Genomic DNA, 72,089 nt, shown 5'->3' on the forward strand with positions numbered 1-72,089 from the left:
CCCGGAAGGTATGAAATCACAAAGTCAAAACGGGAAAAAAACAACGACCAACGAGCTTGTCTAGGATTCAACCGCTTGGCGAACTCGAGATAAGTCAAATTCTTATGATCAGTCAAGACCACCACGCGATGCTTAGCTCCTTCAAGCCAATGACGCCACTCCTCGAATGCCCACTTCATGGCCTGCAACTCTCGGTTGCCCACATCATAATTTTGCTCAGCAGGCGAAAACTTCCTGGAAAAGAAGGCGCATGGTTTCATCACTGAGCAATCAGAACCTCTCTGCGACAAAACAGCCCCTGCTCCAATATCAGAAGCATCAACCTCGACCTGGAACGGAAGCGAAATATATGGTTGACACAACACAGGGGCAGAAGAAAAACGACGCTTCAACTCTTGAAAAGCTTCCACAGCAGCAGAAGACCAATTGACCACATCAGCACCCTTCTTGGTCAAATCGGTCAATGGTTTAGCAATACTAGAAAAATTGCAGATGAAGCGACGATAAAAATTAGCAAAGCCCAGGAACTTTTGCAGACTTTTCAGAGATGTCGGCTGAGTCCAATCATGGATGGCTTGGACCTTAACAGGATCCATCTCGATAGTAGAAGGGGAAAAGATGAACCCCAAAAATGAAACCTTCTGCACACCAAAGAGACACTTTGATCCCTTCACAAACAAAGAATTAGCACGCAGGACCTGAAAAACCGTTCTGACCTGCTTCACATGAGACTCCCAATCATCCGAGAAGATCAAAATGTCATCCAAGTACACAATCAGGAATTTATCCAGGTACTCTCGGAAGATGTCATGCATAAAGGACTGAAACACTGATGGAGCATTGGCAAGTCCGAATGGCATTACTAGATACTCAAAATGACCCTCGGGCGCATTAAATGCAGTTTTCCATTCATCGCCTCGCTTAATTCGCACAAGATTATACGCACCACGAAGATCTATCTTGGTGAACCAACTAGCCCCCTTAATCCGAGCAAACAAATCAGATAACAACGGCAAGGGGTACTGATTACTGAAATTTAACCGTGATCTTATTAAGAAGGCGGTAATCTATACAAGGTCTCAGCGAGCCATCCTTCTTGGCTACAAAAAAGAACCCTGCTCCTAATGGCGACGATGACGGGCGAATATGCCCCTTCTCCAGGGACTCCTTCACATAACTGCGCATAGCGGCGTGCTCAGGCACAGATAAATTAAACAATCGGCCTTTTGGGAACTTACTACCAGGAATCAAATTGATAGCACAATCACAATCCCTATGCGGAGGTAGGGCATCGGACTTGGGCTCATCAAATACATCCCGGTAATCAGACAAGAACTCTGGAACCTCAGAAGGGGTGGATGACGAAATTGACAGAAATGGAACATCACCATGTACCCCCTGACAACCCCAGCTGGACACCGACATGGATTTCCAATCTAATACTGGATTATGGACTTGTAGCCATGGCAACCCCAACACGACCACATCATGCAGATTATGCAACACCAGAAAGCGAATAACCTCCTGATGCGCAGGAGCCATGCACATGGTCAGCTGGGTCCAGTACTGAGGCTTATTCTTGGCCAAAGGCGTAGCATCAATTCCTCTCAATGGAATAGGACACTGCAAGGGCTCCAAGAAAAACCCACAATGCTTAGCATACTCCAAGTCCATCAAATTCAGGGCAGCGCCTGAATCCACAAATGCCATGACAGAATATGATGACAAAGAGCAGATCAAGGTAACGGACAGAAGAAATTTTGACTGTACTGTACCAATGGTGGCAGACCTAGCGAACCGCTTAGTGCGCTTAGGACAATCAGAGATAGCATGAGTGGAATCACCACAGTAGAAACACAGCCCATTCAGACGTCTGTGTTCTTGCCGTTCAACTCTGGTCAAAGTCCTATCGCACTGCATAGGCTCAGGTTTAACCTCAGGTAATACCGCCAAATGGTGCACAGATTTACGCTCACGCAAGCGTCGACCAATCTGAATGGCCAAAGACATAGACTCATTCAAACCAGCAGGCATAGGAAATCCCACCATGACATCCTTAAGGGCTTCAGAGAGACCCTTTCTGAACAAAGCTGCCAGCGCAGATTCATTCCATTGAGTGAGCACGGACCACTTTCTAAATTTCTGACAATATAACTCTATCTCATCCTGACCCTGACAAAGAGCCAGCAAATTTTTTTTCTGCCTGATCCACAGAATTAGGCTCATCGTACAGCAATCCTAGTGCCAGGAAAAACGCATCGATATTACTTAATGCAGGATCTCCTGGCGCAAGAGAAAATGCCCAGTCCTGAGGGTCGCCACGCAAAAAAGAAATAATGATCAAAACCTGTTGAACTGGATCACCAGAGGAGCGAGGTTTCAAGGCCAGAAATAGTTTACAATTATTTTTGAAACTCAGAAACTTAGTTCTATCACCAAAAAACAAATCAGGAATAGGAATTCTTGGTTCTAACATAGATTTCTGATCAATAGTGTCTTGAATCTTTTGTACTCTTGCCGAGAGCTGATCCACACATGAAGACAGACTTCTAATGTCCATTGCTACACCTGTGTCCTGAACCACCCAAATGTCTAGGGGAAAAAAAAGGCAAAACACAGTGCAGAGAAAAAAAAATGGTCTCAGAACTTCTTTTTTCCCTCTATTGAGAATCATTAGTACTTTGGCTTCCTGTACTGTTATGATTAGGCAACTCAGTACCACAGTGAACATAGAGGTCAGAGCACATACAGTGATCTGACAATAACCCAAAAACATAGAACGAGCTCTGAGACGTGGGAACTCTGTTGACCGCAATCCCTAATCCTATCCAACAACACTAGAGGCAGCCTTGGATTGCGCCTAACGCTACCTATGCAACTCGGCACAGCCTGAGAAACTAGCTAGCCTGAAGATAGAAAATAAGCCTACCTTGCCTCAGAGAAATACCCCAAAGGAAAAGGCAGCCCCCCACATATAATGACTGTGAGTAAGATGAAAAGACAAACGTAGAGATGAAATAGATTTAGCAAAGTGAAGCCCGACTTTCTGAACAGAGCGAGGATAGGAAAGGTAACTTTGTGGTCAACACAAAACCCTAAAAACCACGCAAAGGGGGCAAAAAGACCCTCCGTACCGAACTAACGGCACGGAGGTACACCCTCTGCTTCCCAGAGCTTCCAGCAAACAAATAGATAAGCTGGACAGAAGAAAAGCAAACAAAATAGCAAAGGAAAACTTAGCTATGCAGAGCAGCAGGCCACAGGAACGATCCAGGAGGAAAACAAGTCCAATACTGGAACATTGACAGGAAGCCAGGATCAAAGCACTAGGTGGAGTTAAGTAGAGCAGCACCTAACGACCTCACCACATCACCTGAGGGAGGAAACTCAGAAGCCGCAGTACCACTTCCCTCCACCAACGGAAGCTTACAGAGAGAATCAGCCAAGGTACCACTTGTGACCACAGGAGGGAGCTCTGCCACAGAATTCACAACACCCTGTCCTTCAAATCGCACATCCAAGCTCTTTCAACCTTCTGTCACCTCCAGCTCAAAAATATTTCCAGAAACTGTCCATTCCTCATCCCTCAATCTACTAAAATGCTTGTGCATCATCTCCCGCCTTGACTACTGCAACATCCTTTTCTGTGGCCTCCCTGCTAACACTCTCGCACCTCTCCAGTCCATCCTTAACTCTACTGCCCGACTAATTCATCTCTCTTCTCGCTACTCCTCCGCTTCTCCCCTCTGCAAATCTCTTCACTGGCTCCCATTCCCTCGGGGTATCCAGTTCAAATTACTAATAATGACCTACAAAGACATCCATAACCTGTCTCCTCCAAATATCTCTGACCTAATCTCCCGATATCTTTCCTCACGTAATATCCGGGCTTCCCAAAATCTATTCTCTCCTCCACACTTATTTGCTCCTCACCTAAACGCCTCCAAGACTTCTCCCGAATATTACCCTCAACAAATAATCCAGCTAAGATGGATGCCCTTCAATAGGAGATCCAAGGAGTTTAGGTTTTAACCCATTTACCCCCAAGGGTGGTTTGCACGTTTATGACCGGGCCAATTTTTACAATTCTGACCACTGTCCCTTTATGAGGTTATAACTCTGGAACGTTTCAACGGATCTCAGTGATTCTGACAATGTTTTCTCGTGACATATTGTACTTCATGACAATGGTAAAAATTCTTTGATAGTACCTGCGTTTATTTGTGAAAAAAACGGAAATTTGGCGAAAATTATGAAAATTTCGCAATTTTCCAACTTTGAATTTTTATGCAATTAAATCACAGAGATACAGTGGGGCAAAAAAGTATTTAGTCAGTCAGCAATAGTGCAAGTTCCACTACTTAAAAAGATGAGAGGCGTCTGTAATTTACATCATAGGTAGACCTCAACTATGGGAGACAAACTGAGAAAAAAAAATCCAGAAAATCACATTGTCTGTTTTTTTAACATTTTATTTGCATATTATGGTGGAAAATAAGTATTTGGTCAGAAACAAAATTTCATCTCAATACTTTGTAATATATCCTTTGTTGGCAATGACAGAGGTCAAACGTTTTCTGCAAGTCATCACAAGGTTGCCACACACTGTTGTTGGTATGCTGGCCCATTCCTCCATGCAGATCTCCTCTAGAGCAGTGATGTTTTTGGCTTTTCGCTTGGCAACACGGACTTTCAACTCCCTCCAAAGGTTTCCTAAAGGTTTGAGATCTGGAGACTGGCTAGGCCACTCCAGGACCTTGAAATTCTTCTTACGAAGCCACTCCTTCGTTGCCCTGGCGGTGTGCTTTGGATCATTGTCATGTTGAAAGACCCAGCCACGTTTCATGTTCAATGCCCTTGCTGATGGAAGGAGGTTTGCACTCAAAATCTCACGATACATAGCCCCATTCATTCTTTCATGTACCCGGATCAGTCGTCCTGGCCTCTTTGCAGAGAAACAGCCCCAAAGCATGATGTTTCCACCACCATGCTTTACAGTAGGTATGGTGTTTGTTGGATGCATCTCAGTATTCTTTTTCCTCCAAACACGACAAGTTGTGTTTCTACCAAACAGTTCCAGTTTGGTTTCATCAGACCATAGGACATTCTCCCAAAACTCCTCTGGATCATCCAAATGCTCTCTAGCAAACTTCAGACGGGCCCGGACATGTACTTGCTTAAGCAGTGAGACACGTCTGGCACTGCAGGATCTGAGTCCATGGTGGCGTTGTGTGTTACTTATGGTAGGCCTTGTTACATTGGTCCCAGCTCTCTGCAGTTCATTCACTAGGCCCCCCCGCGTGGTTCTGGGATTTTTGCTCACCGTTCTTGTGATCATTCTGACCCCACGGGGTGGGATTTTGCGTGGAGCCCCAGATCGAGGGAGATTATCAGTGGTCTTGTATGTCTTCCATTTTCTAATTATTGCTCCCACTGTTGATTTCTTCACTCCAAGCTTGTTGGCTATTGCAGATTCAGTCTTCCCAGCCTGGTGCAGGGCTACAATTTTGTTTCTGGTGTCCTTTGACAGCTCTTTGGTCTTCATCATAGTGGAGTTTGGAGTCAGACTGTTTGAGGGTGTGCACAGGTGTCTTTTTATACTGATAACAAGTTTAAACAGGTGCCATTACTACAGGTAATGAGTGGAGGAAAGAGGAGACTCTTAAAGAAGAAGTTACAGGTCTGTGAGAGCCAGAAATCTTGATTGTTTGTTTCTGACCAAATACTTATTTTCCACCATAATATGCAAAAAAAAATGTTAAAAAGACAGACAATGTGATTTTCTGGATTTTTTTTCTCAGTTTGTCTCCCATAGTTGAGGTCTACCTATGATGTAAATTACAGACGCCTCTCATCTTTTTAAGTGGTGGAACTTACACTATTGCTGACAGACTAAATACTTTTTTGCCCCACTGTATGTCACATACTTAATAAGTAACATTTCCCACATGTCTACTTTACATCAGCACAATTTTGGAACCAACATTTTTTTTTCTTAGGGAGTTATAAGGGTTAAAATTTGACCAGCAATTTCTCATTTCTACAACACCATTTTTTTAGGGACCACATCTCATTTGAAGTCATTTTGAGGGGTCTATATGATAGAACATACCCAAGAGTGACACCATTCTAAAAACTATACCCCTCAAGGTGCTCAAAACCATATTCAAGAAGTTTATTAACCCTTCTGGTGCTTCACAGGAATTTTTTGAATGTTTAAATAAAAATGAACATTTAACTTTTTTTCACCAAAAATTTAATTCAGCTCCAATTTGTTTTATGTTACCAAGGGTAACACGAGAAAATGGACCCCAAACATTCTTGGGGTAAACCACTGTTTGGGCGCATGGCAGAGCTCGGAAGCGAAGGAGCGCCATTTGACTTTTCAATGCAAAATTGACTGGAATTGAGATGGGACGCCATGTTTCATTTGGAGAGCCCCTGATGTGCCTAAACATTGAAACCCCCCACAAGTGACACCATTTTGGAAAGTAGACCCCCTAAGGAACTTATCTAGAGGTGTGGTGAGCACTTTGACCCACCAAGTGCTTCATAGAAGTTTATAATGTAGAACCGTAAAAAGAAAAAATCATATTTTTTTCACAAAAATTATTTTTTCGCCCCCAATTTTTTATTTTCCCAAGGGTAAGAGAAGAAATTGGACACCAAAAGTTGTTGTACAATTTGTCCTGAGTACGCTGATACCCAATATGTGGGGGTAAACCACTGTTTGGGCGGATGGGAGAGCTCGGAAGGGAAGGAGCGCCGTTTGACTTTTCAATGCAAAATTGACAGGAATTGAGATGGGATGCCATGTTGCGTTTGGAGAGCCACTGATGTGCCTAAACATTGAAACCCCCCACAAGTGACACCATTTTGGAAAGTAGACCCCCTAAGGAACTTATCTAGAGGTGTGGTGAGCACTTTGACCTACCAAGTGCTTCACAGAAGTTTATAATGCAGAGCCGTAAAAATAAAACAAAAATTTCTTCCCACAAAAATTATTTTTTTAGCCCCCAGTTTTGTATTTTCCTGAGGGCAACAGGAGAAATTGGACCCCAAAATTTGTTGCCCAATTTGTCCTGAGTGCGATGATACACCATATGTGGGGGGAACCACTGTTTGGGCGCATGGGAGGGCTCGGAAGGGAAGGAGTGCCATTTGAATGCAGACTTACATGGAATGGTCTGCAGGTGTCACATTGCGTTTGCAGAGCCCCTAATGTACCTAAACAGTAGAAACCCCCCACAAGTGACACCATTTTGGAAAGTAGACCCCCTACGGAACTTATCTAGATGTGTGGTGAGCGCTTTGACCCACCAAGGGTTTCACAGAAGTTTATAATGGAGAGCCGTAAAAATAAAACAAAAATTTTTTCCCCAAAAAATTATTTTTTAGCCCCCAGTTTTGTATTTTCCCGAGGGTAAGAGGAGCATTTCGACCCCAAAAGCTTTGTCCAATTTGTCCTGAGTGCGCTGATACCCCATATGTTGGGGTAAACCACCGTTTGGGCGCATGGGAGGGCTCGGAAGGGAAAGAGTGCCATTTGGAATGCAGACTTAGATGGAATGGTCTGCAGGCGTAACATTGCGTTTGCAGAACCCCTAATGTACCTAAACAGTAGAAACCCCCCACAAGTGACCCCATATTGGAAACTAGACCCCCCAAGGAACTTATCTAGATGTGTTGTGAGAACTTTGAACTCCCAAGTGTTTCACTACAGTTTAAAAAATAACAAATCTTTTTTTTTCCCCACAAAAATAATTTTTTAGCCCCCAGTTTTGTATTTTCCCAAGGGTAACAGGAGAAATTGGACCCCAAAAGTTGTTGTCCTATTTGTCCTGAGTACGCTGATACCCCATATGTTGGGGTAAACCCCTGTTTGGGCACACGGGAGAGCTCGGAAGGGAAGAAGCACTGTTTTACTTTTTGAACGCAGAATTGGCTGGAATTGAGATCGGACGCCATGTCGCAATTGGAGAGCCCCTGATGTGCCTAAACAGTGGAAACCCCCCAATTATAACTGAAACCCTAATCCAAACACACACCTAACCCTAATCCCAACAGTAACCCTAACCACACCTCTAACCCTGACACACCCCTAACCCTAATCCCAACCCTATTCCCAACTGTAAATGTAATCTAAACCCTAACTGTAACTTTAGCCCCAACCCAAACTGTAGCCCTAACCCTTACCCTAGCCCTAGCCCTAACCCTAGCCCTAACCCTAACCCTAACCCTAGCCCTAGCCCTAACCCTAGCCCTAACCCTAACCCTAGCCCTAACCCTAACCCTAGCCCTAACCCTAACCCTAGCACTAACCCTAGCCCTAACCCTAGCCCTAACCCTAGCCTTAACCCTAGCCCTAATGGGAAAATGGAAATAAATACATTTTTTTAATTTTTCCCTAACTAAGGGGGTGATGAAGGGGGGTTTGATTTACTTTTATAGCGGGTTTTTTAGCGGATTTTTATGATTGGCAGCCGTCACACACTGAAAGACGCTTTTTATTGCAAAAAATATTTTTTGCGTTACCACATTTTGAGAGCTATAATTTTTTCATATTTTGGTCCACAGAGTCATGTGAGGTCTTGTTTTTTGCAGGACGAGTTGACGTTTTTATTGGTAACATTGTCGGGCACGTGACATTTTTTGATCGCTTTTTATTTACGATTTTTGTGAGGCAGAATGACCAAAAACCAGCTATTCATGAATTTCTTTTGGGGGAGGCGTTTATACCGTTCTGCCTTTGGTAAAATTGATAAAGCAGTTTTATTCTTCGGGTCAGTACGATAACAGTGACACCTCATTTATATCATTTTTTTATGTTTTGGCGCTTTTATACGATAAAAACTATTTTATAGAAAAAATAATTATTTTTGCATCGCTTTATTCTCAGGACTATAACTTTTTTTTTTTTTTGCTGATGATGCTGTATGGTGGCTCGTTTTTTGCGGGACAAGATGACGCTTTCAACAGTACCATGGTTATTTATATCTTTTTTTTTGATCGCGTGTTATTTCATTTTTTGTTCGGCGGTATGATAATAAAGCGTTGTTTTTTGCCTCGTTTTTTTTTTTACGGTGTTTACTGAAGGGGTTACCTAGTGGGCCAGTTTTATAGGTCGGGCCGTTACGGACGCGGCGATACTAAATATGTGTACTTTTATTGATTTTTTTTTATTTAGATAAAGAAATGTATTTATGGGAGTAATATTTTTTTTTTCTTCATTATTTAGAAATTTTTTTTTTTTTTTTTACACATTTGGAAAAATTTTTTTTTACTTTTTTACTTTGGTCCAGGGGGGGACATCACAGATCGGTGATCTGACAGTTTGCACAGCACTCTGTCAGATCACCGATCTGACTTACAGTGCTGCAGGCTTTACAGTGCCTGCTCTGAGCAGGCTCTGTGAAGCCACCTCCCTCCCTGCAGGACCCGGATGCCGCGGCCATCTTGGATCCAGGCCTGGAGCAGGGAGGACCCTCACAGCAGACCCTCGCAGCAACGCGATCACATCGCGTTGCTGCGGGGGGCTCAGGGAAGCCCGCAGGGAGCCCCCTCCCTGCGCGATGCTTCCCTGCACCGCCGGCACATCGCGATCATGTTTGATTGCGGTGTGCCGGGGGTTAATGTGCCAGGGGCAGTCTGTGACCGCTCCTGGCACATAGTGCCGGATGTCAGCTGCGATAGGCAGCTGACACCCGGCCGCGATCGGCCGCGCTCCCCCCGTGATCGTCGCCGATCTCGCTGGACATACTATCCCGTCGGTGGTCATACGGGCCCACCCCACCTCGACGGGATAGTACATCCGATGTCAGAAAGGGGTTAATAACAAAATACTTTTTTTAGAAGTTCCACAATTTGGGAAAAAGCTTTTGAAAGACAAAATCATACACATAATCACACCCTTTTTAATAACCAGTAAAGGCTAATTAAACAGCTGTAAATAGGCTGGGAACCTTTAAGGCTATTGGCCCCTTCCCAGAATAGTAACACCAGTCCCCAGCTGTCCACTTTGCCTCAGCAGTTTAGTAAACCTAAGTGGGACCTCACGCCATTATTTTTTTAAATTTATTTATTTAATATGTGCTATTCACAGATGGCAGGTGCTGAATCCAACTCTCAGCATCGCTGCCTGGTCTCCCTGCAATCAGCACGACCTGGCGACGCTGATGAGAGTTGTAGTCAGCACCTGCTGTTGGTGAATAGTGCGTAATAAATTATTCAATTTAAAAAATAACTATGTGGGTCATCCGTTTTTTTAGAACCAGCAAAGGCTAAACAGACAGCTGCAGGCTGATATTAATAGGCTGGGAAGGAGCCATGGATATTGACACCCTCCCAGACTAAGAACACCAGCCCTCACCCAGCCAAGAAATGGATCATCCATTAGATGCACCAATTCTGATGTTTAGCCACTCAGATCTACCTTTCTGGCCCAGATGTCACCTTTCTGCTCTCCAGAATCCCGGAGTGTCTATCAGCAATATCCTCCTTCTTCAATTTAATTCAATTCAATTCAAATGAGCTTTATTGGCAGGACTAAGTACATGTTAGCATTGCCAAAGCATATGGTAAAAATACGGGGGTGGGGGAGGAGGGGATATAGAGGTCCAAGGAATATCAAATTCCTTTTAGAGGATAGGGGATGTTTCCAGGGTGGGGTGTAGGAGTCCATGACATATCAGGCTCCTCTTAGTCTGTGGCAGGCACTGACATATTCCGCTGCTACGGCCACTGCACTTTCCTCTTCCCCCAGTATTATCTGTAGTTTCTCTTCCTCCTCCTTGGAGGTGAAGTCTGGGAGGAAATCAGACAGTCTCTTGAAGTGAGTGTCCCTCACTGCGGAGTATTTGGGGCACCTCAGCAGGAAGTGGGCCTCATCCTCCACGGCCTCCTGGGGGCACTGCTGGCAGAGTCTGCTCTCTCGAGGCTTGTAGTTCTGTCGGTGCCGCCCGGATTCGATGAGTAGGCTGTGGGCGATCAGTCTGTACCGGCTCAGGATCTGTCGATCTTTGGGGTTTTCTAGTTTCTCTAGATATGTGGCCAGTTTGTACTCCCTCTGTAGATTCCGGTATATTGTCAGTTTCTGGGATTTGTTTATGTCGTTCCTCCAGATGCTGAGATATTCCTCTTTGACTTTGTGTACCATTTTCTGGATTTCACCTTTTGTCAGGCCATGGAGGTTGATAGCTTGGTCAGACTGGCTTTGGGTACTTTTCCTTGTACGTTCTTCTACTCTTGCTTCCTCAAACTCAATGTGGACAAATCTGAACTCATCAGCTTTCCTCCATCTCATAGATCTTCCTTAACTGACCTACCTATCGCAATTAACGACATCACGCTTTCCCCCATACCGGAAGTCTGCTGCCTCGGAGTAACCCTTGACTCTGCCTTGTCCCTCAAACTGCACATCCAAGCTCTTTCCACCTCCTGTCGCCTCCAGCTCAAAAACATCTCCAGAATCCGTCATTTCATCAACCGTCAATCTACTAAAATGCTTGTGCATGCCCTCATCATCTCCCGCCTTGACCACTGCAACATCCTTTTCTGTGGCCTCCCTGCGAACACCCTTGCACCTCCCCAGTCCATCCTTAACTCTGCTTCCTGACTAATTCATCTCTCTCCTCACTATTCCTCAGCTTCCCCCATCTGCCAATCTCTTCACTGGCTCCCATTCGCTCAACGTATCCAGTTCAAATTACTAATACTGACCTACAAAGCCATCCATAACCTGTCTCCTCCATATATCTCTGAACTAATCTCGCAATATCTACCCTCATTTAATCTCTGGTCCTCCCAAGACCTCCTTCAACTCCTCCACATTAAATCGTTCCTCACCCAACTGTCTCCAAGACTTCTCCCGAACATCCCCCATCCTCTGGAATTCTTTGTTCCAGCACGTTCGAATATAAACCATATTTGGATCCTTCAGACGGAACCTGAAAACCCACCTCTTCAGGAAAGCCTACAGCCTGCACTGACCCCACTGCCTCCTCACCGCTACCGAAGCTACCACCTCACCTACACCGGAGCTCCTGCAACCCTCAACCTATTGTCTCCTTCGCCACCATCCTGTAGAATGTAAGCCAGCAAGGGCATGGTCCTCGCCCCTCTGTATCAGTCTGTAATTGCTAGCTTGCTTACTGTATGTGATATCTGTAATTTGTATGTAAACCCTTCTCATGTACAGCACCATGGAATCAATGGTGCTATATAAATAAATAATAATAATAATCACCTGTTTGCTAGTGTTTTATGCATATTTACAAATGGGCTCCCAAGTAGTAGATAATACAAAACAGACTGCTAGGAAACTCATTGCAACAACCTCATGTATATGGCAGACAAAGCAATGCAATTGTTTTCAGAATTTTTCAGATGATATTTTGCAAAAGTGTTTTTCAATTGAATATATAGAAATAAAAGGCACTGATATCAGAAACATCGTCTCTGGCAACCTGTATGCATCGCATTGTGTAAGTGACTTTTGAAGCTGTGAGGGGAATAATATATGAGGGCCGGTATGCATCCCCTAGGCTGCGCATAAAGACTTATTGAACCTGCTGGAGTCCATTGAGATTAAAGCAACTCCTGCATTTAAAATGAAGAATAAAAGAGAGTAAAGATTTGGTCAAACTATTTGATCAAGTTAACTTGTAGGAAAACCTGACAAGGGCTTATATATTTGGAAAGATTTTGCAGGTTTGATAGTGGGGCAAATCTCTCTCTCCAGTCCGGGCTTTGGGAATGGCTCTATGTCCACAATGAGATACAGCGGTGATGACACTCACAGCAACGGCGTGCCATAGGGACTGCATTTAGATGACCCAGCTGCGATCCGAAGGATAAAGGTGCTTTTAACTGTGTGAGTTTTTCTACAATAAATAATTTGAGTTGGACTTTTTGGGTCACTGCCTGTTAAATTGGTCTGTGTGAACACCGCCACACTACATATAGTGGAGAATGCAGGCAGTGTGAACTGAAATATACCCTGAAAAAGTTTCATGTGATTAAGCTTGCAAAGTTTCAAATCAGGTCCATTGACAATATGGGGGAAATACTCAAGCAGCTTGCCCTCACTCAGCAGCAGGAGCAACAGCAGGAGCAGCACCAGCAGCTTCAGCAGCAACAGCAGAATCAGCAGCACCTGTAGCAGCAGCACATTCAGCAGAAGCTGCTGTACTAGCAGCAGCGGCAGCAGCAGCAAAAGACTAATGACCTGATTCTGCAACAGATTGCAGCCCTACGAGAGATGCCCTCATCGCCGACCTCTATTATTTCTGAGGTCTGAGACAAAGTCTGGTCAGCACTGAGGGAGATGAGTCCTGAAGATGACATGGAAGCTTTCCTTACCATGTTTGAATGCACAGCGGAGGGGAGAGCTTGCCAATTTTCCAGTGGGCTGAAGTGGTGGCTTCTTTCCTGATGGGAGAGACCTAGAAAACCTACTTTGACCTCAGTCGAGAAGATGCTCAGGACAATGGGAAACTCAAAGGTGAGATCCTAGCCTGACTGGGGTTAATACTTACGTATGGGCACAATGTGTGTACCAATTGCCTTTTGTGGAGACCCGACCCGATAGTTCTCATGCGCGTATGAATTGCTGCAGTTAGTAAACAAATAGCCCCAATCTGAAACCTTTAGCCCAGCCCAAATTGTAGAGTGGGTAGTAGTTGACTGGTTGGTGCGAACTCTGCCAGCAGTCATACAGTGTTGGGTGGAGCAAGGGGACCCAGGTAACTTAAACCAGGTAGTTAGCCGGATTGAGGTTTATACAGCCACCTAGGTCTTCACATGTGACTCTGCCTCACTGCAGAGATCATGATGGCCTGGCTAGCCTAGGAGCCTTGGAAAGGGTCACGAACCTTTGCTTGAGACAGTCAGAACTGAGCCAATACTGAGGGGTTACCCAGAGGGAGGGCGGCAGGAGACCAGTTTTACTCTAAGTCAGTCTTGAGGACTAGCAATGTTGCTGCTATCTTGTGCTGGCAATGCCAAGGGCCAGGACCTGTGGCTGCCAACTGTCCACTGACTGCTGAACCCATGGACTGTGGGTTTACTCTCTGGGTGTCAATGCATGCCCAAACTGTCTGCTCCGCCAATGCAAACGCTCCACATGGTGAACTCCAACTGTGCCAGGTACATGTCAATGGTAAAAGACAGAGGCTGTCTTGGACTCAGGGAGCCTACAGACACTTATCCATGGGTAATTGGTTGCCAGGGAAACCACAATGGTCAAAAAGTCAGAGTTGTCTTTATACATGGGGACCTTTGAGAGTATCTTACAGCAGAGGTTATCTATTCCACCCGTGTGGGGAGGTTAAACATGTGGTGAAAGTGTTGAGGACTAGAGATGAGTGAATTTGATTGGGTCAGGGCTATATTCCTTATTGGAATATAGGCTGAACTGGATGGACAAATGTCTTTTTTCGGCCTTACTAACTATGTTACTATGTTATTCAGCAAGCTATAGTGCTTACCAAATAAGCTGCAGCGGGAACTCAGCTTCCTGGATCGCTCCATCTGATCAGCTGTTCGGCTCCATAGTAGCTGCATGTGTCGCGGCTGTGTGACAGTCACGACACGTGCATGGAGAGCTCAACAAACCAGCAGCTTGTTCGGTAAGCGCTATAGCTTGCCGAATAATCCCTGACCTGGTCAAATTCGCTCATCTCTAGTGAAGACCCTTCCTTATGGGACTGTTTTGAAAAGAGACTTGCCCCTGTTCTGGTCTCTGTGGTAGAATAAAATTCATCCCCTCATCGTAAGTGCTTTTGCAGGCACTGAACCAGAAAATCCTGATTCAGGGATATCTACCATAGGGGTCTCTCACAGAGGTAAAGAATGTGAACCTGACAGGTTTCCCCTAGAATTATTGGCAGGAGAGGTCGAGGAGACCATGGCAATTCCAGAGCTTGATGTGCCTGGGGAACATTTGGGACTGCACAGCTCCAGGATCCCACTCTGACCCGGGCATGAGAAATGGTGAAAGAGAGAAAACAGGTGGAACAGCAACGGGGTGCAGAGGTGTTTTTTCCGAGCATTGCGTTCAGCAAGGATTTACTATAAAGAGTTGACAAGATCCAGGAAGAAGTAGTAGAACAGCTGATGTGCCCTAGTCCTATTGTGGGGTGTTGCCCAAGATTGCTCAAACACACATGCTGAATGGGCACTTAGGGTTTAAAAAGACTCAAGAACATATTTTACAATGGTTATTTTGGCCCAGGATTTATGCCTAGCAACAGAGGTTTTGTGAGTCCTGTTCAGAGTGTCAACTTACCCCACCCACTGCAGTTTGAACAGAGTGGGCATATGAGTCATAGAATCATAGAATGGTAGAATTGGAAGGGACCTCCTGTGTCATCTGGTCAAACCCCCTGCTCAAAGCAGGATTCACTATATCAACCCAGACAGATGTCTGTCCAGCCTCTGTTGCAAAACTTCCATGGAAGGAGAACTTACAGCTCTCGTGGCAGCCTGTTCCACTCATTGATCACCCTAACTGTCAAAAAGTTTTTTTCTGATATCTAATCTGTGTCTCCTCCCATTCAGTTTCATCCCATTGCTTCTAGTCTTTCCTTGGGCAAATGAGAATTAAGATGATCCTTCCACAATGTGACAGCCCTTGAGATATTTGTAGACATCTATTAAGTCTCCTCTCAGTCTTCTTTTTTGCAATCTAAACATTCCCAAATCCTGTAAACGTTCCTCATAGGACATGATTTGCCGATCGGTTATCATTCTGGTCGCTCTTCTCTGAAATTGCTCCAGTTTGTTGATGTCTTTTTTAAAATGTGGTGGCCAAAACTAGACACAGTATTCCAGATGAGGTTTGACGAAAGAGGAGTAGAAGGCAATAATGACTTCATGTGATCTAGACTGTATGCTTGTAGACTGTTAATACAACCCAGAATTGTATTTGCCTTTTTTGTTGCTGCATCCCCCTGTAGACTCATGTTCAGTCTGTGATCTATTAGTATACCCAAATCTTTTTCACATGTGCTGTTACTTAGCCCTATTACTCCCATTTTGTATATACATTTTGTCATTTTTATTGCCCAGATGTAGTACTTTGCATTTCTCCCTGTTAAAAACCATTCTGTTAGTTGCTGCCCACTGCTCCAGTTTATTTATATCTTTTTTAATCCTCTCTCTTCTCTAGTAATAGCTATTCCTCCTAGCTTTGTGTTATCAGCAAATTTAATCAGTTTACCCTCAATTCCTTCATCTAAATCATTGATAAAGATGTTGAACAATACAGGGCCCAGGACAGAGCCCTGTGGTACCCACTTGAGACATTCTTCCAACCTGATGTGCAGCCATTTACGACCACTCTTTGGGTCCGATCACTAAACCAGTTATGAATCCACCTAACAGTTGCCTTGTCCATTCCATACTTAGGTATTTTTTCAATAAGGATTGTGTGAGATACTTTGTCAAATGCTTTGCTGAAGTCAAGATATACTATATCTACAGCATTTCCCTGATCCACCCAGTCAGTGATTCTGTCATAGAGGGAAATTAAGCTAGTTTGACATGACTTATTAGTTACAAACCCATACTGACTCTGTTTAATCACTTCATTCATATCCAGGTACTTACATACATGTTGTTTAATAATTTGTTCAAAAATCTTTCCTTTAATACACGTCAGGCTCACCGGCCAATAGTTCCCTGGGTCCACCTTCTTCCCCTTTTAGAAGATAGGAACAACATTTGTTCTTCTCCAGTCTTCTGGGACTTCTCCTGTTCTCCAATAATTTTCAAACATTAGTCAAGAGTCAGTGAGGTGAATAATATATGCGGGCCCTTATGTATCCTCTAGGATGCACATAGAGACATTAAATCCCCTGGAGCGCATTGTGATTACAGCAACACAGGTGTTTACAATGTAGAACAAAAGAGAGTTTGGATTTGGCAAAACTATTTGACCAAGTCAGTGTATAGGAAAACCTGACATGAACTTTTATTTTTGGAGAGATTTTGCAGGTTTGGTAGTGGGGCGAATCTCTACCTCCACTCTGAGTTTTGGGATTGGCACTATGTCCACAATACCCATTTAAATTCTCAGTGTTGGTTTGGGCATGTCAGTGGTTTGTTTGCAAACTGTAGAGCAGGAGCTCTCTGCAGGACAAGGGTGTGAGGTTAAACACAGAGACAAGGACAATGTGGCTTCTGACGCACCCAAGGGTTATACGGCGGTACTGTCACCCATGGCAATAGGGTGCCATATGGACTGTATTTAGATGACCTGGCTGCATTCCAGAGGCACTCAGTGTTCCTGCGACATCATACTAGTCAGAAGACAACATTAAACTGCTGCATACATTATGGTATTTTAGAGTCATACCCTCTAAGAAGCAAAGTCTATTCCTGATGGATTGTTTTGTTAATTGTGGTCACATGTAAACAGAGTATTAAGATGGAATAACATGACTTTGCACCTTGTTTAGTGCTACTGTAGTTCGATTCCTAATCACTTGACATAATTTTTGCCGGCTGACCCCATAGACCCATATTAGGGTTTGATACACAGAATCCACAGTCAATAGTATTCAAGGGCTGAACTCATTAACATATCAAACTACCCACAGAAAGTAGGAAAACCTACTAGTAGTAAAATACTACTAGTATATACAGCATGCCCAGCATGAAAAAAGATTTTATTATTGAAAACTAAGACATACATGAAACAGAAAATCTAAAAAATGGATACTACTAGATGCATATGCAGGGGACCATAGGCAAAAGCAGGAGGAGAAAAAACAACAACAGCAGCATGCATAATGTAGCATAAATATATGGTAATCCCCAGAAAGAAGCTGGAATCACATGGTTAAACTTTCCAAAACATGTACAGTATACAGCAAAGAAAGACTTAAATAGCCATATTAAGATTTACATGCAGATATCACCTGCTGCGTATTAATCAGGGATTCAAATATATGTATATTTCTTTCGACTACAACAACAGCCCTTTTTAGGGTTAATGATATTCAATATTCATACTGCTGTTAGCAGCACGTAGGGAGAGATTGTGCTGAAGGGATCGTATAGGGCAGGATAGGGTGAATTACACTGTTGTGAATTCTGTGGCAGAGCTCCTTCCTGTGGTCACAAGTGGTACTGCGGCTTCTGAGTTTCCTTCCTCAGGTGATGTGGTGAAGTCGTTAGGTGCTGCTCTATTTAACTCCACCTAGTGCTTTGCTCCTGGCCTCCAGTCAATGTTCTAGTATTGGTCTTGCTTCCTCCTGGATCGTTCCTGTGGCCTGTCTGCTCTGCATAAGCTAAGTTTTGCTTGTGTTATTTTTGTTTGCTATTTTTTCTGTCCAGCTTGCTTAATTGGTTTTTCTGGCTTGCTGGAAGCTCTGGGAAGCAGAGGGAGCACCTCTTTACCGTTAGTCGGTGCGGAGGGTCTTTTTGCCCCTCTGCGTGGTTGTTTGTAGGGTTTTGTGTTGACCGCAAAGTTATCTTTCCTATCTTCGGTCTGTTCAGTAAGTTGGGCCTCACTTTGCTAAATCTATTTCATCTCTGCGTTTGTATTTTCATCTCTACTCACAGTCATTATATGTGGGGGGCTGCCTTTTCCTTTGGGGTATTTCTCTGAGGCAAGGTAGGCTTATTTTTCTATCTTAGGCCTAGCTAGTTTCTCAGGCTGTGCCGAGTTGCATAGGGAGCGTTGTTTGTTTGTGAAGGGATCAAAGTGTCTCTTTGGTGTTCAGAAGGTTTCATTTTTGGGGTTCATTTTTTCCCCTTCTACTATCGAGATGGACCCTGTTAAGGTCCAGCCCATCTATGATTGGACTCAGCTGACATCTCTGAGTCTGCAAAAGTTCCTGGGCTTTGCTAATTTTTATCGTCGCTTCATCTGTAATTTTTCTAGTATTGCTAAACCATTGACCGATTTGACCAAGAAGGGTGCTGATGTGGTCAATTGGTCTTCTGCTGCTGTGGAAGCTTTTCAAGAGTTAAAGCGTCGTTTTTCTTCTGCCCCTGTGTAGTGTCAACCAGATGTTTCGCTTCCGTTCCAGGTCGAGGTTGATGCTTCTGAAATTGGAGCGGGGGCTGTTTTGTTGCAGAGAAGTTCTAATTGCTCGGTGATGAAACCATGCGCCTTCTTTTCCAGGAAGTTTTCGCCTGCTGAGCGAAATTATGATGTTGGCAATCGAGAGTTGCTGGCCATGAAGTGGGCATTCGAGGAGTGGCGTCATTGGCTTGAAGGAGCTAAGCATCGCGTGGTGGTCTTGACTGATCACAAGAACTTGACTTATCTCGAGTCTGCCAAACGGTTGAATCCTAGACAGGCTCGTTGGTTGCTGTTTTTCTCCCGTTTTGACTTTGTGGTTTCGTACCTTCCGGGCTCTAAAAATGTGAAGGCGGATGCCCTGTCTAGGAGTTTTGTGCCCGACTCTCCGGGTTTGTCTGAGCCGGCGGGTATTCTCAAAGAGGGAGTTATTTTGTCTGCCATCTCCCCTGATTTGCGGCGGGTGCTGCAAAAATTTCAGGCTAATAAACCTGATCGTTGCCCAGCGGAGAAACTGTTTGTCCCTGATAGGTGGACGAATAAAGTTATCTCTGAGGTTCATTGTTCGGTGTTGGCTGGTCATCCTGGAATCTTTGGTACCAGAGATTTAGTGGCTAGATCCTTTTGGTGGCCATCTCTGTCGCGGGATGTGCGTTCTTTTGTGCAGTCCTGTGGGATTTGTGCTCGGGCTAAGCCCTGCTGTTCTCGTGCCAGTGGGTTGCTTTTGCCCTTGCCGGTCCCGAAGAGGCCTTGGACACATATCTCTATGGATTTTATTTCGGATCTCCCCGTCTCTCAAAAAATGTCGGTCATTTGGGTGGTTTGTGATCGCTTCTCTAAGATGATCCATTTGGTACCCTTGTCTAAATTACCTTCCTCCTCTGATTTGGTGCCATTGTTCTTCCAGCATGTGGTTCTTTTACATGGCATTCCAGAGAACATCGTTTCTGACAGAGGTTCCCAGATTGTTTCGAGGTTTTGGCGAGCTTTTTGTGCTAGGATGGGCATTGATTTGTCTTTTTCCTCGGCTTTCCATCCTCAGACTAATGACCAGACCGAACGAACCAATCAGACCTTGGAAACATATCTGAGATGCTTTGTTTCTGCTGATAGGATGATTGGGTGTCCTTCTTGCCTTTGGCTGAGTTCGCCCTTAATAATCGGGCCAGCTCGGCTACCTTGGTTTCGCCGTTTTTCTGCAACTCTGGGTTCCATCCTCGTTTCTCTTCAGGGCAGGTTAAGTCTGCGGACTGTCCTGGTGTGGATACGGTGGTGGACAGGTTACAGCAGATTTGGACTCATGTAGTGGACAATTTGACCTTGTCCCAGGAGAAGGCTCAACGTTTCGCTAATCGCAGACACTGTGTGGGTCCCCGACTTCGTGTTGGGGATTTAGTTTGGTTGTCATCTCGTCATATTCCTATGAAGGTTTCCTCTCCTAAGTTTAAGCCTCGTTTCATTGGTCCGTATAGGATTTCTGAGGTTCTTAATCCTGTGTCTTTTCGTTTGACCCTTCCAGATTCTTTTTCCATCCATAACGTATTCCATAGGTCATTGTTGCGGAGATACGTGGCACCTATGGTTCCATCTGTTGATCCTCCTGCCCCGGTTTTGGTGGAGGGGGAGTTGGAGTATATTGTGGAGAAGATTTTGCATTCTCGTGTTACGAGACGGAAACTCCAGTATCTGGTTAAGTGGAAGGGTTATGGTCAGGAAGATAATTCCTGGGTCTTTGCCTCTGATGTCCATGCTGCCGATCTTGTTCGTGCCTTTCATATGGCTCATCCTGGTCGGCCTGGGGGCTCTGGTGAGGGTTCGGTGACCCCTCCTCAAGGGGGGGTACTGTTGTGAATTCTGTGGCAGAGCTCCCTCCTGTGGTCACAAGTGGTACTGCGGCTTCTGAGTTTCCTTCCTCAGGTGATGTGGTGAAGTCGTTAGGTGCTGCTCTATTTAACTCCACCTAGTGCTTTGCTCCTGGCCTCCAGTCAATGTTCTAGTATTGGTCTTGCTTCCTCCTGGATCGTTCCTGTGGCTGTCTGCTCTGCATAAGCTAAGTTTTGCTTGTGATATTTTTGTTTGCTATTTTTTCTGTCCAGCTTGCTTAATTGGTTTTTCTGGCTTGCTGGAAGCTCTGGGACGCAGAGGGAGCACCTCCGTACCGTTAGTCGGTGCGGAGGGTCTTTTTGCCCCCTCTGCGTGGTTGTTTGTAGGGTTTTGTGTTGACCGCAAAGTTATCTTTCCTATCTTCGGTCTGTTCAGTAATTTGGGCCTCACTTTGCTAAATCTATTTCATCTCTGCGTTTGTATTTTCATCTCTACTCACAGTCATTATATGTGGGGGGCTGCCTTTTCCTTTGGGGTATTTCTCTGAGGCAAGGTAGGCTTATTTTTCTATCTTAGGCCTAGCTAGTTTCTCAGGCTGTGCCGAGTTGCATAGGGAGCGTTAAGGCCCCTTCAAATTAAGCGATGCTGCAGCGATACCGACAACGATCCGGATCGCTGCAGCGTCGCTGTTTGGTCGCTGGAGAGCTGTCACACAGACCGCTCTCCAGCGACCAACGATGCCGGTAACCAGGGTAAACATCGGGTAACTAAGCGCAGGGCCGCGCTTAGTAACCCGATGTTTACCCTGGTTACCTTCCTAAAAGTAAAAAAAACAAACAGTACATACTTACCTTCCGCTGTCTGTCCTCCAGCGCTGTGCTCTGCACTCCTCCTGTACTGGCTGTGAGCACAGCGGCCGGAAAGCAGAGCGGTGACGTCACCGCTCTGCTTTCCGGCTGACCGACGCTCACAGCCAGTACAGGAGGAGTGCAGAGCACAGCGCTGGAGGACAGACAGCGTTAGGTAAGTATGTACTGTTTGTTTTTTTACTTTTAGGAAGGTAACCAGAGTAAACATCGGGTTACTAAGCGTGGCCCTGCGCTTAGTTACCTGATGTTTACCCTGGTTACCAGTGAAGACCTCGCTGGATCGGTGTCACACACGCCGATCCAGCGATGTCCACGGGAGATCCAGCGACGAAATAAAGTTCTGGACTTTCTTCAGCGACCAACGATCTCCCAGCAGGGGCCTGATCGTTGGTCGCTGTCACACATAACGATTTTATTAACGATATCGTTGCTACGTCACAAAAAGCAACGATATCGTTAACAATATCGTTATGTGTGAAGGTACCTTTAGGCGCAATCCACGGCTGCCTCTAGTGTGGTTGGATAGGATTAGGGATTGCGGTCAGCAGAGTTCCCACGTCTCAGAGCTCGTCCTATGTCTTTTGGTTATTGTCAGGTCACTTTGTGTGCTCTGAACTTCAAGGTCCATTGTGGTTCTGAATTACCTAATCATAACATTACACGTCCTTTAAGATGCAGCCTGCAACTCATACCAAAACCCCTTCTCAGGGCTAACAATATTCTTTTTGCTCTTAATCCTGCAAATTGTTCTCAGCAGGGAAATATTATTCACCATTTTTACTGCGACGGTTGTGCATCAAAAGCAGACAGTCAGACTTGGTAGGATCTCAATAGCATCACTATATTCTTCCTGCAGTGTATTCAGTCCACCTGAGGTGTGCAAAATTTCCTGCAATAGTAATACTGCAACTTTTTTTCAACAGTGAAATTTTATACTGCATTTAAGTTGGCTGGTGAGAAATAGAATCACTATATTGATACTGCAGTGTAAGAAGTCCATCTGAGGTGGACAGATTTTCCTGCAATAGTAATACTGCAACATTTTCTCTAAAGGGACATATATGTAATTAAAAATGAGCAAGGCACTTGATAAGGGACTGGGAAGTGGATATGATGCTAAGGCCGGCGTCACACTGGCATATTGCATCCGATGCGAGATCATCGGATGCGATATGCTAATGACACTCGGCTCCTGCTCGCAGCAGAGCAGGAGCCGAGTGTCATGCGTCTGTGCTCCGATTCTCTCGCACAGGAAGGATCGGAGCACAGCTGCGGAGGAGGCGGAGAAATGAATTTCTCCATCTCCTCCATTGCTGGGGTCCGCTTATAACGCACATCACTCGGATGTTATCCGAGTGGTGTGCGCTGTCTCACTCGCACCCATAGGCTTATATGGGGGCGAGTGAGCTGAGAGTTTTCCTCGGTCCGAGACAATCGCAGCTTGCTGCGATTGTCTCGGACCGAGGAAAACGGCTGACAAAAAGTCGGCTGCTGGGAGCTGCCCCATAACTTATCATTGGTCTGAGTGCAATGCGATTTTTTATCGCATTGCACTCGGCCGTTTAAAGCGTCAGTGTGACGCCGGCCTAAGGGTGAGTGCAGACACCGAGGCCATGGCAAAGTTGAAACTGTGCCTGCCGCAGGAGCACAACAAACACACACGTAATGTTGATGTAGCTTCTAGCTTACTGCACCACTTTGAGGGGGGTCCAGAACACCACTCCTGAAGCCATACCAGGGTGAAAAGGTTGTTGGATGGATAGCAAATAATGCTTCCAGTCACTTTGCCAGCACCACCCTGTTTTTCTCATGGTCCAGTCTCAGTAGCCGTGATTCTGGACCACATAATCCTCACCCTGATCCTTCTTCCTCTCACCATGCTGAATGCCCAGAGACAAGTGATCCCACACCTGGACACTGTGAAGAGCTGTTTTCATTTCCATTGAGGCTGTCATTTTGTTGAATAGCACTTCTCACCATGCTATTCTAAGGGGCCATGCACATGTCTGAGTTTTTCATTCTACAGACTATGTCCTTCGAGGAAAATATTGCAGTGTGTCCAAGTTTGATACACTATATGGATAACACTCAGTCATGCAAGTACAGTCCGATTTTCATGGACTGATTGAATGGAGAAGATAGAGAAATTCCACTTGCCATGTTTGGAGGAAGAAGGATGAGTATAACTCAAATGACTGCGTCCCTACTCTGAAGCATGGTGGGGGAAGCATCACACTTTGGGGTGCTTTTCTGCAGATGGGACAGGACGACTGCACCACATTTAAGGAAGGATGGATGGGGTCATGTATCATGAGATTTTGGCCAGCCACCTCCTTTTCTCAGTAAGAGCATTGAAGATGGGTCCAGGCTGGTTATTCCAGCATGACACTGATCCGAAACACACAGCCAGGTTAACTAAGGAGTGGCTCTGAATGAAGCATTTCAAGGACATGGAGCGGCCTAGCCAGTCTCCAGATATGAACCCATTGTAAAATATTTAGAGGGAGCTGAAACTAAATGTTGCCCAATGACAGCCCCGAAAACTGAAAGATCAGGAGAAGATCTGTATTGCGGAGTGGGCCAAAATCCCTTCTGTAGTGTGTGCAAACTTGTTCAAGAACTACAGGAAAAGTCTGACCTTTGTAATTGCAAACAAAGTTTTCTGCACCAAATATTAATCTCTGTTTTCTATTGTATCAAATACTTACAATTGTGTTCAAAAGTTTACATACCCCAGCAGAATCTTTGCTTTCTTGGCCGTTTTTCAGAGAATATGAATGATAACATCAAAATTTTTTCTTCACTCATGGTTAGTGGTTGGGTGAAGTAATTAATTGTCAAACTATTGTGTTTTCTGTGAGTTTCACTTTTTGTACTAAAGAACTGAAATAAATTAACTTTTTGATGATATTCTAATTTTGTGAGAAGCACCTGTATGTAGTAAGCTTGGTCCTGTTAGTGTATATGAGCAGTAACCTCAAATTTGTTCCAGTCTCTATGTAGTAAGTTATGCTCTGTTCCTTTACCTATGTAGTAAGCTTGGTTCTGTTGCTGTATCTATGTAGAAAGCTCATTTCTATTCTTGTATCCATGTAGTAAGCTTAGCTTTGCTCAAATAGCTTTGTAGTAAGCTCAATTTTGCTCTGGAATCTACTGTATGTAGTAAGCTTGCTTCTGTTTTTCTACCCATGTAGTAAACTCATTTTTGGTCTTCTGTCGGTGTAGTAAGCTCAGTGTTATACACTGACATGGTTTGGGGTAGTGGTATTGCAACCACTAGGGGTAGCACCGGTAGGTAGCATAGTCAGGGATAGCCATGATGTCGGTACATAGGAGCTGCAATGTAGTTTAATGGAGCAGCATGTAGTGTAGTCAGGGATAGCCAAGAAGTCGGTACACAGAAGCAGCAATGCAGTTTAAAGGAGCAGCACATAGCATAGTCAGGGATAGCCAAGGAGTCCGTACACAGGGACAGCAATGTAATTTTAGAGTGAAGGAGCAGGTGAAAGGAAGCCTGACTAGAGGCTGGTAGCTCAATAATCTCACAAGGAAGTGAGTGCTATGCCAGGTTTAAATAAATAGGGTGTTCAATCAGGGTGAAGACAATCAGGAACGCTGGGTGGAGACAATCAAAAGTAACATAGGTACAAGAATCTGGGTTAGTGCAGAAATGTCCAGCGAGCTACTGGTACTACTCACAAAATCAGAATATCATCAAACAGTTAATTTATTTCAGTCCTTCAAGTACAAAAAGTGAAACTCATATTATATAAAGATTATTAAAAACAGAGTGTTTATTTCTGTTATTGTTGATGATTATGGCTTACAGCCGATGAAAACACAAAAGTCATTATCGCTGTAAATTATAATAACAAAAACACGTGCACAGACTTCCTAAGCTTTTATAAAGGTCCCACAGTCTGTTTCAGTAGGCACCACAATCATGGGGATCATTGCTGACTTTACAGATGTCCAGAAGGCAGTCATTGACACACTCCACAAGGAGGGTAAGCCACAAAAAATAATTGCTAAAGAAGCTGGCTGCTCACAGAGTGCTGTATCCAAGCATATTAATAGAAAGTTGAGTGGCAGGAAAAAGTGTGGTAGAAAGAGGTACACAAGCAACCGAGATAACCACAGTCTTGAAAGGATTGTTAAGAAGAGGCCATTCAAAAATTTGGGGGAGATTCACAAGGAGTGAACTGCTGCTGGAGTCATTGCTTCAAGAGCCACTGCACACAGCTGTATCCAGGACATGGGCTACAAGTGTCGCATTCCTTGTGTCAAGCCACTCATGACCATTAGACAACACCAGAAGCGTCTTACCTGGGCCAAAGAGAAAAAGCACTGGACTGTTGCTCAGGGGTCCAAGGTATTGTTTTCAGATGAAAGTAAATTTTCCATTTTATTTGGAAATCAAGCTCACAGAGTCTGGAGGAAGCGTGGAGAGGCACACAATCCAAGCTGCTGAGGTCTAGTGTGCAGTTTCCACAAACAGTGATGGTTTGAGGAGCCAAGTCATCTGCTGGTGTAGATCCACTGTGTTTTATCAAAACCAAAGTCAGTGCAGCCTTCTACCTGGAAATTTTAGAGTACTTCATGCTTCCCTCTGCCTACAAGCTTTTTGGAGATGGAAATTTGATTTTCCAGCAGGACTTGGTCCACACTACCAAAATAACCAATATCTGGTTTAACCTTCGTCCGGCTGAGTAGGTACAATTGTAACGATTCCGTTTTATAATTGCAATAACTTTTTTTTTCGAAAAGCCTTAGAGGGCTGAAATTTCGTGACATCTCTGCAGTTTTGGTCCTGAATATATTGGCCAAATTTCAATAAAATATATATGAAGGTACAATTGTACCTCTGCAGCCTGTTAACGTTGTAAAATTATGCAGCCTGACGAAGTTTAAAAAGAACAGTATCACTGTGCTTGATTGGCCCTAAACTCGCCTGAACTTAACCCCATAGGGTATTGTCAAGAGGAAGAAGAGAGACAACAGACTCAACAAGGCAGATGAGCTGAAGCCTACTATCAAAGCAACCTGGGCTTTGATAACATCTCAGCAGTGCCACAGGCTGATCACCTCCATGCCACGCTGCATTGATGCAGTAATTGATGCAAAAGGAGTCATAACCAAGTAATGAGTGCATTTACTGTACATATAGTTCAGTAGGCCAAAATTTTGTATGTTAAAATAATTTTCAAACTGGAGTTATAAATATTCTAATTTACTGGATAATGATGTTTGGGTTTTCATTGGCTGTAAGCCATAATCATCAATATTAACAGAAATAAACACTTGAAATAGATCACTCTGTTTGTAATGACTCTATATGATATATGAGTTTCACTTTTTTTTATTGAATAACTGAAATAAATTAACTTTTATTCTAATTTTTTGAGAAGCACCTCAGAGGGAAGAGCTGCTGTCTGGTGCAAAAGACCTGCTGGGTTTGAATCCTAAGGCCGGCGTCACACACAGCGTATGAAAATACGGTCCGTATATTACGGCCGTAATACGCTGAAAAGTCCCCAAAATAGTGGTCCGTAGCTCCTCCGTAGGCAGGGTGTGTCACCGTTTTTTGCGCATGGCATCCTCCGTATGTAATCCGTATGGCATCCGTACTGCGTGTTTTTATCGCAGGCTTGCAAAACCAACATACGGCTATACAAGGGATCCATGTGTAAAAAAAAAAAAAAAACATATATACTCTCTCTCTCTATATATATATATATATGTCAGTAGACAGATATATGTATATATATTCTTACTTCATACAGCCGCGATATAGCAGAAAGCTGGTAATTCAATTACCGGCTTTTGCTTTCTCCTTCCTAAACCCGACATGATATGAGACCTGGTTTACATACAGTAAACCATCTCATATCACCATTTTTTTTGCATAATCCACACTACTAATGTGAGTAGTGTGCATCTGCAAAATTTGGCCGTTCTAGCTCTTAAAATAAAGGGTTAAATGGCGGAAAAAATTGGCGTGGGCTCCCGCCCAATTTTCTCCGCCATAGTAGTAAAGCCAGTGACTGAGGGCAGATATTAATAGCCTGGAGAGGGTCCATGGTTATTGGCCCCCCCCTGGCTAAAAACACCTGCCCCCAGCCACCCCAGAAAAGGCACATCTAGAAGATGCGCCTATTCTGGCACTTGGCCACTCTCTTCCCATTCCCGTGTAGCGGTGGGATATGGGGTAATGAAGGGTTAATGCCACCTTGCTATTGTAAGGTGACATTAAGCCAAATTAATAATGGAGAGGCGTCAATTATGACACCTATCCATTATTAATCCAATTGAATGAAAGGGTTAAAAAAAACACACACACATTATTAAAAATTATTTTAATGAAATAAAAACAAAGGTTGTTGTAATATTTTATTTAACGCCCAATCCAATCACTGAAGACCCTCGTTCTGTAAAAGAAAAAACATAATAAACCAACAATATACTTACCTTCCGCAGATCTGTAAAGTCCAACGATGTAAATCCTTCTGAAGGGGTTAAAACATTTTGCAGCAAGGAGTTCCGCTAATGCAGGCTGCTCCTTGCTGCAAAACCCCGGGGAATGAAGCTAAATATAGGTCAAGGATCTATATTTAGCTTCGTTTGCGGTGAGGCGCCCTCTGCTGGCTGTGGGAACTTTCCTAGAAAGCCTGGGAGCTTTCTAGGAAAGTTCCCACGATCTATGAACAGCCAGTAGAGGGCGCCTCACCGCAAACGAAGCTAAATATAGATCCTTGACCTATATTTAGCTTCATTCCCCGGGGTTTTGCAGCAAGGAGCAGCCTGCATTAGCGGAACTCCTTGCTGCAAAATGTTTTAACCCCTTCAGAAGGATTTACATCGTTGGACTTTACAGATCTGCGGAAGGTAAGTATATTGTTGGTTTATTATGTTTTTTCTTTTACAGAACGAGGGTCTTCAGTGATTGGATTGGGCGTTAAATAAAATATTACAACAACCTTTGTTTTTATTTCATTAAAATAATTTTTAATAATGTGTGTGTTTTTTTTTAACCCTTTACTAGTATTGGATGAATAATGGATAGGTGTCATAATTGACGCCTCTCCATTATTAATTTGGCTTAATGTCACCTTACAATAGCAAGGTGGCATTAACCCTTCATTACCCCATATCTCACCGCTACACGGGAATGGAAAGAGAGTGGCCAAGTGCCAGAATAGGCGCATCTTCCAGATGTGCCTTTTCTGGGGTGGCTGGGGGCAGGTGTTTTTAGCCAGGGGGGGGGGGCAATAACCATGGACCCTCTCCAGGCTATTAATATCTTCCCTCAGTCACTGGCTTTACTACTCTGGCGGAGAAAATTGCGTTGGAGCCCACGCCAATTTTTTCCGCCATTTAACCCTTTATTTTAAGAGCTAGAACGGCCAAATTTTGCAGATACACACTACTAACATTAGTAGTGTGGATTATGCAAAAAAAATGGTGATATGAGATGGTTTACTGTATGTAAACCATGTCTCATATCATGTCGGGTTTTAGGAAGGAGAAAGCAAAAGGCGGTAATTGAATTACCGGCTTTTTGCTATATCGCGGCTGTATGAAGTAAGAATATATATACATATATGTGTCTCACTGACATATATATATATATATATATACCTATTCTATGTGTACATATTTATTCTACCTATTCTACTGTAAGCTGTCAGTGTGATTTTACTGTACACCGCACTGAATTGCCGGCTTTTCTCTCTAACAGCGCTGCGTATTTCTCGCAAGTCACACTGCTGGTCCGTGTGTAATCCGTATTTTTGGGGCTTCCATAGACTTTCATTGGCATTTTATTTGCGCAATACAGTGACAAACGCAGCATGCTGCGATTTTCTACGGCCGTAGAAAGCCGTATAATACTGATCAGTAAAATACGGCAGATAGGAGCAGGGGCATAGAGAATAATTGTGCCGTATTTTTTGCGAGTTTTACGGACGTAGTTTCTGCGCTCTTACGTCCGTAAAACTCGCAAGTGTGACGCCGGCCTAACACTCAGTTTTTTTCCATATCTATGTACCAGTCACTCTTATTTTTGAAGCTCACCATCCGTGCTGTTTTATTGCAGTGGCCAAAGATAAGCAGGCTGAAGATGAGCAACCACAACTCGTGGACCAGTGCTTTCTAAATGTTGCCCCAGGCTAAAATTTCTCAGCCAGCACCTGATTCAAGGGCACTTTTCATTCTACCATACATTGCAATGTATTTAAGACTTACATGTAACTGAGATTTTATGAAAAGTTGGATAAGAAATCCCAGAACATTCAGAAATGATTACTTTCAACAAAACTGACAAAGGGATTTTCTGTGCCTATGGCATTTAATACGTTACAAGTAACAGGTTGTGCACAAGAGAAAATCACTTGCCTTAACCAGGATTCCTCTCTAGTTCACATAACCTACCTGGGGTAATAAAATAAATACTATATATAGATAAGGGTGGAATGAGAAGCTGCAGAAATATGTAGTTTATTACTGTGATTCTCAAGTTTTCTTTAAAATGTAACATTAAATGATGCATGTAACTTTTAGAGGATTAGACATTTTATTTTAATAAATGTTTTTGGGGACATGATTCTATGGTACTTACCATACTCTCCTTCCTTACAGACTGCACAACAATTTTGTTTTCAAACTAGTTGCTACTTGAGAGAAATGTATCCTAAGATGTCAATAAACCTCTTCCAATTCAAAAAACACTTGTGGACAGGTCTGGTCAAGTGTTCCTTTATGATGCAACATTTTCAGAATAGGACCATGAAAAAGAAAACCTGTAATAGAGTGATCAAATTCAGCAGGCAGAGTGCATACTCTATTAATAAAACATAACTTTTATTGCTATCACTGTATAAAAGCCTCAGAAATAAAAACCATATGACAACCAACATACAACTTGAAAAGTGCTAATGCTCAGAATAGACCAGTGCTGAATCAAAAAATGGTTTTGGTCTCACCAAGATAGGAAATCACTCTACCATCAGCAAGTTTACTGCGCAGGAGCAGAGAACAAATGAAACAGTGATCTGCTGTAAAGACACAGTGCTTGAACTGTGGTGACCTCATCACTGGCATTTTCCCACGATCCTGAGGTCATCCCAGTTAAGCACGGCTGGGAGCGCAGCCTCAGTAACATCACTGAAACTGCGCTCCCTCACAGCCTGAACTGCGGTGACCTCTGGACCGTGAGAAAATTCCAGTGCATTTTTCCACATTCCAGAGTTCACCGCAGTTCAGGCCGGCTGGGAGGACAGCCTCAGTTACATCATCGCTAGTCACTGAAGCTGCACTGGCAGCATCTCATCCACCAGTGGTTTTCAGCCGGGACGGTCGCATCTTGGCACCGTCCAGGTTGAAAACTGTATATCCCCCAGATATGGATTACTGCATGGGACACAACGATGGACAGGTATGGTATAATGCTGGTTTATTATTTTATTTTTATTACAGGAGATCAAGGGCTTTGCAGGAATTAGATGAGGTCGTAAGTATGGTTTAATTAAGAATATTAAAGGACTCTGTGTGTTTCTTTCAAATAAAGGGCTTTTTTGTGGGTGTCTGTGTTTTCTTACAATGTTACTATGGGGTTAGTAATTGGGGGCATCACCGTTAGGTGACATCAACCCCCCAACTATCACCACACTTGCCATCGCTACAGGGCAAGTGGGAAGAGTGAGGCTAAGTGCCGGAATTGGAGCATCTTAGAGGTGCACCTTTTCAGGGTGGCTGAGAGCTGATTTTTTAGCCGGGGAGTCAGTATCCATGGCTCCTTCCTTGGCTATTTATATCAGCCCGCAGCTGTCTGCATAGCCTTTGCTGGTTAGTAATTATGGAGGGATCCCACATCCTTTTTTGGGGGATCTAGTAATGGCTAAGTGTACAGTTGTGAGCTGATATTAATAGCCTGGGGAGCTCCATGGGTATTACTCCCTTCCTAGGCTATAAACATCTGCCCTCAGTCGCTGGCTTTCCCTCTGCTGATTTTGAAAATTGCATGGGAGCCCACGCCTTTTCCCCCCCAAAAAAAACTTTTAATTAAATACATGTACAGTAATTTGCACACACACTGTACTAATTGTATTTGTCGCAGACATCTTTATATCTTCCTATTCTATATATATTTACTGTATGCAATCCATCTTTTCTATCCTGTCGGCTCCTGCTGTGATTTTACACTACTGCAGGTGCTGAATTACCGGCTTTTCTTCTATCTATCAATCTACCTATCAATCAATCAATCTATCTAATATAAATACATATATATATGTGTGTGTCACTGATATATATTTATATATATATATATATATATATATATATGTGTGTATTCTATGTATATATATCTATTCTATCTATTCTATTCTAACCAGTCAGTGTGATTTTACTGTACCCGCATATGAATTACCGGCTTTTCAAATGTGATCATTGTATAAAAATCGGACAGCACTCGCAAGGTACGAGTGCTGTGTGATTTATTTTCTCGCATCCATTGATTCCTATTGCAGCATGCAATCCAAATTCTAATTACAATCGCAGCATGCTGAGAATTATTTCCAGTCCGATTGTGATCGATCCGAACTGGAAAAAAAACTCAGATGAAGATACAATCATAGAATAAAATTGGTCCGAATTCAAGCTGATTTTTTATGGGATTGCATTTCATCACAAGTGAGAATGAGCCCTTACCCTGATTAACTACAGTATAAGATGTGATGCCACAGGATCAGGGTATTTGGATAATCCCACATAGCGGCAAAAAAATCGTTAGCCTACTTTCTAATGCTCCAGCAGTGTGTGAAATACAACTGTCTATTTTTTTTTTTTGCAATCCTCAAAAATTCGGAAAGTGCTTGCGAATTTCAAAAAAATTAACTCAAAGTTGTTTCACCATGGATCCGCTCATCTATATCTGCATGTGTCATATTTGCAGTGAAAGTTTGTAGGTGCATGTTTAATTGTTTTATGTTATTGTCTCCTCTTACAAGAAAATATATTTGATTATATGTTAAGTCTGGTAAAGAAAGCCTTAATGTGAGAGATAATTAGCAAATTATTACAGTTCACAACATTTGGTTTCTTTGGAAAGTGATGCAACCTTTCTTTTTTGTGTACACAGACCTTAATTACATATTAGACACTTAGACAAAGAACTCTCTGTTCTTGAATATGAATAGACAAGGAACAAACTTCTGTTTGTTTTATAAATAACGTTACCAAGCTTAATGATCTGCGTCTGCAAGTTTCTTTTTTCCTCTAATCCTTCACGCTCTCCAACCTGCCACTTGCTTCTAATACCAGTGCTTTACAATGACCTGACTTAACACGTGTTCGCTGTTTGCTGAACATATACATTTCATCACTGGTCCTTGCCATGGGCCATAACCTGAATTATAACACCTACAAATATATACAGCTGCAACCCAAAAGCTATAAGAAAACTTTATAAACTAAGGACTCATTCAGACATCTATGAGTTGTCACTTATGCAAACAAAAAAAATGATAGGAGTCTTCTCAGTGTTTTAGTTCCGAGTTTCATCAGTGTTTGGTCAGTTTTACCATCAGGTATTTTCAGGTATAGAAAAATAAATAAATTGCCAAGCTTCTCCCATACATTGCAATGTTAATTATGGACATGGACTGTACATGGATGGCATCTGTGTGCTGTCCATGATTTTCCCGTATTCAAAGACTTGTATGGGTGACATACTGTGTGGACAGCGCCATAGACTAATGTGTGCATGATCTATCCAAGAAAAAGGAACATCTGAATGAGGCCTAAATGATTCTAATGCAAGAGAAACACAATCATTATGGATTTCCAGTTCTTCCATTGAGGTCTCATATATTTGGAATCTTTGTTGCTGTTGTAGGTCCTATTCTTCAGAGCCGTGTATGGGCCATGATAATTCTAAATGCCTTTCATTTCACATGAAAGCAATCAGTTTCTATGTAATTCTGAAATCGCATGGTGTAGTACATGTTTTAGTTTTTTAGAACATGTCATTGTAGCAGGTAGCAGGCAGAAATAATGCTATATCCCCCCTGCACCCACTTCACTTCCCCGGTCTGATCAGGTGTATCAGTTGTGACTGTACTCAGTGTCTGGGCTGTAATCATATCCACTATTAATGGGAACAGAATCTTGTACAAAGTGGATGTAACATTATTTTCTCCCATCCTACTTTTCTTCCTGCAACAAGGATATATTTTATAAGGTACATGAACTGCCCTTACATAGAGATGAAATGTGGTGATGACAGGTTCCCTAAAAAACCTTCAGTCACCAAGTTTCACAATGAATGTATAATTTATATTTAGAAATCCTAGGGTTCTGTTTTTTCATCTTTGACTCTCTTCCATAGATTCCCTATTAGATTTTCATCTTTGTAAAGTGGCCGCTGGCTTCTCAGACTAATGTATGCCTACTATGTCCGAGACACTTTCCTCTGCTGAAAAAGAATCATTCTGCAGGTTTTTGCAGCATAATGTAAAGAAAGAGACCCTGATTCCACCAATGTATCACTTAATTTACTGGGTGCAGCCATTGTAAGTCAATCAGCATTTTTAGATGTAGTATGAAGCAGAGCTCATAAAGGTAACTCCACCCATAACACAGCTTTCTGTGGACATTGTCTAGTGACAGTAAGCTGCTAAGTAAAAGAGGTTAAAGCTAGTTCATGATGCACGTGGGCACATAGCCCAAAACACTGACAAAACACTTACTGTTTTGAAACAACAGCACACAGCCTAATAAGTGACACATCATTGATATCAGTGTTTCAGCCGACAAACTCATGCTGCCCTTAGATTCAATTTAATGCTAGTCTATCTAAAAGTAAGCAGAGTGTGCACTAAGGATTGTCCCAAACTTTTGCAAAATTGTAAGCTCCTCTTAGTCCTATCTGCTTTTGACTTGTACATCAAAACACAAAGGGCAAATATTTCTAGAATGATTGTGCTTCAAAGTGTCAAAGTAGTGTATACAAAAAGTCATGTTTGAAACCAGTAACCAAGTTAAAGAAATTATAACTGAACTGGGAATCACAGGAAAAGCCAGAAAATCCAAAACAGAACAACTGGTGTTTGTTATGCATTTAATGAGAATCTATAATGCGAGATTCTTAATTGCTTAATGACTGAGATTCATTTTTTCAATTCTGACATGCGTCAATTTATGTGGTAAAAACTCAAAAATGCTTCAACATGAGAATGTGGTAAATTTTGGTCCAGATGTTTTGCGTTCTTTCAGAAAAATATAACAAATTTGACAAAAAATTAGAAAAATGTCACAATTTACAAACAATGTAATTTTTATGCCCCTAAAGGGAACCTGTCAGCAGGGTTGTGCTGAGTAACTTACAGACAGTGTAAGGATGGTGCTATTATACTGATTAAAATGATACCTTGGCTGATGAAATCTGTCTTGTGGTTCTTGTTTAATCTTTATTTTCAGTGTTGAGTTAATGATATGCTTGTGCATCGGGGAGGCCTGTGGGGGGGGTCTTGTGGTGCTTTGATTAGGTATTCATATTGATGGCTTCTGACAAGTCACTGATCCTTCACTGACCTGATCCTATTTTACATACTGAATAATATATATTGAGAAAAAATATTTCCTTCAGCAGCCAGGAGTTGGCGGCGGCGCCTGCGCTGCAGCATAATCACATGTATAATGTGCATTTAATTATTTTATTTGCTGCTATAAATTCATAAAGGGAAAAAAAATTCTGTCTCAGAATGGCCCAGGCAAAGCAATAGATGCTACTGCACAAGTCATCTTGCTAGAGAAAAAAAAAGTCTCCACCAAGATCGCCGATAGATGCTGCTGCGCAGGCACAGCCAACGCTATTTTGAAACTGATTTTTTTTTTATAAATTTTTTTGTACCAGCAAATAAAAAATTATATGTGCATTATACATGCGATCATGTTGCAGCATGGACGCCTGCCTGCTGAAGGTGAATATTTTTATATAAATAATACTCAGCAGGTAAAATAGGGGGCAGGTCACTAAGGGATAAGCAGGGTCAGACTGGCCATGGGGCAGTTCTGGCAAATGCCAGAAGGGCCAGTGGCAGTAGTGGGCCACTTGAGTGTGCCGCTGTCGGCACACTCCCCCCACTGTCAGCACACTCCCCCCGCTCTCGGCACACTCCCCCCGCTGTCGGCACACTCCCCCCGCTCTCGCACACTCCCCCCGCTCTCAGAACATTCCCCCCGCTGTCGGCACACTCACCCCGCTCTCGGCACACTCCCCCCGCTGTCGGCACACTCCCCGGTGCTCGCGTTCAACTATACCGGCGTCTATGACGCCGGTACAGTTGAATGCAATGATGGAGGAGAGAGCGTCTGCTGTCGCTCCCTCTCCCATCATTCCCTGCTCTGTCTCTGACACTGCGGGTGCGCGATGACGTCATATCATCACGCACCTGCTGTGTGTCGGGTGCGTAGACTGCAGCTGCTGAGACCGGAGCCTGGAGCAGCGCGGGGCAAGAGGAAAGGTGAGTAGAGGGTTTTTTTTCTTATATATACATCAATGAGTGACAACTTGATTGTGGGGCTATGGGGGGGGCTGCATTACATTCTATGGGGGCTGTGGTGCATTACATTCTATGGGGGCTGTGCTGCAATATATTCTATGGGGGCTGTGCTGCATTACATTCTATGGGGGCTGTGCTGCATTACATTCTATGGGGGCTGTGCTGTATTACATTATATGGGGGCTGTGCTGTATTACATTCTATGGGGGCTGGCTGCATTACATTCTATGGGGCTGTGCTGCATTACATTCTATGGGACTTAGCTGCTCTACATTCTATGTGGCTGTGCTGCATTACATTCTATGGGGGCTGGCTGCATTACATTCTATGGGGGCTGGCTGCATTACATTCTATGGGGCTGTGCTGCATTACATTCTATGGGGCTTTGCTGCATTACATTCTATCGGGGCAGTGCTGTATTACATTCTATGGGGCTGTGCTGCATTACATTCTATGGGGGCTGGCTGCATTACATTCTATGGGGTTGTGCTGCATTACATTCTATGGGGCTGTGCTGAATTACATTCTATGGGGCTGTGCTGCATTACATTCTATGGGGGCTGGCTGTATTACATTCTATGGGGCTGGCTGCATTACATTCTATGGGGCTATGCTGCATTACATTCTATGGGGCTGTGCTGCATTACATTCTATGGGGCTGTGCTGCATTACATTCTATGGGGCTGTGCTGCATTACATTCTATGGGGCTGTGCTGCATTACATTCTATGGGGGCTGGCTGCATTACATTCTTTGGGGCTGTGCTGCATTACATTCTATGGGGCTGTACTGCATTACGTTCTATGGGGGCTGGCTGCATTACATTCTATGGGGGCTGGCTGCATTACATTCTATGGGGCTGTGCTGCATTACATTCTATGGGGGCTGGCTGCATTACATTCTGTGGGGCTGTGCTGCATTACATTTTATGGGAGCTGTGCTGTATTACATTCTATGGGGGCTGTGCTGTATTACATTCTATGGGGGCTGGCTGTATTACATTCTATGGGGGCTGTGCTGCATTACATTCTATGGGGCTGTGCTGCATTACATTCTATGAGGGCTGGCTGCATTACATTCTATGGGAGCTGTGCTGTATTCCATTCTATGGGGGCTGTGCTGTATTACATTCTATGGGGGCTGGCTGTATTACATTCTATGGGGGCTGTGCTGCATTACATTCTATGGGGCTGTGCTGCTTTACATTCTATGGGGGCTGGCTGCATTACATTCTATGGGAGCTGTGCTGTATTGCATTCTATAGGGGCTGTACTGTATTACATTCTATGGGGGCTGACTGTATTACATTCTATGGGGGATGTGCTGCATTATATTCTATGGGGCTGTGCTGCATTACATTCTATGGGGGCTGGCTGCATTACATTCTATGGGAGCTGTGCTGTATTACATTCTATGGGGGCTGGCTGTATTACATTCTATGGGGGCTGGCTGCATTACATTCTATGGGGGCTGTGCTGTATTACATTCTATGGGGGCTGTGCTGCATTACATTCTATGGGGGCTGTGCTGTATTACATTCTATGGGGGCTGTGCTGCATTACATTCTAGGGGGCTGTGCTGTATTACATTCTATGGGGGCTGTGCTGTATTACATTCTATGGGGGCTGTGCTGTACTACATTCTATGGGGGCTGTGCTGCATTACATTCTACGGGGGCTGTGCTGTATTGCATTCTATGGGGGCTGGCTGCATTACATTCTATGGGGGCTGTGCTGTATTACATTCTATGGGGGCTGTGCTGTATTACATTCTATGGGGGCTGTGCTGCATTACATTCTATGGGGGCTGTGCTGTATTACATTCTATGGGGGCTGTGCTGTACTACATTCTATGGGGGCTGTGCTGCATTACATTCTACGGGGGCTGTGCTGTATTACATTCTATGGGGGCTGGCTGCATTACATTCTATGGGGGCTGTGCTGTATTACATTCTATGGGGGCTGTGCTGTATTACATTCTATGGGGGCTGTGCTGTATTACATTCTATGGGAGCTGTGCTGTATTACATTCTATGGGGGCTGTGCTGTATTACATTCTATGGTGGCTGTGCTGTATTACATTCTATGGGGGCTGAGCTGTAATGCAGGATACAGCTGTAATTGTGTTATATAGTCGTGTTACACTCCCCTCACTTCTTGTAACCTACAAGTGTACAAAGATATTATACAGTCACCATGCAACAAGTGGGCCTGTGTAACTTCAAATGCCAGGGCTGAATTTTAGTCCCATGTAGAAAAGCCGCGGAGACACCATCACGTGTTTCTCAACGCAAGCAATAAATAGCCAGGTCTTTCACTGGGAAGGAACAACCACAGGAAGGGCAGCATCCAAAAGGAAAACCACCTATGCCAAAACATGGTATCCATCCACAGACAGCTGTTTCTTTCTTTTTTTTTTTTTTTTTCTTCCCTCAGATGGGAAAATCCACGGTCCAGAAATCCAAGACCAAAGAAAAATCCCAAACAGCTGCGTCAAATCCAAAACACAAAAGCTGTTCCCATCATCATCGGAAAATTTCAGTTTACTACAACATCAGAAAAATCAAGTCAAGACATATTTACAAGGTATCCCCACTTCTTCACCTTCCAAATCCCTTCGGCATCCACCTCCCCCCTTCTTCTTTTATCCCATAGAAAACACACATACATCTTCCCCAAAATCACTTTTAGACTATTCTTTACTACAATTTCCTTTCTCTTAAAAACATACACATTCCTCACATCCCATAATACTTCCTTTATACATGCAACTATTAACCACAACACTCTCTCCTTCACTCCATCACACATTCCCAAGCCAAACATGAACAACTCGAATGATAACAAGCTCACACCACACAATTCTTTACACAACGGTCCCATTCTTCCAATCACCTCCCTAGCATAATGACAATTCCAAAACACATGTATTACACTTTCCCTTCCACCACACCCACCTCTCGGACACATATCATTTCTCCCCAACCCACGATTCTTCTGAAATTCTCTAACTGGTAACACTCCATGCAAAGACTGCCACACAATCTCACTCTGCCTATTCGTCATACCGTCTAACCGCACTTTCTTCCATACTTTTTCTATATCATTCCCTCTAACCATGTTTATTCCACACTCTGTCTCTCTACATTCAATCATCCTATACACAGCCTTCTTATTACTCAACAACCTAACATCCACATCACACAACTCATACTTCACCAAAAATTTATAAACCCACACATACCATCTAGGCACGTCAAAAGCAACCGGATACCTCAGATCCCTCTCTCGCCACTTCAAACGAAATAAATACGCCCCAAACAAAAACCTACACAGACAAGAAAACTTGCCATCCATCCTAATCACCCTCAACACAAAAACCACAATATTTACACCAAAAAACACCTCAAGGTTTGGAAAACCCAACCCACCTTTTTCTAAACGTTTCACCAAAACCTCCCTCCTAGCCCTCTCCATTCTAGAATTCCACAAAAACACAAACAGAATCCTATTTAACCCCCTCATACACATATACCCCGGCGGAAAGACCACTGCAATATATAAGAAAATAGGCAAAATCACACTTTTAATAACTAAGATTTTTCCAAAAAACGAAAGACTTCTCATCTTCCAAAAACATAACTTCCGCTCAACCTTTCCTTTCGCATCATCCCAACTTTCTTTCCCATCCAAACTCTCTGAAAATTTCACCCCCAAAACCTTAATAGACCCAGTCACCTCATTCACTCCTACATCCTTACTTAAAACCCCTCCCCCAAAAACCTTACACTCACTCTTCTCCCAATTCACCTTAAATGCTGACGCACCACAAAAAATAGACGCTAATAACTTCACCCGCCTCACAGAATACTCTGAATGACACAACACACACATGTCATCCATATAAGCACTAACCTTCCATTCCCTCCCTCCACCTCCTGGCACTTGTACTCCTCTAATCACTTTATCTTTCCTCAACATACAAAGCAACGGTTCAATCGCACAAATAAAAACCACAGGAGACAAAGGACAACCTTGTCGCACACCTGAAAAAACATTCACTCTTTTACCCACAGAACCATTCATCAAAACACAACTATAAATGTCTTTATATAAGCTCCTCACCCTCCAAACAAAATCAAGCGGAAACCCCATTCTCAATAATACCCGGAAAAAAAAAATATGTGATAACCGATCATACGCCTTTTCAAAGTCCAAACTCAAAACAAATACACTCTTCTTCCGACTCATACAGTCCCACAAACAATCTCTCAACATACACACACACTCATGTATACGTCTCCCAGGCACTGCACAACACTGTTCATCCCCAATCACACTCTCTATCACATCACGCATCCTATTCGCCATTACTTTCGCATAGATCTTATAATCGCAATTCAACAACGTTATCGGTCTCCAATTTTTTAAACTCTTCAAATCTCCTTTTTTAGGTATTAACACAACCATCCCTGCACGCATACTCTCAGCCACCTCCATACTAGACCACATATACTTACACATATCCACAAAATCCTTACCAATCACATGCCACATCACCCTATAAAACTCTATAGGAAGTCCATCCTCTCCTGGAGTCTTATTTAACGCCATGCTATTCATTACCTTCCATACCTCATCACCTGTCACCTCACCCATCACTCTCTCTCTCTCCATCTCACCCAATTTATTTTCTAATACACTTAGTACATCCTCCTCCAAAGCCTCATCCCTCCACTTCACTGCATACAGCTCCTCATAAAACTTAGCCACGTGTTCACACATATCCTCCCCACTTACCTCTCTTCCATCCTCTGCATTCAAAACACCCATACTCTGCTTTTTCCCAAAAACCTTTTTAAAGAAAAACCTCGAACACCTTTCATCTTGCTCCATTCTATCAATTTTTGCCCTAAAAATAATACTCTTCCCTTTCTCTTCCAAAAACTCTTTAATTTCTTTTTTAACCTTTTTTATCCCCTCCTCCACCTCCATTCCTCCTTCCCTCAATTTATACAATAAACATAAACGGGCATTCAACTTAACAAACTTTTCCCTCTTAATTGCCGCAAATTCATACCCCACACTTTTAAAAAACTTTTTTGTCTGCCTCTTAACCCAATCCCACCACTCACAAACATTCCCAAAACTTTCCTTACTTTTACACCACTGTTCATACTTTCTCACATACTCCTTCCTCACAGCTTCATTTTCCAACAATTTCACATTTAATTTCCACAAACCCTTTCCAAACACACCACTAACATTAATATCTAACTCACACAACACACAAACATGGTCTAAAAAAACGACCCTATCCTGCTTATATCCAACAGGAATAATATTTTTAGAAATAAAACAATAATCCAACCTGGACTGTGCTCTTCCACTATCAGAAAAAAAGGTATCTAACAAAGGGTTAACCTTACACACACGCTGCATATCACTCAAATCAAAGTCAGTCCCTGGGAAAGGTGGCGTAGGGTGAGTATAGCACTACTTCAACGGGACTTCGGAAGGTGAGTATACAAATATATTTATATGTTAAAAAACCCGTCCAATTTATCCCTCCCCTACTCCGTAATCCCTTATGGATCATCAACAGTGAAAGTGTCATGTGAAATTAAAAAAAAATTAAAAAAAAAAAAGGCTATCACACCTGCTATACTCACCCTCCGTCGCCTTTCCCACTCCCAGGACCACTCCATTGAACGCGGCAGCTTACGGTCCCTGGGAAAGGTGGCGTAGGGTGAGTATAGCACTACTTCAACGGGACTTCGGAAGGTGAGTATACAAATATATTTATATGTTAATAAACCCGTCCAATTTATCCCTCCCCTACTCCGTAATCCCCTATGGATCATCAACAGTGAAAATGTCATGTGAAATAAAAAAAAAAATTAAAAAAAAGGCTATCACACCTGCTATACTCACCCTCCGTCGCGTTTCCCACTCCCAGGACCACTCCATTGAAAGCGGCAGCTTACGGTCCCTGGGAAAGGTGGCGTAGGGTGAGTATAGCACTACTTCAACGGGAATTCGGAAGGTGAGTATACAAATATATTTATATGTTAAAAAACCCGTCCAATTTATCCCTCCCCTACTCCGTAATCCCTTATGGATCATCAACAGTGAAAGTGTCATGTGAAATAAAAAAAAAAAAAAAAATAAAAAGGCTATCACACCTGCTATACTCACCCTCCGTCGCCTTTCCCACTCCCAGGACCACTCCATTGAAAGCGGCAGCTTACGGTCCCTGGGAAAGGTGGCGTAGGGTGAGTATAGCACTACTTCAACGGGACTTCGGAAGGTGAGTATACAAATATATTTATATGTTAAAAAACCCGTCCAATTTATCCCTCCCCTACTCCGTAATCCCTTATGGATCATCAACAGTGAAAGTGTCATGTGAAATAAAAAAAAATAAAAAAAAAAAAGGCTATCACACCTGCTATACTCACCCTCCGTCGCCTTTCAAACTCCCAGGACCACTCCATTGAAAGCGGCAGCTTACGGTCCCTGGTAAAGGTGGCGTAGGGTGAGTATAGCACTACTTCAACGGGACTTCGGAAGGTGAGTATACAAATATATTTATATGTTAAAAAACCCGTCCAATTTATCCCTCCCCTACTCCGTAATCCCTTATGGATCATCAACAGTGAAAGTGTCATGTGAAATAAAAAAAAATAAAAAAAAAAAAGGCTATCACACCTGCTATACTCACCCTCCGTCGCCTTTCCCACTCCCAGGACCACTCCATTGAAAGCGGCAGCTTACGGTCCCTGGGAAAGGTGGCGTAGGGTGAGTATAGCACTACTTCAACGGGACTTCGGAAGGTGAGTATAGAAATATATTTATATGTTAATAAACCCGTCCAATTTATCCCTCCCCTACTCTGTAATCCCCTATGGATCATCAACAGTGAAAATGTCATGTAAAAACTAATATAATATATATATTATTTTAATTTGTCTCCATACTACGTGGCTCTCTGGATGGGCAAAATACTATGTGGGTGGGCAATATGCAAAGTGGACATGCATACTGTACAATACCAAATGCGTTATAATCGGGATATATATATATATATATATATATATATATATACAGGTCCTTCTCAAAAAATTAGCATATAGTGTTAAATTTCATTATTTACCATAATGTAATGATTACAATTAAACTTTCATATATTATAGATTCATTATCCACCAACTGAAATTTGTCAGGTCTTTTATTGTTTTAATACTGATGATTTTGGCATACAACTCCTGATAACCCAAAAAACCTGTCTCAATAAATTAGCATATCAAGAAAAGGTTCTCTAAACGACCTATTACCCTAATCTTCTGAATCAACTAATTAACTCTAAACACATGCAAAAGATACCTGAGGCTTTTATAAACTCCCTGCCTGGTTCATTACTCAAAACCCCCATCATGGGTAAGACTAGCGACCTGACAGATGTCAAGAAGGCCATCATTGACACCCTCAAGCAAGAGGGTAAGACCCAGAAAGAAATTTCTCAACAAATAGGCTGTTCCCAGAGTGCTGTATCAAGGCACCTCAATGGTAAGTCTGTTGGAAGGAAACAATGTGGCAGAAAACGCTGTACAACGAGAAGAGGAGACCGGACCCTGAGGAAGATTGTGGAGAAGGACCGATTCCAGACCTTGGGGAACCTGAGGAAGCAGTGGACTGAGTCTGGTGTGGAAACATCCAGAGCCACCGTGCACAGGCGTGTGCAGGAAATGGGCTACAGGTGCCGCATTCCCCAGGTAAAGCCACTTTTGAGCCATAAACAGCGGCAGAGGCACCTGACCTGGGCTACAGAGAAGCAGCACTGGACTGTTGCTAAGTGGTCCCAAGTACTTTTTTCTGATGAAAGCAAATTTTGCATGTCATTCGGAAATCAAGGTGCCAGAGTCTGGAGGAAGACTGGGGAGAAGGAAATGCCAAAATCCCTGAAGTCCAGTGTCAAGTACCCACAGTCAGTGATGGTGTGGGGTGCCATGTCAGCTGCTGGTGTTGGTCCACTGTGTTTCATCAAGGGCAGGGTCAATGCAGCTAGCTATCAGGAGATTTTGGAGCACTTCATGCTTCCATCGGCTGAAATGCTTTATGGAGATGAAGATTTCATTTTTCAGCACGACCTGGCACCTGCTCACAGTGCCAAAACCACTGGTAAATGGTTTACTGACCATGGTATTACTGTGCTCAATTGGCCTGCCAACTCTCCTGACCTGAACCCCATAGAGAATCTGTGGGATATTGTGAAGAGAAAGTTGAGAGACGCAAGACCCAACACTCTGGATGAGCTTAAGGCCGCTATTGAAGCATCCTGGGCCTCCATAACATCTCAGCAGTGTCACAGGCTGATTGCCTCCATGCCACGCCGCATTGAAGCAGTCATTTCTGCCAAAGGATTCCCGACCAAGTATTGAGTGCATAACTGAACATTATTATTTGTTGGTTTTTTTGTTTGTTATTAAAAAACACTTTTATTTGATTGGATGGGTGAAATATGCTAATTTATTGAGACAGATTTTTTGGGTTATCAGGAGTTGTATGCCAAAATCATCAGTATGAAAACAATAAAAGACCTGACAAATTTCAGTTGGTGGATAATGAATCTATAATATATGAAAGTTTAATTGTAATCATTACATTATGGTAAATAATGAAATTTAACACTATATGCTAATTTTTTGAGAAGGACCTGTATATATATATATATATATATATATATATATATATATATATAGAAAAAAATGGAACAGCACAATGCTCACCAATAGCGGGTGCCTAGCCCCCTGGATAGAATGGTCCAAGCATTTATCCAACATGTATACCAAATAGGAAAAAGAAGGCAGCACTCCCAAAGTTTCAGGTGAAAAAAATATGGAGATTTAATCGACCCACATCACTGCGTGACGTTTCGGCTCACTGAGCCTTTTTCAAGCCTTGAAAAAGGCTCAGTGAGCTGAAACGTTGCGCAGTGATGTGGGTCGATTAAATCTCCATCTTTTTTTCACCTGAAACTTTGGGAGTGCTGCCTTCTTTTTCCTATTTGGTATATATATATATATATATATATATATATACACATACATACATACATGCATGCATGCATGCATACATACATACATACACCCACACACACACACATCATGAAAGCGCTAGGGCAGAGGAGGTTGTTGGCTCCCATGGTTCATATGTTTGATACAGAAGTAGAGTATTTGCATAGTTCGATATTTTTATTGGAATGGAATAAAAAGAACAAGAGAATGTACATAAATCGATATATCGTTATGTTGACATTGTTACTTGACAAAGAAATTGGTTGGGTTCTAAAAAGAATGGTACACGAGAGCGGATGAACAAAAACAAATGTAATCCATAATAAATGGTAAAAGATATGCCTACAGTTGCGCTACAATTGTTGATGCTGCCATGAGACCGCCCCTGGACCATTGAAAAAGTCACAGTATTTTTCCCTGCAATTTGTCGCGTCATCAATGTTCCTTCCGGATCCCAGACTTTCCAGGCCAGAAACCCTGTGCTCGTCTAGACGCCATTCTCCCTGGGTTATATCCCCGTTTGCAGGGTCAACAGAGTCTACATACTGTGGAGGGCTGTATGCAGTGGCATCACTGCGGCGCAGAAAGTTGTGGAGGACGCAACAAGCAAGAACCACAGAGTCTATAGACGATAGTTTCATGTTCATTGCAGTGTGGAAAACACGAAATCGGTTTGCCATGATTCCAAACGCATTCTCCACAACGCGTCTAGCTCTCGAAAGTCGGTAATTAAATATGCGCCGCTCAGGTGTCAGAGTCTTCTGGGAGAAGGGCTTCAAAAGGTTGGGATGCAGTGGGAACGCCTCATCTCCGACAAACACAAAGTTCATGTTTCCAGTAGTGTCACTGTTGGGAGGCAAGGCCAGTTTGTTTTCTTTCAAGCGGTCCCCAAAATCGGTTAGCTCCAAAACTCCGCCATCAGATAATCTCCCGTTGATCCCTACAGACACACTTACAAATTCGTAGTTCGCATTAACGAGGGTCATCAGAATAACGCTGAAATATCCCTTATAGTTATAATAAAAGGAGCCGGAGTGTGGTGGTTGGGTGATGCGGACATGTTTCCCATCCAAGGCCCCCCCGCAATTAGGGAACTGCCATTGCTCATGAAATCCCCTTGAAATCTCTTTCCAATCATCCGGGGTCTCCGGGAAAGGCATGTAATTGTGGTGTAAAGCAGAGATAATTGCTTTACATGTCTCCGGAATGATGACGCTGAGTAGGGTTCGGGAAATCGCAGCGCAGTAATGCAAGTCTTGCATAGACCTGCCAGTCGCCAGGAACCGGAGCGTAACAGCCAGTCTCTCATCCACAGGGACAGCAGCTCGCATCCTTGTATTTTGCCGCCTAATATAAGGTTCCACAGCTTCAAGTAGGACATTAAATGAATCCTCGGACATTCTCAGGTAGTTCTTGAAATCATGCGGGTTGTTCTCCTTCAGTTCCCTGATTAGGCCCATGTGGGACAATTGATTCCTCTTCTGCAGCCACTGTCTGGTCCACATGCGGCGCTGTCGCTTTGCACGAGTGTTTCGCGCTTCAGCCTCCAGCTGGTTCTGAGCTTCTAACAGCAATGCAGCCGCTACAATCGCAGGTACATCCGAAAGAGACATGGCAACCTGAAAAAGCACAATAAAAAATAATTATTACATATGATTTGCTAAAGTGACACAAGACAACCAATACTGTAACATAGTGTTCACACATCTTTTTTTTTTTTTTTTTCTTGGTTAGAAGGCAAAGTTCACATTAGCGTTTTGTTCGGCGCAGCCACGGCAATGCATTAGTCATGCGCCACTATATTTTACCTAGGGGCCTGAAATAACATGTGCTGCCCTATCGTTTTGTGAATCATGCGTCAGGACACAGAGGACAATACATGATGTTTTTTTTTTCTGCCCCTAAAACCATGGAAAAGTTAATGCATGGGTCACAAAAAGCGGCGTTGGGCATGTGCTCACATATCTGTTCAGCGTTGCGTCTCAGTCGCTGCCCTGTTCAACAGAAATATGAACATAGGATTTAATGGAAATTTATATTTACATGTGTAATAAGCAGCGTTTAACACTACAGCCGCACCTCATTGACACCCCAAAATTACTATACAAGCTACTACAACACTGAAACCAAGACAATGAGCGCTGTGACTTGGTAACGGGAACGCCAAAAAAGGATGTCTGGAGCCGGCGTCACAAACGCGACGCTGTGCATAATCAGAGACGCTATAGCGATGCCGATCGCGCGGCAGCTAGGACCTCCTCTGGGCGTGGTTAGGCGGTGCCGTACAGCGTCTATCTTTAGAAAATGGCGGCGAGACAGCGCTGTGCTCCTCTGGGGCAGGCCGAGGTGCGTTTTTTTGTGGACAAGATGGATGCCCTCGACTATGAGGGACGGAGGAGCCGGCCTGCCCACCCCAATTTGCACAAGAATGCAGTGCTGGGCCGCATTGCAGAAATGATGGAGAGGAGGTTCAGCATCCGGCGCAGTGCGCTGCAACTGCGCAAAAAGTGGGCCGACCTGCGCTATAAGCAGCCACTCCATCTGGCACACTTGCGAGTGGAGGCAAAGCAAGGCAAGTACCAGAATGGTGTAATTGGAAGACGCACGGTACCGGGCGGGGGGAATTGGGAGACTCGTGCCCGTGGTTGCCAACTTGTCCGGGACTTACGAGGAAAAAAATTTCATATTTTATTTTCCAATTTCTATAATGTCCAAGCGCAAAAATGCGTTGTCGCGTAAAAAATGGTCAGGTCATGAATTCCATAATCTCCACCCTCCATATTTAATTTATACGGATGTCCGCAATTGTAATCCAGATTGTCCTGAAATCATTACGAGGAGGTTGGCAACCCTGCTCGCACTGCCAGTAGGGGGAAACAGAAGACGCGCACTGCCGTGAGGTGCTTCCTATGTTCTATATATGTACTTACATTTAGCTTGTCAAAATTGATTTTTACTCCTTCCCGCAAATGGCCTCTTTTTTTGTGTTTTTTTTTTTCTACAGCTCTGTACTTTTGTAGTCAAAACATTGCGATTTCTTTTTTTTTTTTTTTTTTTTGTGTAGAGAGACACTGCCGGCACCAGAGGGCACTAGCCTCCACCACAGCGGCCAGCAGCAGGCCACAGCCTGGACCGTCACGTAAGTTATCCATCATTCATTTCAATTTTATAACTGCATATGGGACATTACAGGGGAGCAGAAATATAGAATACATTACAGATGCAGTCGAATTTCGATAGGCTCCTAACTTTTGCTGTCAATGTTGTCTATTTTTATTGTGATGTCTACAGCTCTGTACTTTTGTTGTCTAAACATGGCGTTTCTTTTATTTTTGTGTAGAGAGACGCCGCCGGCTACAGAGGATACTATCCTCCCCCACATCTTCCAGCAGCAGCAGCAGCAGCAGCCCACAAGCTGGACCGTCACGTAAGTTAAACATCATTCATTTCAAAATTATAACGGCATATGGGACATAAGAGGTGAGCTGAAATATTGTATACATTACAGATGCAGTAACCCCACCGCAGGCCACTACACCGCCCTTCCGCTACCCATCTTCCTCCCCCGGCTCGGCATCATTCTCCCCAGAGGCGAGCATTCGTAAGTGACGATAAACTGCGAGCGGTTCCCCACAGCGAGTTCAATTGTTAAACAGATATGTTTTTGATTCCTTTTAGCTCCGGGAGCTCTGGCCCGAGACAGGGGATGGATGGTCAGCAGCTCCAGTGATGGACAACAGGCGTCCCTTCTCCGTAAGTATACAGACAGTGGGAGGGGTTATCAGTGGGATGTCACATTTGACAGCGACTAATAAAATGCAAAAAAAAAAAAAAAAAAAAGACCTCTGGGACAGGACAAAAAAAAAAGGACTTATTCTATCTTCTATCTACAGAACCGGACACTGTGAGAGAGCTGCTGGCCAAGCAAGAGCGACTGGAGCGGACAGTAGCGCTCTTGGAGCGGACAGTAGTGCTCCTGCAGCAGCAAGTGCAGCTACACGGCCGCACGCTGCGACACCTTTTGACGCGCGGGCGTAATTAGTTTTTTTTATGTTTTTCTTGACAGTTATGTAATGTTTTGTTAAAAAAAAAAAAAAAATTAGTTCAGTTTCTAAAAAAAAAATTTTTGTTCCTTTAAGTTGTGTGCTGTTTTATTTACTAGCTGAGCACGCCAGGGCCAGCCAAGGCAGACACAAGAGAATTAGTTTACCTTTCCATATGGTGTGTGCAAAATTGGCAGACAGCGCAACTGAGTTTGCAAACCGCATAGTAATGCCTCCATCTTGTGCGTCTGCTTGCCAGATGCACAAGATGGCTGCCGGAGGTGTTTTATCCATCATTACACCATATACATAGATAAACATTACTGAATAGCCATAACTATACACAAAAAAAACAAACAACTGAAAGACATTTCATACCGTTGATGTGCAAGAAAAGAAACGATGAAGACGCCTGCAGTAGAGTACGGCGTTCTAGACAGAACGTCCACGGGAGAAGAGGATCGTAGCTGGCGAAGGATCGTTCCGAACAGGACGCTGGAAAGGTAGAAGACCGTGAAGACGCAGCGCTCCAACAATATGAATCAATCGCTGTAGAGTTGCGGTTTATATTCCGGGACGCCGTAACGTCACATCCTGGGTGTCTCCCTGTGGAGAAACACACCTATCTGGCTACGTCGGCATCGTTAGATCGTTACACTGTTGCTGTGTGACATTGAGCAAACGACTAGCGAGGACGATCTGTGAGTCGCTGTTATGTCACTGTATCGCTCCTGCATCGTTCGTAGGTTGGTGTGTTTGACATCTCTGCAGCGACCTAAACAGCGACGTTCCAGCGATCTAATTTTGGTCGGATCGTTGTCGTTCTCGTTGTAAAATCGTCTAGTGTGACGGTACCTTAACTCCAGCAAAACTTTTCCAGACACGTCCACATTCACTCCCCCCACATCACAATTCATATCACCCACAATCACCACAGGCACTCTTCCTGGAACAAAAAGCTTCACTTTTTCAAATAATAACTTACGCTCATTTTTTTCTACTGGCGCATAAATATTGATAACACAAAACTTAGCATTTTTATATTCAAAATTTGCTAAGATACACCTCCCCACCTCCACCACCAAATAATTATTCAAAACAACCTCCTGCCCCTTAACTAAAATACCCACACCATCATTTCTATTATTTGCACTACCAGACCATACAGACGCACCATAAGACCACTCATCCCCTTTCACACCATCCACAATCCCACATTCTTGCAAACAAAAAATAGATGCACTCTGCATAGCTAAAAAATCCAAAATTGCTGCTCTCCTCCTCGCTTTCTTAAAAACTCTCACATTTTGAGAAACTATAGAAAGACCCATACTATAAAAACAAAAAAACAATGCAAAACTACACACATTACACAAAAAGCCCTTGACAAAGGTCAAGACTCACAGAAAGGAGAGAAAAAAAAACAGATCCACTGAGCTTTCATTTTACCCAGTATCACCATTGTCCTCCTCTGCCATTTGGACTGAACAGCAAGTCTCTGAACCACTAACCCCTTCGTGCTCACTCCATTTTTTTTTAGCTGGCCCAATTTTCCTCTTAGGCATACTACTGCATGCCTCATCACTTTCCCCATCCTCCTCCCTCTGACACTTATTCCCACCCCTGTCCTCATCTGAAGAAAGCCCTCCAATATTCTGAGGATCTGAGGGGTGCACAAGACTCTCAGCTTCAGAAATACGCACGTCTTCCTCCGTAGCATCCATTGCTTCCTCAAGAGAAAACATTTCAGGCACAGTAGAGTCATCATCTTCTTCCTCGTCTTCTTCCTGATCTTCCTTATTAAACCCCTTCTCTACTTTTTTTGCCGCCAACCAAAACTCCTTATCTTCCTTCTGTGCATCACTCATAGTACCACGGGGTGCTAGCACAATGTCATCTGGAGTCACAGAGCGTCTTTCCCTCTCCCTCTCCCTCCTTTCCTCTCTCTCCATTCTTTCAGTTTCCTTCCTGATAGTCGCCAACCTCCTCCTTCTCTCCTCCTCCTATCTCCATTCACTCTCTGAGCGTCTAGGCGCCCTCCACGGACAATCCTTATACATGTGGTCACTACTACCACACACGTCACAGGTCTTAGCCATCGGGCAATCACCAGCCATATGCCCCTCCTTCTTGCAGTTTCGGCAACACTGCCCCTTCTGGCAGTCTGCCTGGACATGTCCAAAAGAGAAACATCTCCTGCAAAACAGAGGCTGCCCAGGATACGTGAGGAAACCCCTATGCCCTGCCACAGAGAAGTTCGCCGGAGGGTGTCTGAACCCACCCACACTGCCAGGATCTCTTCTGAACCTTACACGATATTTGTATCGACAATTGAAGATTCCTAAACAGTTCACTTGCTTCTCTCCCTTTGAAACAAAGTCACAATACTGTGAGAGGAAGCTCTCCAACAATGCAGGTTCAGTAAAGGGGTTATAGACAGTGATAGTCACCTGCCTTTCCTGAAGACCAAACAGTGGTTCACATTTGACTCCCTTCAAACAGGGATCTCCGGCATGATTCCGAAACCACTCATAGACATTCAGGCAATAATGCTCTGACATAAAAGTAACATCGTAGTTACCTTGATTAGGGAACTCATTGATGCTATAGATGTTCTCCCGCTTTCCTCCAGCCTTTTCCTCAATAAGGTCACGTACAATAAAGACCACGCTGTTCCTTGCCCGGATAGATGGCTCTAACGTCACTCGGATGGTGTTCTTCACATAACTCATCTTCAAAGCTGTCGGTACAAATGACCACAGAAAAAAACAGAATTCTCTGCAAAAGGGTCTGGATTGCTCCAGAGAACCTCACTCCAGACAGCTGTTTCGGGGTGTTTGCCCCTCATCAGTGTGGAGTAGGAAACTGGCTATTAGGAGCAGTGCCTGGTAAAAAGACTACAAACATAAGGACGAATGACCTCGGGGAGATCAAAACATCCAACACCGCGGAGACACCATCACATGTTTCTCAACGCAGTGATCCAGAACACTGCCCCCATCCCTTATGGGAAATATGCAAATGCATGTAGAAAAGCCACGGAGACACCATCACGTGTTTCTCAATGCAAGCAATAAATAGCCAGGTCTTTCACCAGGAAGGAACAACCACGGGAAGGGCAGCATCCAAAAGGAAAACCACCTATGCCAAAACATGGTATCCATCCACAGACATCTGTTTCGGGGTACTGTGGATGGATACCATGTTTTGGCATAGGTGGTGGCACTGCTCCTAATAGCCAGTTTCCAACTCCACACTGATGAGGGGCAAATATTCCGAAACAGCTGTCTGTGGATGGATACCATGGATTTCTGTGACAGACAGACAGACAAACAGACAGACAGACAAACAGACGGAAGTGCCCCATAGACGATTATATAGTAAATAGCACCATCTAAAGACCCCCCCACAGGCCAGCCCCAAAGCACGAGAATCTCTTTAACTTAATACTGCATATAAAGATTAAACAAGAACTACAAGATGGATTTCATTAACCAAGGTATCATTTTAATCAGTATAATGGAACAAACCTGACACTGTCTGTAGGTTACTTAGCACAATCCTGCTGAAATCAGAGTGTTTTACCACACAAAGTAACATTTCTGATATGTCTGCCCAGTGCACCACATAAGCGCATCATAGAAGTGTGGAGCTATGAATGAATTAATCCAGAATTGAACCAGAAGGGAACTGAAGGTAACTGGATACAGTCACTGCAAACTATGTTTCTGTTTGTTTTCACTTTCACCCCTATAATCCTTCACTTTCTACTAACCCCCTGAAATCCTTACACCTAGTAAGGAACTGCTTATCTCTCCCTCTATCCTCCCTATTTATCTCATCTCCCCCTTAGATCTGTTCCTTAACATACAACCCTCTGTCCCCAAACACAGACAGCTCCATCATGCCCTCTTCTGCTCCCACCTATTAACACTCTCTCTGCTCCTCATCACTGGCAGTGATATTTTTCCAAATCCTGGTTCAACTCACCACATCCCCACAGTCATTTCTATCTCCCATCCACGCTCTATCACAAATTTACATAACCTCTCTAACGTTACACCTATTTGCCCAGCCCCCACTTCCCCAGTCCCACTAACAGGAGCTCTATGGAATGCTCACTCTGTCTGCAACAAACTTTCCTACATCCATGACCTCTTCATTACTAACAAACTTTCCTTCCTCGCTATTATCGAAACCTGTCTCACTCCCTCTGACAAAGCCTCTCCAGCTGCACTTTCATATGGTGAATTCCACTTTTCCCACCCCACCGCCCCAGCAGCAAGCATGGCGGAGGAGTAGGTTTTCTCTTGTCAGTTAACTGTTCTTTCAATCCCATCATACTGCCACCCTCTGTTGCACTCCCTTCCTTTGAGGTGCACTCTGTGCGCGTCTACTCCCCAACCAACCTCCAACTGGCTAGCATTTACCTCCCCCAGGGCCAGCCTCTACTTTCTTCAGCCTCTTCACCACCTGACTACTTAATTTCCTCTCCATTGATATCCCCACTATCATCATGGACGACTTAAAAATTCCCATTGACACTTCCATTTCAGTTGTCACTAAACTTTTATCTCTTACTTTCTCCTTCAGCCTCGTTCAACGGCCTTCTACAGCCACTCACAAAGATAGCCACACACTGGACCTCATCTTCACTTGCCTCTGCTCCCTATCTAACCTCTTTAACTCAACTCTACCTCTTTATGACCATAACCTATTTACATTCTCCTCCCTCTCCTTTCCAGATCCACAATCTCCACCCCACAAACTTGCACACCCTTGCAGAAATCTTAATCACCTCAATCCAATCTCACTCTCCGAATCCCTTCTCCCTCTTACAGACATAAGTTCCCTACACAAAGTGGATGCCACTGCAGCTTTATATAACACCACAATAGCTGCAGCTCTCAAAACAGTCGCCCCTCTCACACATACCAAAGTTCACAAAATCAATAAACAACCCTGGCACACCAGCCTGACCGAAGAACTGAGATGGGCTACCAGAGTTGCTGACCGGAGATGAAAAAGATCACACTCCAACGATCACTTCATCACATTCAAATAGTCCCTCACTACTTTCAAGGCCACACTCGACACAGCAAAGCAAACCTACTTCTCCTCTCTCATATCCTCCCTATCTCACAACCCTAAACAGCTATTTAACACTTTCAATTTTCTACTCTGTCCCCTATCACCTCCTCCCGCTCTACTCATCTCAGCTGAAGACTTTGCCTCATTCTTCAAGCAGTAGATTGATAACATCAGAGAAAGCTTTGGCCTACAACTCCTCTTCCTAACTACTCAGCCCTCCTCCTCCAAAATTAACTTCTCCACCATCACAGAAGATCAACTTTCTACCCTACTCTCAAGATGACATCTCACCACCTGTGCACAGAGTGATGCAACCATGACAAGCACTGCATCCTCAGCTACAACTGTGGTTGTGGCCAGCTATGGCGATGGGTCTGCAGATTGCAGGAGAGGCAAGGGTAGCCTAGCCTGGTCCTTTTCTGAGACCACAAAGGAAGACCCAAATCAATACTACATGCATGAACCGTCACATGCATGATCAATATATGATCTGGGAATCTCATGTTTCAAAAATGCATACTAACTGGCCTCGCCAATCTCCAGTCACCCCGTAAAAAGCATCTGCTGCTTCTTCCTCCTCCATCACTGTGGCAAGTGTTCTTCTCACACAGGTTTCCAGACGCAAATCCTTCAGTTGTTTACTCTGTACAGTTGGGCTGCGTGAGAGCTTGCCAGCTGTTTCAGAAGCGGGCATGCCTGCTGTTTTTGTTTCACTGAGCACATCATATATTTTTCAATCCACCATAACATCTCCTCCTGCACCTGCTCACAGTCCAGCAGCTTGTCGTGTTCATCCTACTTCACCCTCTATCAGCACAGCAGCCAACCCTCGGTTCTGCAGTTGTGGTTACTTAAAAGAATGGTTCCTCCTAAACATGGCAAAGCTAAGAGCTTGAACTTCACCATCTGCAATCTGTTGGCCTCGGAAATGATGCCTTTCAGCCTAGTGGATACAGACAGTTTCAAAAGTCCCCCAGTACCCGTTGCCCAGTTGCCATTACTTCTTTAAGAAACCTGTGCCCGTGCTACATTAGCATGTTAGGCTAGGTTCACACTTGCGTTGTGCAGTCCGTTCAACAAATCCGTTAAACGGACTGCACTAACACAAGTGCCAACTTTGGCACTGCACTAGCGCAGATGGAGCATCTGCTAGCTCCATCTGCGCTAGCAGTGCGCTACTAGTGACGGACCCGGAAACGCTGCAGCCCGCGTCTCGGGTCCGTCACTCAATGATGGCACATCGCTAGCGCACGCCCATTGTGGGCATGCGCTAGCGATGTGTTCGCCATTGCCAGTAATGGCAGCGTTAACGGACTATGTTACACCGCATTATGCCGCGGTGTAACGTAGTCCGTTAAATGGGTTCACACAATGTAGTTTGAACCAAGCCTTACAGACAATATTACCTGTTCACTGAAACAATCTATGTCTGCCAGGGAGCATTTCAAAACTGAAACCTGGAAAAGTAAACATTGGCTTGGGTGTTACATCTCGTTGACTGGGCTCTAGGTGACTCTGGTGGCTGTGGGTGCAGGTAGACAAGGGGCAGCTTCACAAGTCCCAAAGGTTTCAGGGACAAACTTCTGTATCTAACACTTCCTTCACTGCTTCTGCCACCTCCATCTCTGCTAGGGCCTCCTCCTGGACTCTCAACCTCGTGTGGACAGCTATCCAGACAGAGTTTAAGCAATGGCTGTCTCCACTGAACCTGGTGGCAGGGAAGACCATGTGCGATAACAGTACGAACCTGGTGGCGGACCTATGCTGGGGCAGCCTCACACATCTGCCTTGAATTGCACACATCCTCAACCTATTGGTATGGGAATTTCTCCACCACCATTCAGACATGGATGAGCTGCTGCAGAAAGCATGGTCACTGTGTGTCCACTAACACCATTCGTACCTTGCAGGTCATCGACTTGCATCGCTACAGAGATCATTTGGCCTACCAAGTAACCATTTGATCTGCGATGTGCCGACATGTTGAAATTCCACTCTGCACATGTTGCAGCAACTGTGGCAGCAGCAACAAGCCCTGGTGCAGTATCTTCTTTTGCATAGCACAGGCCAAAAAGTATGGATGTAATGCAAATCATGCTTGCAGAGTGGGCATAGATGAAGGACCTCTGCACTCTTCTGCAGAGTTTTGAAATGACTACTAAAAGGATTAGTGCTGACGATGCTGGCATCATCATCACTATTCTGGTCATCTACATGCTGGAGCACACTTTGAACAGTCTGCATGTGGAGATGGTAGTCCCAGATGAAGAGGTGGAAGCAGAGTAGGTTGCCAAAGAAATAAAAATATCTCTAAGTTCTAGACTCTCGGCGCAACCGGCTGGTGACATAGGAGTGTGAATTAGGGTTGAGCGACTTTTAGTTTTTTAGGGTCGAGTTGGGTTTCGCGAAACCCGACTATCTCCAAAGTCGAGTCGAGTGAAATCGGCCGATTATCGCAAAAAGTCGGGGATCGACCGAAACACGAAACCCAATGCAAGTCAATAAGGAAGCATAGTTGGCAGTGAGTGGAGGTCAGGAAAACATGTACAGTGCCCATTTTAATGGCAAAAACATCCATTCTTGTTACTGAAGCTTGTCAATCTTAATTTACCTTATAATAATAGTAAGGCATTGGAAATTGGGGGGCATTTGGCTAAAGTTGTGGGGGGTAGGGCTGGTTCAAGTATTTAGTGGGCCCAGGAAATCTGGACCACGTCACGGCAGTGGAGCAGGGAGAGGTAAGTATTTAAACTTGGCAAGTGCTGTGATCCTGAGCAAGCAGGGGGGGCCCACTCATTGGCATTGGCACTGGCACAGGGCCCCTCAAAGTGCGGCGGTGTGTTTGCATGACGGGGCGCCTCCCACCGGCAGCGACACTTTTGCGTACTATGAGGGGCCCTGTGCCAGTGACGTCGCCAACAAGTGTCCCCCTACCTGATGAAGGAACCTGCACTTTCATCTGCACCTTCCTCTTTGTCCCCGTGTAAGGTGGTATGGTATGCGGGAAGGGGAACCTGACTTTCAGCAGGGTCACATTCTTGCTGTGTAGCATGCACGGGGAATGTAGCGTTATGGGTCAATGTACCAGCAGACTCATCTATCACTGGCTGGGCAATGGGCAGGATGAGGAGGAAACACAGATATAGGCCCAAAGAATAAAGTGGGCTAGATGCAGTTCAAAATTGGTAACAGGACTAACCAGGGGGCATTGCTTTGTTCAGTGGAGTACAACTGTAATGAGAGGCTGACACAGTGAGAAGGCCCAAATCAGTAAGTAGGCTAAATGCAGTTCAAAATTGGTAACAGAAGTAAACAGGCGGCACTGGTTTGTTCAGTGTAGGAGAACATCAAGGAGCGGCAGACACCGTTAGTAGGGCCAACAAAACAAGTAGGCCAAATGCAGTGTTATATTAAAAACAATTTAACGAGAGCCTGAAGATAGAAGCTAGGGAAAGGCAACCTGGAGAACACCTTGGAGCGGAAGACACTGTTTGTAGAACCCAGACCCAACTTGTAGGCCTAATGCAGTGTTGTTTCAACAACTACTTAACGAGAGCTTGAAGATAGAAGCTAGGGAGAGGCAACCTGGAGAATACCTTGGAGCGGCAGACAGCGTCTCTACAACCCAGACCCAACTTGTAGGCCTAATGCAGTGTTGTTTCAACAACTACTTAACGAGAGCTTGAAGATAGAAGCTAGGGAGAGGCAAACTGGAGAACAACTTGGAGCGGCAGACACCGTCTCTACAACCCAGACCCAACTTGTAGGCCTAATGCAGTGTTGTTTCAACAACTACTTAACAAGAGCCTGAAAATGGAAGTTCAGGACAGGAAACCAGGAGAACAGCACGGAGCGGCATACACCGTTAGTAGGCCCCAACCAAACTAGTAGGCCAAATGCAGTGTAATATTAACAACTACTTAACGAGAGCCTGAAAATGGAAGTTCAGGACAGGAAACCAGGAGAACAGCAAGGAGCGGCAGACACTGTTAGTAGGCCCCAACCCAACTAGTAGGCCAAATGCAGTTGTTCCATTTAACAACTATTTAACAAGAGCCTCAAGATAGAAGCTCAGGATAGGCAACCAGGAGAACACCTTGGAGCGGAAGACACTGTTAGTAGGCCCCAACCAAACTAGTAGCCCTACTGAAGTTGTAAAAATCCGATAGGCTGAAAACCTGATAATTGCAGGTAATTTTTTTAAAGAGGACAGCTGTATTGAGTGGCACTGCCAGACACTGTTAGTAGGCCTTACACCACAATGTTGGCTCGACGCAGGTTTAAAAAAGGTTACATGGGTACACGGTCTGCATTGGTGTGCTCAGTGGAGGACAATTGGTAGGAGGAACCGCAGAAACACTTAGTAGGCCTAAAATTTTAAAAAATAGGCTCAAAGCAGTTTGAATTATCTTGCAGGGGTACACAGGCAGCATTGGTGTGGTCAGCGGAGGACAATTTGAAGGAGGGACCGCAGACACACTCAGTAGGCCTAAAATTTTAAAAAATAGGCTCAAAGCACCTTCGATTGTGTGGCAGGGGTACACAGACAGCATTGGTGTGGTCAGCGGAGGACGATTGGAATGAGTGTCTGACACAGTTAGTACTCCCCAAAAATAAATAGATGTTAATGTCCCGCAAAACAACAAAACCAAAAAAAAGGGTGGCATACTTAGATACAGGGGTGGGCTCCTCTGCTGAGTTTCAGGCATTGGTAATTTTTTTAAAAACACTGGCCTATTTTACTCACAGACAAAGATCTGCAAAAACAATTAACTCCTTATCCTGCAATTACTTGGCGGAAATCTCAGACCTTGGGCGACACTTTATGTAGGAGCCACTATATTCCCCCTAGGAATAACCCATTTTCAAGTAAAACTAAAGGGCCACCTTGGGGATGTTTCCCCTGCAGTAACTGTACCGCATGTCGCAACATTATAAGAACTAAGGAATTCCCTAATTCAAAGGGGGATAAAATCTATAAAATTGTACATCATATCACATGCAATACAGAGGCGGTGATCTACCACATTAGCTGCCCCTGTGGCCTTATATATATAGGCATGACAACAAGGCAATTTAAGACTCGGATACAGGAGCATGTTAGAGACATTAAAAACGCAATAGGATGCCCAGAACCACATCTCCTCAAAACTATTCCAAAGCACTTCCTAGAATTCCATCACGGCAATCCCAAAGGCTTAATAGCCCGAGGTATTGACCATGTCTATATGGGCATCCGTGGAGGCAACCTAAAACAAAAATTATTACAAAAAGAAACACGCTGGATTGTCACGCTCAATACAATGACACCTAATGGCCTCAATGAGGCTATCAGTTTCAAGTCTTTTCTTTAAATTATATCCGTGTGCTATTTTAATGGGGTGTTGGTTCTTGTTTGTTTGTTTATTTTTTATTTTTTAGTTTACCTTATATATTGGATTCTAATTTTCTATCTTTAGTTTCAGATATTTTTGTCAATGCCACTATCCATTATAGTGCATTTTCAGGAGGACCGGCCATACTTCATACATTTTGAGGAAATGACAAGAAGATTGCTCACATAAAATTACATGGACTATGGATTAACGCCTAACAGTGCGGATTTGGATCCAGCATTTCTGTATACCATACCCGTCATATATATTTTTCCCCTACTCATATGCTGTTGCGTTATATACCCTTTTTTAGGGCTAGTGTTGTTATATAATGTTTTATTGTTTACATCTATGATTCTGGTGTTATTGAAAGGACCACTATTTTTCTTCTATTTTCTCTGATATATTTCTCTTGGAGATTTTAGTAGGTTAGATGGTCGAGCTCGCTTTTCAAAAAGATCTTTTCTATACCCTGCTGATAATATTGACAGGCACTTACCGTACCTGTCTCTTTAAGTGTAGAATTCACAAATTATCTATTTAATACAGGAAAGAAATATATCTTGGTACCGTGTTAGCCAGTGGATAGAAAAATATTTAGAATTGAGAGTCCTCAGTGGTTGATACCTTTTAATGGCTAACTGAAAAGATGGTAACAAATTGCAAGCTTTCGAGACTACACAGGTCTCTTCATCAGGCAAAGACTAAAACAAATTCTGAAGAATCACATATTTATGCACAACATAGTATAGGAAAAAAAAAAAAAGGGAAAAAAAAAAAACCATGGATAAGCCAGGTGACATGAAGCAGAATTACCATGGGTGATTTTATGGACGTAACTGTTTATCACCCATGGTAATTCTGCTTCATGTCACCTGGCTTATCCATGGTTTTTTTTTTTCCCTTTTTTTTTTTTCCTATACTATGTTGTGCATAAATATGTGATTCTTCAGAATTTGTTTTAGTCTTTGCCTGATGAAGAGACCTGTGTAGTCTCGAAAGCTTGCAATTTGTTACCATCTTTTCAGTTAGCCATTAAAAGGTATCAACCACTGAGGACTCTCAATTCTAAATATTTTTCTATTTAATACAGGCATTCTACTGTCATGTGAATTTGCATTTTTTGTAGTCACTGAGATATTTTTCTTTGTATCTCCACATCTGTAGGGGTGTATTCATATAGTGTGAGCCATACGGATGGCCATGACCACATCTTTTGCTTACACTCCATCACTACCTACGGAGTGTTGTATTTTTAGCGTCTCTTTTGGATACAGCAATCTGGAGTCCAGTAAGGGCGCACCTTGCGCGTGCGGTGCTCCGGCCCGGTGTGGGGGCGGCACCGTTGTAGCGTCGCGGCGATGGGGAGTGATGACTTGTCCTCCTCCCCGTTACCCGCGCCGTGCATCGGGCCGCCCTCTCACGGGGTGGAGCATTACGTGCGGTGATGCGCCAGTTCATTGGCTCCACTTTTTTTCTTGTGCTTAGATAGGCAGTGCGCATGCGCCACAGCGGCCTATCATTTTTGGCCTGCTGGGACGCGTCGCCATGGTGGCGAGTATGATTCATGTGCGTACACTGCCCCGGCCCCGTGCGGGGGTGGCATCGGCGGTGTGTTGCGGCAGCGGGAGGTGGGGAGCTTGCCCTCCTTTCCCGCTGTTCGCACCGTGCGCTGGGCCGCCCCCGTGCGGGGTGGAGCATCGCGCACACTGGCGCACTAATTCACTAAATCCACCTAACCTTTGCACCCAGGTGCGCACTGCGCATGTGCCCCAGCCTCTAGTTTCCAGCCAGCCGGATGCTCCGTCGTGGCGGCTGTATAGCAGTAACGCGTCACCATGGCAACGGCGGCCACTCATTACGCACATCCTGTCATTTCAATGTAGACACGGTGCACCTGACCGCCCCTCTCGAGGGCGGAGCCCTTGACAGGTTACTGCACTGATTTGCCGGCACCTCCTCCTGTCCCCTATTTATACCCCTGACCCCCTCATTTTTTTTCATGCCTCCTGACGAAGCCGTAGGTGGTGAAACGCGCGTCGAGGCCAGCGCGTCCCACGGACACAGCAGCACTTATAGATCACCATGTCTCAAGGTATGATATTATTTTCTGTCACCTTACGTTAGGTATCCAGACTTCAACCTCTGCCCACTTGGGATTACTGCCATCCCTGCATTATATGCGACCAGTATTAACCATCAGCAGCCGTTAGTGATACGGCTTGCGTATATTTGTCACCATTATACTGTAGCAGGGTACTTTTATTCATCCAGTATTCTCTTTAATGACTTATGGGTAGGTTGTCTGTAGCTGATTGCATGCACCTGATTACATAGAGACTTTGAGATTCATGTGTTACCTTTTGTTCTGGATACCTTGTGTAGCTGTGTCCTGTGAGACACGTTTTTTGTTACTTTTTGGCACCATATTTACGTCATCTGTATGGTGCCTATTATCTTTTAGCTGCATTCTACCCTTTTTACCTCCTATTTTGTATTCCTGTTGTAATATGTCATTTTTGTCTTAATAAAGATTTACTGTTTAAATTTGATTAACCCCCCTCTGCTTCTTTTTGGGATCCGCTTATATAGACTCTCTATCATCAGTTTGCCGTGCACTATCACTGCATAGTATTTATATTATATGGTCCCTAATTGAGTTTGGCTCTTTGGAGCGACTTGGTTCTTTTTCGGTATAGATGTTTGGTCTGAGGGGGTATTTCCGTCTCGGCCACGGAACATTCTTTTTGTAGGTTTCATAGACTAAACATTGGTGGAGCTGTGAGAGATAATTTTGCAAGTGGTAGAGCACTGTTTGAGCTGGGGGGGGGGAACTCTCTTGCGGCTGGCGGTACAGGCCCAGGTTCCCTCATGTTACAACGGTGTGTCTGACATTGGGTGCACGCCACCACCGCCAGAGACACTGACGCGAAAAGCGCCATTTCTCAGCCAATGAAGGTAAACGCAGAGTGTGGGCAGCGTGATGACATAGGTCCTGGTCCCCACCATCTTAGAGAAGGGCATTGCAGTGATTGGCTTGCTGTCTGCGGCGTCACAGGGGCTATAAAGGGGCGTACCCGCCGACCGCCATCTTACTGCTGCTGATCTGAGCTTAGGGAGAGGTTGCTGCAGCTTCGTCAGAAGCAGGGATAGCGTTAGGCAGGGTCCATTAACCACCAAACCGCTTGTGCTGTAGCGATTTGCACTGTCCAACACCACCTTCGGTGTGCAGGGACAGTGGAAGCTACATTTTTTTTTTTCTCAGCGCTGTAGCTCATTGGGCTGCCCTAGAAGGCTCGCTGATAGCTGCATTGCTGTGTGTACGCCGCTGTGCAAACCAACTGCTTTTTTCAAAGCACAAATCCTCTTGTTCCTTCCTTTCTGCACAGCTATCTTGTTTGTTTGTCCACACTTTTTATTTAATTTGTGCATCAGTCCACTCCTTATTGCTGCCTGCCATACCTGGCTGAGATTACTGCAGGGAGATAGTAATTGAAGGACAGTTCCTTTTTTTTTTTTTTTTTTTTTGTGGGAGATTAAGATTGGCATTTCTGCTAGAGTGCCATCCCTGTCTGTGCCATCTCTCACTCAGTGGGCCATAGAAAGCCTATTTATTTTTTTGCTTGATTTGGGTTCTAAAATCTACCTGAAATAATCACTACATCAATCAGTGGGAGAAAAATATTGGCCTCAGGGCTTGTGTGCCACTCCTGACTCCTGTGTGTGCCATCTCTCAGTCAGTGGGCCATAGAAAGCCTATTTATTTTTTTGCTTGATTTGGGTTCTAAAATCTACCTGAAAAAATCACTACATCAATCAGTGGGAGAAAAATATTGGCCTCAGGGCTTGTGTGCTACTCCTGACTCCTGTGTGTGCCATCTCTCAGTCAGTGGGCCATAGAAAGCCTATTTATTTTTTTTGCTTGATTTGGGTTCCAAAATCTACCTGAAAAAATCACTACATCAATCAGTGGGAGAAAAATATTGGCCTCAGGGCTTGTGTGCCACTCCTGACTCCTGTGTGCATCATCACTCACTCAGTGGGCCATAGAAAGCCTATTTTTTTTTTGCTTTATTTGGGTTCTAAATTCTACCTGAAAAAATCAATAAATCAATCAGTGGGAGATTAATATTGGCCTTTGGGCTTGTGTGCCAGTCCTAAGCGTGCCATCTCTCTCACAAATAGTGGGCCATAGAAAGCCTATTTATTTATTTTTTTGGGGTTTTATAAATTCTCCCTGAAAAAAAAAAGGGAGATTAATATTGGCCTTTGGGCTTGTGTGCCAGTCCTAAGCGTGCCATCTCTCTCACAAATAGTGGGCCATAGAAAGCCATTTTTTTTTTTTTTTTTTTGGTTTTATAAATTCTCCCTGAAAAAAAAAGGGAGATTAATATTGGCCTTTGGGCTTGTGTGCCAGTCCTAAGCGTGCCATCTCTCTCTCTCAGATAGTGGGCCATAGAAAGCCTATTTATTATTTTTTTTATTGGGTTTATAAATTTTCCCTGAAAAAAAAAAAAAAAAGGGAGATTAATATTGGCCTTTGGGCTTGTGTGCCAGTCCTAAGCGTGCCATCTCTCTCTCTCAGATAGTGAGCCATAGAAAGCCTATTTATTTTTTTGCTTGATTTGGGTTCTAAATTCTACCTGAAAAAATCAATAAATCAATCAGTGGGAGATAAATATTGGCCTCTGGGCTTGTGTGCCACTCCTGACTCCTGTGTGCGTCATCTCTCACTCAGTGGGCCATAGAAAGCTTATTTTTTGTTTTATTTGTTTTCTAAATTCTCCCTGAAAAAATCATTTTATTTTATTTGGTTTCTAAATTCTTCCTGAAAAAATCATTTTATTCTATTTTTTTTTTCTAAAGTCTCCCTGAAAAAAAAAAAAAAAAATCAGTGGGAGATTAATATTGCCCTTTCTGCTTGTGTGCCAGTCTTGACTCCTGGGTGTGCCATCTCTCTCTCTCCAATTGTGGGCCATAGAAAGCCTATTATTTTTTTTGCTTGATTTGGGTTCCAAAATCTACCTGAAAAAATCACTACATCAATCATTGGGAGAAAACTATTGGCCTCTGGGCTTGTGTGCCACTCCTGACTCCTGTGTGCGTCATCTCTCACTCAGTGGGCCATAGAAAGCCTATTTTTTGTTTTGTTTTCTAAATTCTCCCTGAAGAAATCATTTTATTTTATTTGGTTTCTAAATTCTTCCTGAAAAAATCATTTTATTCTTTTTTTTTTTTTTTCTAAAGTCTCCCTGAAAAAAAAAAAAAAAAATCAGTGGGAGATTAATATTGCCCTTTCTGCTTGTGTGCCAGTCTTGACTCCAGGGTGTGCCATCTCTCTCTCTCTCTCCAATTGTGGGCCATAGAAAGCCTATTATTTTTTTTGCTTGATTTGGGTTCCAAAATCTACCTGAAAAAATCACTACATCAATCATTGGGAGAAAAATATTGGCCTCTGGGCTTGTGTGCCACTCCTGACTCCTGTGTGCGTCATCTCTCACTCAGTGGGCCATAGAAAGCCTATTTTTTGTTTTGTTTTCTAAATTCTCCCTGAAGAAATCATTTTATTTTATTTGGTTTCTAAATTCTTCCTGAAAAAATCATTTTATTCTTTTTTTTTTTTTTTCTAAAGTCTCCCTGAAAAAAAAAAAAAAAAATCAGTGGGAGATTAATATTGCCCTTTCTGCTTGTGTGCCAGTCTTGACTCCAGGGTGTGCCATCTCTCTCTCTCTCTCCAATTGTGGGCCATAGAAAGCCTATTATTTTTTTTGCTTGATTTGGGTTCCAAAATCTACCTGAAAAAATCACTACATCAATCATTGGGAGAAAAATATTGGCCTCTGGGCTTGTGTGCCACTCCTGACTCCTGTGTGCGTCATCTCTCACTCAGTGGGCCATAGAAAGCCTATTTTTTGTTTTGTTTTCTAAATTCTCCCTGAAGAAATCATTTTATTTTATTTGGTTTCTAAATTCTTCCTGAAAAAATCATTTTATTCTATTATTTTTTTTTTCTAAAGTCTCCCTGAAAAAAAAAAAAAATCAGTGGGAGATTAATATTGCCCTTTCTGCTTGTGTGCCAGTCTTGACTCCAGGGTGTGCCATCTCTCTCTCTCTCTCCAATTGTGGGCCATAGAAAGCCTATTATTTTTTTTGCTTGATTTGGGTTCCAAAATCTACCTGAAAAAATCACTACATCAATCATTGGGAGAAAAATATTGGCCTCTGGGCTTGTGTGCCACTCCTGACTCCTGTGTGCGTCATCTCTCACTCAGTGGGCCTAGAAAGCCTATTTTTTGTTTTATTTGTTTTCTAAATTCTCCCTGAAAAAAATCATTTTATTTTATTTGGTTTCTAAATTCTTCCTGAAAAAATCATTTTATTCTATTTTTTTTTTCTAAAGTCTCCCTGAAAAAAAAAAAAAAATAAGTGGGAGATTAATATTGCCCTTTCTGCTTGTGTGCCAGTCTTGACTCCTGGGTGTGCCATCTCTCTCTCTCTCTCTCCAATTGTGGGCCATAGAAAGCCTATTATTTTTGTAGCTTGATTTGGGTTCCAAAATCTACCTGAAAAAATCTCTACATCAATCATTGGGAGAAAAATATTGGCCTCTGGGCTTGTGTGCCACTCCTGACTCCTGTGCGCGTCATCTCTCACTCAGTGGGCCATAGAAAGCCTATTTTTTGTTTTATTTGTTTTCTAAATTCTCCCTGAAGAAATCATTTTATTTTATTTGGTTTCTAAATTCTTCCTGAAAAAATCATTTTATTTTATTTTGTTTCTAAAGTCTCCCTGAAAAAAAAAAAAAAAATAAAATAAAACAGTGGGAGATTAATATTTACATTTGTGCTTCAGTGACAGTCCTGCATGTGTGGCATCTCTCTCATTTGGTGCCACCAAAAACAGAGTGTGTAACATTGTGCCTGATTTTCGTTGTGGTCTCACCCACCTGTAAAGGGGTAGATAAATCATACTGAAGTTATAGCTCACCGTGTAAGTTGTGTGACAGCAACAAATACCGTTAGTTTGGTTACGTTTTTAAAACAATGAGGAAGTCTGGTGGAAGAGGTCGTGGCCGGGGGCGTTCATTGTCAGCTGGTAATGAGGGTAGTGGTAGTGGTGGAGCATCAGGTGGTCATGTGAAAAAAAATATTGCACCTAAGTCTGGAGCTGTGGAGCCAGGTTCGTCGTCTGGCTACACAAGGCCTCAAACTCTCCCTTTTCTGGGAGTAGGAAAACCGCTTTTAAAGCCGGAGCAGCAAGAGCAAGTTTTGGCTTATCTTGCTGACTCAGCCTCTAGCTCTTTTGCCTCCTCTCGTGAAACTGGTAAATGTAAAAGCAGCGCGTCGTTAGTGGATGTTCACGGTCAGGGACAAGTCGCTTCCTTGTCCTCTTCAGCAAAAACAACAACAGAGAAGAATGCAGCAGGCGACACAACGGGTTACTCCATGGAGCTCTTTACACATACCGTCCCTGGCTTAGAAAGTGAAGCAGTTAACAGTCCATGCCCATTACAAGTTGAATCTGACATGGAGTGCACTGATGCACAGCCACAGACAGACTACTATGCTGGTCCTTTGACTCAGACCACAACATTGCCCTCGCAGGGTAATGATCAAGAATCAGACCCTGATGAGACTATGTTGCCCCATCACGAACGCTATACCACCGACCGACACGGTGACACAGACGAAGTTGCACACGAGCTACAAGAAGAGGTAATAGATGACCCAGTTGTTGACCCCGATTGGCAGCCATTGGGGGAACAGGGTGCAGGCGGCAGCAGTTCTGAAGCGGAGGAGGAGGGGCCGCAGCAGGCATCAACATCGCAACAGGTTCCATCTGCCGGGCCCGTATCTTGCCCAAAACGCGTGGCAAAGCCAAAACCTGTTGGAGGACAGCGTGGCCATCCGGTTAAAGAAGCTCAGTCTGCAATGCCTGAAAAGGTATCCGATGCTAGAAAGAGTGCAGTCTGGCATTTTTTTAAACAACATCCAATTGATCAGCGCAAAGTCATCTGTCAAAAATGTTCAACTACCTTAAGCAGAGGGCAGAATCTGAAAAGTCTCAATACAAGTTGCATGCATAGACATTTAACCACCATGCATTTGCATGCTTGGACTAACTACCAAACGTCCCTTAACCCCTTTCTGACATGGGACGTACTATCCCGTCGAGGTGGGGTGGGCCCCCATGACCACGGACGGGATAGTACGTCCAGCGCGATCGGCGGCGCTCACGTGGGGAGCGCCGCCGATCGCGGCCGGGTGTCAGCTGTTTATCGCAGCTGACATCCGGCACTATGTGCCAGGAGCGGTCACGGACCGCTCCCGGCACATTAACCCCCGGCACACCACGATCAAAGATGATCGCGATGTGCCGGCGGTATAGGGAAGCATCGCGCAGGGAGGGGGCTCCCTGCGGGCTTCCCTGAGCCCCCCGCAGCAACGCGATGTGATCGCGTTGCTGCGAGGGTCTCACCTCCCTCCCTGCTTCCTCCAGCCCTGGATCCAAGATGGCCGCGGATCTGGGTCCTGCAGGGAGGGAGGTGGCTTCACAGAGCCTGCTTAGAGAAGGCACTGTGAAGGCTGCAGCGCTGCATGTCAGATTAGTGATCTGACAGAGTGCTGTGCACACTGTCAGATCACTGATCTGTGATGTCCCCCCCTGGGACAATGTAAAAAAGTTAAAAAAAAATTTTCAAAATGTGTAAAAAAAAATAAAAAAAAATATTCCTAAATAATGAAAAAAAAATATATATTATTCCCCTAAATACATTTCTTTATCTAAATAAAAAAAAAACAATAAAAGTACACATATTTAGTATCGCCGCGTCCGTAACGACCCGACCTATAAAACTGGCCCACTAGTTAACCCCTTCAGTAAACACCGTAAGAAAAAAAAAAAAAACGAGGCAAAAAACAACGCTTTATTATCATACTGCCAAACAAAAAGTGGAATAACACGTGATCAAAAAGACAGATATAAATAACCATGATACCGCTGAAAGCGTCATCTTGTCCCGCAAAAAACGAGCCGCCATACAGCATCATCAGCGAAAAAAAAAAAAGTTATAGTCCTGAGAATAAAGCGATGCAAAAATAATTATTTTTTCTATAAATTAGTTTTTATCGTATAAAAGCGCCAAAACATAAAAAAAATGATATAAATGAGGTGTCGCTGTAATCGTACTGACCCGAAGAATAAAACTGCTTTATCAATTTTACCAAACGCGGAACGGTATAAACGCCTCCCCCAAAAGAAATTCATGAATAGCTGGTTTTTGGTCATTCTGCCTCGCAAAAATCGGAATAAGAAGCGATCAAAAAATGTAACATGCCCGAAAATGTTACCAATAAAAACGTCAACTCGTCCCGCAAAAAACAAGACCTCACATGACTCTGTGGACCAAAATATGGAAAAATTGTAGCTCTCAAAATGTGGTAACGCAAAAAATATTTTTTGCAATAAAATGCGTCTTTCAGTGTGTGACGGCTGCCAATCATAAAAATCCGCTAAAAAACCCGCTATAAAAGTAAATCAAACCCCCCTTCATCACCCCCTTAGTTAGGGAAAAATTAAAAAAATGTATTTATTTCCATTTTTTCATTAGGGTTAGGGCTAGGGCTAGGGTTAGGGTTTGGGCTAGGGCTAGGGTTAGGGCTAGGGTTAGGGTTAGGGCTAGGGTTAGGGCTAGGGTTAGGGTTAGGGCTAGGGTTAGGGCTAGGGTTAGGGTTAGGGTTAGGGTTAGGGCTAGTGTTAGGGCTAGGGTTAGGGTTAGGGCTAGGGTTAGGGCTAGGGTTAGGGCTAGGGTTAGGGCTAGGGTTAGGGTTAGGGCTAGGGTTAGGGCTAGGGCTAGGGTTAGGGCTATGGTTAGGGCTAGGGTTAAGGCTACAGTTAGGGTTGGGGCTAAAGTTAGGGTTAGGGCTATGGTTAGGGCTAGGGTTAGGGCTACAGTTTGGGTTGGGGCTAAAGTTAGGGTTGGGGCTAGGGTTAAAGCTACAGTTAGGGTTGGGGCTAAAGTTACGGTTAGGGTTTAGATTACATTTACAGTTGGGAATAGGGTTGGGATTAGGGTTAGGTGTGTGTCAGGGTTAGAGGTGTGGTTAGGGTTACTGTTGGGATTAGGGTTAGGGGTGTGTTTGGATTAGGGTTTCAGTTATAATTGGGGGGTTTCCACTGTTTAGGCACATCAGGGGCTCTCCAAACGCGACATGGCGTCCGATCTCAATTCCAGCCAATTCTGCGTTGAAAAAGTAAAACACTGCTCCTTCCCTTCCGAGCTCTCCCGTGTGCCCAAACAGGGGTTTACCCCAACATATGGGGTATCAGCGTACTCAGGACAAATAGGACAACAACTTTTGGGGTCCAATTTCTCCTGTTACCCTTGGGAAAATACAAAACTGGGGGCTAAAAATAATTTTTGTGGGAAAAAAAAGATTTTTTATTTTCACGGCTCTGCGTTATAAACTGTAGTGAAATACTTGGGTGTTCAAAGATCTCACAACACATCTAGATAAGTTCCATGGGGGTCTAGTTTCCAATATGGGGTCACTTGTGGGGGATTTCTACTGTTTAGGTACATTAGGGGTTCTGCAAACGCAATGTGACGCCTGCAGACCATTCCATCTAAGTCTGCATTCCAAATGGCACTCCTTCCCTTCCGAGCCCTCCCATGCGCCCAAACGGTGGTTCCCCCCAACATATGGGGTATCAGCGCACTCAGAACAAATAGGACAACAACTTTTGGGGTCCAATTTCTCCTGTTACCCTTGGGAAAATACAAAACTGGGGGCTAAAAATAATTTTTGTGGGAAAAAAAAGATTTTTTATTTTCACGGCTCTGCGTTATAAACTGTAGTGAAACACTTGGGGGTTCAAAGATCTCACAACACATCTAGATAAGTTCCATGGGGGTCTAGTTTCCAATATGGGGTCACTTGTGGGGGATTTCTACTGTTTAGGTACATTAGGGGTTCTGCAAACGCAATGTGACGCCTGCAAACCATTCCATCTAAGTCTGCATTCCAAATGGCACTCCTTCCCTTCCGAGCCCTCCCATGCGCCCAAACGGTGGTTCCCCCCAACATATGGGGTATCAGCGTACTCAGGACAAATTGGACAACAACATTTGGGGTCAAATTTCTCCTCTTACCCTCGGGAAAATACAAAACTGGGGGCTAAAAAATAATTTTTGGGGGAAAGATTTTTTTTTTCAATTTTCACGGCTCTGCGTTACAAACTGTAGTGAAACACTTGGGGGTTCAAGGCTCTCACAACACATCTAGATGAGTTCCTTAGGGGGTCTAGTTTCCAAAATGGTGTCACTTGTGGGGGGTTTCTACTGTTTCGGTACATTAGGGGCTCTGCAAATGCAATGTGACACCTGCAGACCATTCCATCTAAGCCTGCATTCCAAATGGAGCTCCTTCCCTTCCGAGCCCTCCCATGCGCCCAAACAGTGGTTCCCCCCCACATATGGGGTATCAGCGCACTCAGAACAAATTGGACAACAAATTTTGGGGTCCAATTTCTCCTGTTACCCTCGGGAAAATACAAAACTGGGGGCTAAAAAATAATTTTTGTGGGAAAAAATTTTTGTTTTATTTTTACGGCTCTCCATTATAAACCTTTGTGAAGCCCTTGGTGGGTCAAAGTGCTCACCACACATGTAGATAAGTTCCTTAGGGGGTCTACTTTCCAAAATGGTGTCACTTGTGGGGGGTTTCTACTGTTTAGGTACATTAGGGGCTCTGCAAACGCAATGTGACACCTGCAGACCATTCCATCTAAGTCTGCATTCAAATGGCACTCCTTCCCTTCCGAACCCTCCCATGCGCCAAAACAGTGGTTCCCCCCACATATGGTGTATCATCGCACTCAGGACAAATTGGGCCACAAATTTTGGGGTCCACTTTCTCCTGTTACCCTCGGGAAAATACAAAACTGGGGGCTAAAAAAATAATTTTTGTGGGAAAAATTTTTTGTTTTATTTTTACGGCTCTGCATTATTAACTTCTGTGAAGCACTTGGTGGGTCAAAGTGCTCACCACACATCTAGATAAGCTCCTTAGGGGGTCTAATTTCCAAAATGGTGTCACTTGTGGGGGGTTTCAATGTTTAGGCACATCAGTGGCTCTCCAAACGCAACATGGCGTCCCATCTCAATTCCTGTCAATTTTGCATTGAAAAGTCAAACGGCGCTCCTTCCCTTCCGAGCTCTC

This window comes from Ranitomeya imitator, chromosome 6 (assembly GCF_032444005.1).
Source record: "Ranitomeya imitator isolate aRanImi1 chromosome 6, aRanImi1.pri, whole genome shotgun sequence".
In the NCBI taxonomy this organism is placed as follows: Eukaryota; Metazoa; Chordata; class Amphibia; order Anura; family Dendrobatidae; genus Ranitomeya; species Ranitomeya imitator.